Genomic DNA, 72,089 nt, shown 5'->3' on the forward strand with positions numbered 1-72,089 from the left:
TTTCTTTTTGTGCCGAATTCCTTACAATGAGTACCAATGACAACTTTTCACAGAGCACTGCCACCTCCTCATGCAACACAGAAGAGCCCCAGGATTTGCTGCATTGTCAGAATAGGAAAGAGAGCCTACATTTTCAGACAGTTATAGATATCAAAGGATGCAGAGACAGAGATGTAACATCAGAGGCCTACTTTTCTGCTAAAATACCCCAGAAATGCCAAAATCCGTATGGTAGGCACACACTGCAGAGAAATCTTTGGTTTCATCTGACTATGAACAACAAACTGTTAGGGTCTGCGAGTTCCTGTTGATTCAGAGGTTGGAAATTTCCTTGCAAAACTGCTGTTCTGAAATATCTTTCAGGTGTCCAATAGAGGTTCCATGCAAAGCAAGAGGTATTTCAGATTGATCTTGCATGACAGCTTGCCTGTGGGATCTATGAGATGCAGGTATGAACTGCTTCCCTAGGATGCACCAGTCTTGCACATTCCTGCTGGAAACAGTGGCCATTGAATACTTTCGTTGTGGCTCTGAGGATATTGAAGACAAGACACTTTGCACAAGCATTAAAAGATGGAGGAATGAACCTGGAACGTTTGGCGTATACTTGGTTAGTGGTGTAAGTAAGGATCTAGGAGACTGTTTTTTTTTCAGTGATAGCAGATGTTGAACATAATCTCCATCAGTGGGAAATGAAAGAAGTCCACAGCAGCACAGCTAGTTGCCCTGTGGTCAGGGTGCTCATGTGGGAGATAGGAAGCCCATATCCACATGTGTGTCAAAATTGGGCAGAGGAGAGATTTCACATACTCAGTGATGGATTAGACTCCCAGATTACTGCTGAGCATCTTCCTTGTTCCTAAACAAGAACTCTTCGAGGTCCTTATAGTAATGCCAAGATACTCCCACCCACATAAGAACAAAACACACACACATAAAGAGCTTATGGCACTATAGATGACATAAAATGTAGAAGAAAATCATTCATCATCTTTCAGCCAGGCAGCATCCTTAATTTGAACTGTTACATCAGATTTTGTAAAAAGCAGGATGTTGAGTATGTAGGAGGGAGGCTGTTGGACCTTCCTTGGCCTAACTCATCAGCATGCTTGCAAGGAAAGACTTGCTCACATAAACAGACCAATGAAAACACTGACTGAAGAGACTGAAAGGTGCTGCCTTTTTGGAATCTTAAGACTCAATATGCACAGTTTTCTATGAAAGAAAAATGCCTTCACATCCACTTCATGTTGACTAATTTCTCATCATACTTAATATTGTATTACACACTAGATTTTCCTGGAATAGATGTGTATTTAATCCCCTTTTTTTCGCAGAGCCTGAATTTTTACTCTCACTCTTCTTTCTTTGCAAGCATATAGTTGTCTGTTTCTGGCTTCTTCTCATCCTTCTTCATAGACATGGAGACAAAAGACCCATTTCTGGAGATAGTACACTCTTTAGAAAATAATTTTTCATCAATAAATTGCTCTTTCCTTCTCAAGGAACATTTCTATATCCCTTACTGGCCTCTTGCTCCTGGTGTGCTTGAAACATTTATTGGTTCTCTCACCATCCCGCCTTCCCTATGATCTTTGTGATTTTCCACCTGATTTCTCATGTTCTTTCTTCATTTTATTCTTACCATCTCTGTACTCTATGGCCAGATATTGCTTCTGTGGCTCAGGTCACCAGCTAAATGTCTGTGTTTGGCAGAATTTATACATATGTCTCTATTTTTTGCTACAGTAGTATCAGTCAAAGATCAGAGCTCCAGAGTGTTGCCATATCTTCATCTCTGGACCTTTCCCTGAAGAGTTTAGGGGCTGAACAGATGAAGAATGGCACCATATGCATAATGCTTAACTTATTTTTACTGGAGTAGTTTCAGTCCAAGAATGAAGGAAAGTTGGATAAATATTTATCAACTTGATTTTTATCTGAACCAAAGCATATGCTTGTGGATTGGTTATCAGGAGCATAGTAATATAAATAGCATGATGTCACCACACACTAGAGATCCAACTCATGAAACGTTTGGTTTTGTATATTTATGGAAGAGTACTACTGGATTTTGGCAAATATGGCATGTCTTAGTTCCTAAGTCTGCTTTAAAGTAAACCTGAAAAACTAGAAAGTCTGCCTTAGCTGTTCTCTGGGGCAGTAAGTACAAATATTCACAAAAGGATGAGCCTTCAAAAGGAAGAAAATGCTCATAACCTCATCAGATGTTTGAAATGAAAAATCTGACAATTCCTTACTTGGCCTGAAGTAAATAAAAGCTAATAGTAATTTTACAGATGTGCCTCAAATAAAGAAGAATTTCTGGTGCTAATGTTTTCAGTACAATTAGATTTGTTATATGTAATTCATTAGAGCTTCATTTTCCCATGTGATCATAAGCTTTCTGTCAAGGAAACAGCTCAGTGTTGCTCTTGCAAGAGGAAAAAATAAAAAAAAAAGGAGAATTGGTCAAAGGTTATCAGTGTTAAAACTAAAGAGATAAAAAAGGTCTGTATTTAATATCAGGAAATTACACAGATTTTGCTTGTTTTATTGTGCCCTTCTGGAATGCTTGAACAGGCGTTAACAGTCAAAAGTTGCCAATGCTAACAAGACTGGTAAGGTCAATGTCCATATTTAGGAGGCTTTGTGGAAAATACAGGAAGGTTTGAAAGTCCTGATAAAACTGTCCCAGAGCCCAACACCCATTTCTTGGTTTTGCCTTCAGAATTCTGGAACACCGCATTGGTTCCAGTGATGTTTTCCCAGTTTGGAGGAGGCAACAAGACCAAGTTAACCTTTCCAACAGACTGGACTAGTCTGGCAGAACATTTTCACCAGAAGGTTTTGCATCCTGAAACATCCCATCATGTTTCTTACTCACTACACTGTATTTTTAGTTTAACATTAGTAGTCAAAAAGCATGCTTACACAGCTACCCATTCACCCTTTTCCTCTGAGTCCTGGGAAGCCAAGATGCCCTGCAATGTTTTAAAGGTAATTGGAACCTGAACTGGGGCAAAATGATAAAAAATACTGGTGGACCACTATGCAAATTGGTGAAAATATTCCAGACAAGAATATTACTTGTCTGGCTATAACTTTAATGAAATACAAAATGGTTTTTAGTGCAGCTAAAACAAGGTAACTGGAAAATGAATTTTATTGCTTTCAAGTGTTAGTGTTTCATAAGGGAAAAATACAAGCATTCATAAATTGTGAAAGAAAATATCCTGGGGGATTTTGATTGAGTGGGACAATGGAAAGCAGAGGCATGATGGATAATGTTGGTAAGCAATAATTTGCTAAGATAGTAAACTGCATAAATAACGGAATACTTTTTAAGAGCTAGGAAGCCACATGAAGGGTCATGAGTAGAATAGTTATGTACAGTTTATAGAGTTTAGGATTTGGAGAGAAAGAGGATGGTTAATAATTTGGAAACACTGTTTATGTTATAGTAATATCTTTGAAAAACAAAATACTGCCTGTCTAGTTTAGTCTAGCCTTTTACTCTATAACATCTGAGCAAGTCTGTCATTGAAAGTAGTGAAGATTTCACTGGTTTCCTGAGGAACATACAACTGAATATACAAAGATCTGCTCTAAGAAGTTATCTATGTGTCTACTCTATTATACTTCAAGAGGGAGTAAGAAAAAAGAAATGGAACCCGTACAATAGAAAGAGAAATGGATATATAAAGGATTTTCACCCTGTTTTTCTAACCTAACTAGACCTATCTGACTATGCTGCCTGTGTTCTTTTGTGTCTGTCAGCCTGACTCATAACTTTAGAACCTGTTGACTAATTTCAAATTAGTAGGGAGAAAGCTGGAATTATCAAAGATATTGTGTTCCTACTAGCACTGGAAGTTGTGTATTAACTCCACCGAGGATTACTCTATTACTAGGTAACTCTATGATTAGACTCCAAGAATGCACACCTGTCAGGAGGAGTGTGGATGAAAGCCTGAAGTAACCACCCTGTGCAAGTAATTTTGCTCACAGTGCTGAAAGTCAGGGTAGTTCTTTACTGAACTTGAAGAAAAAAGATGGTTCTTCCTCAAATTGGAAGCCAAAATGGTTACCAATGGTTACCACTACCTAGCAAGAAAGCCACAGAGCAGGTATTTGGAGGTTGATACTTTCCATTTACAGTATCTGTGTTGGTCTTTTAAGATGCTTATTTCTGCTTCTCCAGGAAATCCTGGGAAGAAACTGATGATGGAGAAATAGAGAAAGTGATAGTTCGATATTCTGGCTGAAAAGAGGAAGACAAAAAGCAAGATCATGGGAATAGTGGAAATAGCATGAAAACATGGCATATGCCTATTTCACAGAGACAGACCTGAAGGGTTTAAAACAAAGTGAATAAAATGGGCAGCAGTGAAATTTAGGAAATTTAGGAAATTTAGGAAATTTAGGAAATTTAGGAACTTCAACTACTTTGCCACAATATGTTAAAATGTTCTTATGTTTGCTTTTTGTAGCCCTATGATGACAGAAAGAAGTAATATTATTCCTGAGACCCCGCCACAAAGACTTTTAAAAAATGACAAGTTTTAAAAGAAGAAAAAAGCATTGCTTGGGATTGCGCCAGTAGCTACCAGAAAGGGACCTCCCCTCGCAAAATTCTTGTGTCTTTCCTTCTCCACACTGATGGGAATTGTGTTTTGACAGGTTCAGAATTCAGGGGAAGAAGATGAGGAGGACTTGACCAGATGAGAGCAGCCATCCAAATGGAGCAGCATAAAAGGAAAATTAAGAGGTGCCCACTAACAGAGGAGAAATAGCTTCAGCATTGCCATAAAAAGACCTCCCTACCACAATACAGTTGACATGTGCCACTACTCGACAGCAGGTCACTGGACCTTCAAAAATTGTTCCAGGCACAGAGTAAAAAGAAGATATCCAGCATGGAGGTTGGTTGTGCCTGAGGTACCCATGGGAGCTCCAGAGAGCAGGATATCTCCTAGCCTGTGAAGGACAGGGTTATGTTTTCTATGGCAATTGTACAGGAAGCAAATTATAACACAGCTGAATTATAAATCTTATCAAAGCCACTATCAAAAGAGTAGAAATGATTGATTTATTTTTGTAAATCAAAGCTGAGCTTCATTGCTTTTCTTACCCTCAGGAGCTCGTTAGTTGCTATGGAGAACTTCTACACAAATGCAATACTGTACGTATTGGAAGGGAACATCTAGCTGACAGAGAAGTCTAAGAGAACACAAACATACATTTCACAGGAGGTCAGAAGGAATTGTTAATTTAGGTGAATAATGACTGCTATAAGTATGTAGTGCAGGTTTAAAAACTTGAAGTGTAAGATTTATGAAAATGCGATAGTTAAAGATAATAGATTTAGCTTCCAAGGTAAGGCTGCTGTTCCTATAACCTTTTTTTCAATTATGACAGCTGCATTAAACCAAATTATAACACAAATAACACTTTTTTAAAAAAGAACTGCATCAACTTCAGTAAAATTAGTAACTACTATTTTGTGCCTAACACCATAATTATTTGATTATCCATTTTTTAAGACTCAAAAGACTCATACAACCCCCCAAGCATTGACGTATCCAGGGTGTTTCTTCACCTTTCCTTAGCCACAAAGCTCTTTCTGATTTATGTCCATATTAATGTGAGCCAATATTATCATTATCATGAAGTATTTTTAGCTATTCCTGGAAGGCAAGTGTTTCCCTGTGAGAAATATTGTATTCCCATTGCCTTACGGTAAAGCCTGTGGATAACTCAGGTCTGGAACCTCAACAGAATAATTACATTTGTAAGTAAAGAATCCCTCAAAGTTTAGCAGATAAACTGTGACTGGATGAAAGCTCTTTGTGAAATGTGTATAATTTTCATGGTCACTAATACGAGTGGTAAAGGTTTCACAAGTAACTAATATTAGTTACTTACGACTGAAGAACAATTTGGTTTAAAAAGCTCAGAATAAAGACACAAAAACGATGTTCTTAACTAAAAGAATATAGCAACCGTTGGCCTTTCTGAAGATCATCTGCAGAAAGTGCAGGCAGAAATGCAGATGCAAGACTGTACAGATGGCACACAGTTCACACAGTGTGATTTTTTTTTCTGGCGTACCTGTCAAAATAGCATAACTGACTGAGTACTGCCAAATATTATTTTAAAACAAATATGTAGAGTGTCAGTGAATGATCTGGTCTTGTTGGCCTCCACTCCATGCCATGATTGCACAAATATAATTTGCACTGTGGGCAGTATTTTGCAACACAAGAGCACTTGCAGTGATATTAAAGAAATTGTTTTCAACAAATCCCAGTGATTTCCTAATTTACTACTTAGACTTGTGGGAATGACAATAGAATTACTTCTTTGAAACTCTGTTGTTTGGATCTTCCTCTCTTCTAAGTGTAGGGGGAAGCAGAGGAGACCTTTTAAACTACAGTATCAAAACAGGAGGCAAAATAAAACACATACCAAAACTTAGAATAAAACAACATAATGAGGACTGTGTAGTCAGACTACTTTGCACTCCAAATCCTGTCAGATCTGTCTACGTCTCTTCTTAACTTTTACTGGTGCAACACATATCAATGCTGAAAAATGATTATTTAGTTAGCACTGAAAGTACTGCCAGTTATTTGAGCAGTGTGTCATCCATCATCCTGACTACTTGTTTGAAACTTCTGACATTTACATCATTATCTTTGCGGGATGGGGGGCTTTGCTGTTGTTTTTAGAAATATTTTATCTGTCTCTAGCACCTCATTAACCTGATTAGGGATACTCATACCTCTCCTCTTGCTGCAAAACTGAATTCGCAAGTGCTATGGTGCCTGACACAAGATGATTAGGGATTCTCTTTGAGTTTGCCCAACCTGACTTGCCTAATATAACTAAAAATAAGGATACAAATAGGGCTTCAAGTCCTCAAAAAGGAATTAAAAAAAATATGAACATCTGCAGGGGTGATCAGGGCCTTGGTTAGTTCCAGACATTGTGTGTGTACTTGAATAATGGAAATACTTCGGTTTCTCTAGGATAGGCATAGGTACAGTGACACAAAAGTTGCCTTGCATCAGAGCACACATTTCCATATTTCAACCTCCATGCCTGCAAAATCTTGGGGCAGATTCTCCTGGAAGGCATACTAAGGCACATGAAAAACAAAGAGGTGGATGGTGACAACCAGCATGGCTTCACTAAGTGGAAATCCTACCTGACCAATTTGGTGGCCTTCTATGATGGAGCTGCAGAACTGATGGACAGAGTAGAGCAGTTGATGTCATCTACCTGGACTTGTGCAAAATGTTCAACACTGTCCCACACGACATCCTTCTCTCTAAATTGGAGAGACATCAATTTGATAGGTGGACCACTCAGTGGATAAAGACCTGTCTGGATGGCCGCATGCAAAGAGTTGTGGTCAATGGCTCAATGTCTGGCTGGAGACCAGTAACGAGTGGGGTCCCTCAGGGATTGGTTTTGGCACCCGTCTTATTCAACATCTTCGTCGCTGACATGGAGAGTGGGATTGAGTGCGCCCTCAGCAAGTTTGCCGATGACACCAAGCTGTGTGGTCTGGTTGATACGCTGGAGGGAAGGAATGCCATCCAGAGGGACCTCGACATGCTTGAGAGGTGGGCTGATGACAACCTGATGAAGTTCAACCATGCCAAGTGCAAGGTCCTACACCTGGGTCAAAGCAATCCCAAGCACAGCTACAGGTTGGGCAGAGAAGAGATTCAGAGCAGCCCTGTGGAGAAGGACTTGGGGGTGTTGGTCGATAAGAAACTGAACATGAGCCTGCTTCAATGTGTGCTCACAGCCCAGAAAGCCAACCGTATCCTGGGCTGCATCAAAAGGAGCGTGACCAGCAGGTCGAAGGAGGTGATCCTGCCCCTCTACGCTGATCCTGTGAGACCTCACCTGGAGTATTGTGTGCAGTTCTGGTGTCCTCAACATAAAAAGAACATAGAACTGTTGGAACAAGTTCAGAGGAAGGCCACAAGGATGATCAGGGGACTGGAGCACCTCCCGTATGAAGACAGGCTGAGGAAGTTTGGGCTGTTGAGCCTGGAGAAGAGAAGGCTGCATGGAGACCTCATAGCAGCCTTCCAGTATCTGAAGGGGGGCTATAAGGATGCTGGGGATGGATTCTTCTTTAGGAACTGTAGTGTTAGGACAAGGGGTAATGGGCTCAAACTTTAACAGAGGAAGTTTAGATTAGATACAAGGAAGAAGTTTTTCACTATGAGGGTGGTGAGGCACTGGAATATGCTGCCTAAGGAAGCTGTTACTGCTCCATCCCCGGCAGTGTTCAAGGCTGTGCTGGACAGAGCCTTGAGTGACATGCTTTAGCGTGAGGTGTCCCTGCCCATGCCAGGGGGGTTGGAACTAGATGATCTTAAGGTCCTTCCAACCCTAACTATTCTATGATAGTATATGGAAAAAGTAGGAAAAGAAGTAAATTATATTCTTAATACCAATGTGTGTTCAAGGACGTTTATCAGTTCAAAACAGAATAATGCAAAAGAGAAATCAGACCTTTTTCTGATAGAACTATATATATCTATAAAACTGAAAAGCATAACAAAATTAGGTCATATTCTGGTTTCTTGAAACTCACAGGTACTCTCCATTTTGGAGCTATAGTGATTTTGTCTGACTAGCTAGAAGATACTTTCAGAACAACATTTCTCCACTGCTATTTTCCATGGCTCCAGTGTTTCCACTGCTGCGGAAGGGAGCAACTGAATTCAAAAGAAGAAAAGTTAGAAGAGCTCGCAGTCCAGCTCACACCAGCATTCCCCAGAGCTGAACATTGTGCACAACCAGTACAATAGTACGAGTACTGGGATAATCTGGTGCTCAGTGTGAGGGCCAGGGAGTGATACTGAACCCTGTGCTACAGCAGAAACAATTGTCTGCCTAGCCTTACTTGCAATTGCTCAGGGAGCCTTCCTTGAGCTTAGTTAAAAACTGCATAACTCTGGTGTTATCTAATTATCCTTCGTTTTCCATGCCCTTAAGCATATCTGTGCCAGCGGGGAGAAGCTGAGCTCTAGGACCGAGTCACATATAACCACACACTGAGACTCCCAGTAAAACTCTTCTCAGATTTGCACTGCAGACATTGGGCGATACACAAGCAGGGGTCTTGTGCCATGACTTCAGGGCTGCTTAGCTTTAGTTTATTTAACTCAAGAGGTGAAGGTAAGGATTTATTTTTCTTTTCCCCTTCTCTTCTGCAACTGATTAGCCCAGGAAAAAAATGATGTAGAACACATTGACTCCCTTACTATGGATTCAAGTATTCAGGATGTCAGGTTTTTAATTCAGACTGTGCCATCCATGGCCTCGGGGGTAATCAGGAATTAAACATGGTGTCACTGGCTCTCTGACATGTTCTCCCTGAATGTACTATAGATTTCACACTTGGGTGTCTTATCTCCAGCAGTGCTTTTTGTGCCTGAATGGACTTCGATTCAGGCTCCTTTCTGTGACCAACACCAGATACTGTGAGCTCTGCTTGATTCAACATCCCATGTGGATTTTGTGACACATTCTTGACCTTTTATGATATCCTATTGTGAAAATCTTTTTTTTCTAATAAAAAATCCCATCACACGGAGCTATTTCATCTCCATAATCCCAATGCCTTTTGTATAGTGGTAGTGCTGAGGCTGTTTCTTGTTAGCCTAAGTCTAAGATAACTCTCTCAAGCTGCTGTGAAGTTGGGTCATTTTACATTTCTTGCTCAAACTTGTCAAATTTCATGTCAGTAATAGATAGCACTTAAATCACTCATACTTCAAACTCTTCCTGCAGCTTCTTGCTTTCAGAGTATATCACTACCCTTAAAAGCATGTCTGCTATAAGCAGTTCTTTCTTGGAACAGTATTTCAGTTTAATGAGATTTTTTACAATTTATGATCATTTTCTGAAGTTGAGGTAGTGCTTTGCACAATGATTTCTGTAATATGGCTTCTGAAGTTTTACGGGCTGCATCTCCCCTGACCTACTTCTCTCTATAAACGTATTTATGCAGCTGCTCACAAAAAAAGAACACTGGCTCATGTCTATTTTCTAGCCTGAGAATTGCACTTTTATGTTACAGCTAGTGTTTCAGAAGAGCACACAGCCATGCAGAGGGGCATGGCTTTAATGAAGGTTTTTATGATCAAGCCTCCATAATCAATCTTGTAGTCTATTTTATTCACCTCTTCTTCAGTCACTGAAACTCAGTTTACTCCTGTCATCTGGTCTGTCCATGAGATTCCATTTTTTTACCTCCAGGTGACAGGCAGACCTTGCTTCAGGAAGGGCTTCTGCAGAAGCTGCATCTAAAGTCTACGTACAGTCAAGATCTAACTTTGCTGTTAATTACACTTGGTAACTGGGATTGCTGTGAAAAGCAGACATATCCAGGCTCAGCCTCTGCTCTTGTATAGGACGGTGAACAGGCAGAGTGGACATTCTATTTACCAGTGGCCTTGGAGGGCAGGAGGGAGGAGTGCATTGGGACCAGAGAGGTCTGGTGTGGGGTCCCACATGCTGCCTGGCTTGCTCAAGCTGATTGAAAATCAGAAGCTCCTTCTGGGCCCCCAGTATTTCCAACACCCCGTGTGCAGCCCATGTCACATTGCATAGGGCACTTGAGTCCTTCTGACAACTGCCCAGCTACCTGGACATAGCAGCTGTTTTGCTAGCCTAGCCTATAACCAGTTCAAAAGCCATGTCTCTGTGTGCTCCAGATTCTAGCCCATGGTGTCTATAATAAATATGTGATAATTAGAAGCTGGTACTGCAGCTAATACCCATTAATTCATGAGGGAGCTAAAAAAGCTAATGTTAATATATATTAACTGTCACCTTCATACCTCACATTCCCTTGACAGGGTTTTAATTGGCTGCATCAGTAACTCCTGCGGTGCTGCATTCAATTTGGATGTCATGTGTGATGTGGAGGAGAGCAGTCTATGCAGAGAGCAGCGAACACAGTTTGTTCACAGAATGCAATGACATGGAGAAGGCAGACAGACAGACACTAAGATATGTGTGTGATTTCAAATGTCAGGTAGTAAGCTGGTTTGAGTGACTCTCAGCAGGCATTTTTAAAGACTACTTAACTCAATTTCAGAACATGGATCTGGGGAGAGACCCGTTCATTTGGTAAATTAATTTGCCTATCAGATTATATCAAACTGTACATTAAACATCTCTTACTTTTCTTTGTTTAATTGACTTGAACCATAAATCTGTTTTGCTTCTGCACAAGAATTACAAAATACCTGTACTGTATCAGACTAGAAATTAACATTTTAAATCTAAGAAATGTTAAAAAGAGGTTTGCAAATGGCCTGATGCAGATGATGATAAGCCAAGCCAGCTGCTTCAGTCATAAGAATAAAATTGTTCCCCCTCCCTGAGTTCAATGACAGTGAAAATAAAGCTTTCAGTAGAAGAAAACTTGTAGTTCACACAACATTAGGCACATTCAGAGTAAATTTCATCTGCACAGCTACGTTATGTTGGCACAAACCAGTGTGAAACCTGTCCATCATATTAATAATCAAAGGAAACTCAGACATGTTCAGAGCAATTTAGGCTTGAAAGTTTCTTGCAGCAGCAAAGCCTCTTGCAGCAGCAAAGCCTCTATGAGTCAGCCAGATGTTCCACAATGAATTATTCAGAAAAGGAATTTTAAGTTAATTTTGTGAAAGTAGTTTTTCGTATTTTGTATGAAACAAAAATGGTGTTGAGCTTGTGAAGGCAAAAAGAAACCATCCAAACTCTCTATTCTTGGTACATATAGGAAATTAAGCCTGACTCTTCAATTTAAAACTTACAGATAGGTAGGATAATATCATAAATTTTTAATATGCCGCCATCATGTTAAAAACCACAGCAAGGGTTTGAAAATGTTGGTGATCCTAGAGAAATGCAACACAACCCCTGTGACCAGAATGCTCAGTTAAAGGGAACTTAGTCCTTCAAGAGCACCACAGAATCTCTTAGGTTGGGAAATACCTTTAAGATCGAGTCCCATCACTAACCTAACAGTGCCAAGTCCATCACATTAAGCTGTGTCCTTAAGCACCACATCTACATGTCTTTTAAATGCGTCCAGGGATGGTGACTCCATGACTTCGCTGGGCAGCCTGTTCCAGTGCTTGACAACCCTTTTGGAGAATAGATTTTCCCCAATATCCAATCTAAACCTCCCCTGGTGCAGCTCGAGGCTGTTTCCTCTTCTCATATCACTTGTTACTTGAGAAAAGAGATCGACACCCACCTCGCTGCAATCTCCTCTCAGGTAGTTGTAGAGAGCAATAAAGTCCCCCTCCGAGCCTTCTATTCTCCAGACTAAATAACCCCAGTTTCCTCAGCCCTTCCCCATCACACCTGTGCTCCAGACCCTTCACCAGCTTTGTTGCCCTTCTCTGGACTCACTCCAGCACCTCAATGTCTCTCTTGTAGTGAGGGGCCCAGAACTGAACACATTATTCGAGGTGCAGCCTCACCAGTGCTGAGTACAGAGGGATGATCACTGCCCTGGCCTTGCTGGTCACACTGTTTCTGATACAGGCCAGGATGCAACTGATCTTCTTGGCTGCCTGGGCACAAGCTGGCTTGTGTTCAGCTCCATCAATCAGCATCCCCAGGTCCTTTTCAGCTAAACAGCTTTCCAGCTACTCTTCCCCAAGCCTGTAGCATTCCATGGGGTTGTTATGGCCCAAATGCAGGACTCAGTACTGAGCCTTGTTGAACCTCATGCAATTTACAGTATCTCATAGCAGTTACAGTACATGTAAAGGAACCTAATACATCTGTGCAACCCATACAGATTTAAGAGCAGAGAATCAGTTCGATGCCAGGGCTATTTTCATCCATATTTTGAAGAAATTTCTCTGTGTCTAACACAGAGTGGGATTGTGGATTATAGATCCACAGCGATCAATGGATTAACTTGAGACGCAAAGTGAGCATTTGGCTTTCACCAGGCTGATTTATAGAATCATAGAATCATAGAATAGTTAGGGTTGGAAAGGACCTCAAGATCATCTAGTTCCAACCCCCCTGACATGGACAGGGACACCTCACACTAAACCATCCCACACAAGGCTTCATCCAACCTGGCCTTGAACGCCGCCAGGGATGGAGCACTCACAACCTCCCTGGGCAACCGATTCCAGTGCCTCACCACCCTAACAGGAAAGAATTTCCTCCTTATATCCAATCTAAACTTCCCCTGTTTAAGTTTTGACCCATTACCCCTTGTCCTGTCACTACAGTCCCTGACGAAGAGTCCCTCCCCAGCATCCCTATAGGCCCCCTTCAGGTACTGGAAGGCTGCTATTAGGTCCCCAGGCTGCTATTATCTTGAAAAGTAGTTGACTATTTCAGAGTCTTGTGTCCTTGATAAACCTCCTGCTCCTTCAAAGTTGTGTATTAGTGCCCTTGATGCAGAAAATTTTCAAGGAGATTTGCAGACATTACCTGATGTAAAATATTAAGAAAACGATGCATATTTGCAATTTTATAATGTGTAATAGTTCCCTCAACACATTTTACAATTAACCCATCATTAGAACTCACTGAAAACAAAATGCTGACTATTAACAGGTCAACTAAACAAGTCATTAAAATGAAATAGTAATTTGGAAAAATAAGCTATGGTTAATAGATTCCCTTTCAACAAATAGAGGAAAACCTTGAAATCTGAAGCTAAACCCAGGACAATAGGAAACAAAAATACAAAAGTACAACTAATTCAGAAAAAATTTGGAAGGTTTTTTTTTTGGTAAAGCAATATGTGTCAGGTCTTCTAAAAGCCAGTAAAAATAAGAGAGCAGAAAGAAATCCAAGGAGCATTAACTGTCAGGGTTGTGGAGGATAGGATAAAGAGGCTCTACTTACTACTGGCACTGTAGAAGCTCAGGGTCCTTTGAGGACCCTGCAACAATATTCAAGAGCAGCTTTTCCCTTCAAACAGGCACCAGGATGCCAGGAAATAAGGGGAAAGTACTGCAGTTTACCAAGACAATCAGAGAGGTGCTTGGTCATGGTGCATAACAAGAGATCAGCCAGTTCTCGAGATGGGATGGACCGAAGCACAGAAAGCTGATAAGTTTCCGTTTTACAAAGGACAGAGGAGTTCTACACAATTTGTAGTCCAATTATATAGCATTTGTATAATTAAAGCAGGGGGCATATTATCGCCTCTGTGTTTTCTTTCATGTCAGTCTTATGTGCAGTACAAACTTTCTAAGTTGTCTGCAAAGCTTCCACCCAATCCACTTCCCTAAATCTAGTTAGCTTTTATTTATAACCAAATTCTCATTCGTTACATTCAGCTTCTCTTAGTCTTTAAATGACCTTGGTATAGTGACATCCTGGAGCCAAGACCCTGCACTGTAGTGGCATGCCACATGGACTTTGCTATGGAAGCATTAACAGCAGCAGAGAGCATTTCCCGGGAAAAGCAAAAAGAGGAGGAGGATCCCAATAACTCAGGGAGAGAACTGACAAAGAAGGGTTAGTTAACCTGAAGTCTGCATCCCTAGAAGACTCCCTTTGCCTCCATAGAAGACAAAGCTTCAAACATAAAGCTCCTGGAGTTTTCTAAGCTGGATCCTGCCACAGACAAGATGTGGGAACTGTACTGAACCACACTGAAGTCCTGCTTCTGAAGCTCAAATGGAATTGAAAATGTATATGTTGATCAAAGGTGATTATGTCTGAATAAAAGCTGTTTATCTCAGAGCAAAAAGACTAAATAAATGTTGCATTGCATCGGCACCTGCCTTTTCCTACCTCTATTTCACCCCATAGTTAGTGCTGTGCTGTTTTCAGTTAACAATATGAACAGTTTAGCCTTTATGGCCAGTGCAAATTGCTATGGTTCGATGGTTTTAAATTTGAGTTATGCTGATTTGCTTCTGCTGGCCCTGGGGACATGGTGTAGCAGGGTTCTGGTAGCAGCTTTCAACTACTTGAGATCAGTTGCAGGCAAATAGTCCTACTTCAAAATGCCATCAGTGTTACTTCTCCCATTGCCTTATCTTTCAGCTCCATGATAAAACTTTAAGATAGACTCTAAGATTGATCCAGTGGAAACACAGTGGTTAGCACTGAAGAGAACTATACATTTATTTACAAGGAGGCTGTGATATTTCATATGGTATCTTGACAACAGACCAGGCATATGATGCTAACTTACTGCTGGAATTTGCTGCTGGTGTTACTTCCCTACAAACTGCAAGTGCACAGCACAAAATGACAAATTAAAGAATCATGCAAGCAAAGACGTTTTCACCCCCTCACGTGTAGAAAGAAAATCTTACTTCTCTGGGCCAGATGCCTTCCCAGACAATCCCTTCAGATCAATGGCAAAACAGGAATAAGATAATACCGATTTTGCTAATTGCCAAAATGTTAGGAAAGAGAAAATCTGTTCTCCTTGGTTCTGTCTCCTGAGATGTGCCATCGTATCAAAACATTAGCAACTGAATATGATATTGCTAAATTATGCCTTTAATAATTTTTTTGTTAGAAATCAATAACTAAAATGAATATAAGCTATGGAAAGACCCATATAAATACCTCTTACTTGCTTTTCCAACAAATGGTTATTATTATTTTGCAGGTATCCTTTAATTATTATCATAAGCTTATTACCATGCTTACTGGCAGCTTATTGATTATGTGGATATTTCACTCTTGGTCTCTGTAACACTAACAATGTCTAACGTCTAGTGTCTAGAGTTTAGTGTCTAAACTTGGACATTTCTGATAGTCTCGCTCAGTTCTCTGTCAGCATTCCCTGAATAAATATCCCTTTTTTTCTCTTTTTTTTTCTGTGACAAAAGACTGGGTCAAAGCCATAAAAACAAAATTATAACTTTCTTCCACGACAGAAGACACCACCACATTTTCTCTTACTGAAGGGTATCAGGAGCCTTTTGATTAACTTCAGTGGGAGTAGGGTCATTCCCAGGATCTCACAGTATCTATCCCTTTGCTTGCTAAATTACAGTTATTTTGTATTACTTAGCTACGTACAGACTATTTTCATTAGTCATTTTCTTTCATGACAAGGATGATTTCACTAGCTTCTGATGCTGATTTAGATTCATAACTGTTACTTATAATTAATTGCTAATGATGGCTATTAGTGCCTAGCTGGCATTTCTCCCTTCTTGGCTAAATGCTAACAAGTTCTAGCACAGGAAAAGGGACTTGTCTTAGGAAGGAATTGCCTCATTTTAACAAATAAGCCTCAACAGTGCTATTAGCTTTCCTACTACAAGCAGTGAGCACTGCCTCATAGAAAGTAAAATCAAAGCTACAAAGAAAGGGTTTTTTTGTTTTTCACAGCTATTTGCAAATACAGTCTTATTCATTCTTCCTTTTCCTCTTAATCTTCCTCCCATACAGACATGAACCACAGAGAAGTATTTCTAGTAGTAGGTTTATGCAGTGGTAAGGACAGGTGATGAGGCATCAAGTTAAATTCTGCTCTCCAGTGCTTTAAAGACAAAGTCTTTCACTGCTGTACGAGGAGCTATTACAGATGTGAGCTGGTGTATCCAGCCACTGAAGTCCAGCTTTCCCCATTTCCCTCATATACTAGGCTAACTGCAAAGAGCAGTTGCAGATAGGCACCACGGGCCTGAAAGCAACACAGTATGCAGACAAAAGGAAACCTTATGCCACGTGTCCAACATCTTGGAAGGCAATTCTCTCCCATATAATTTATTGGTTTTACAAATGAGACAGAATGCAAACGGCATAAATTAATGCATTTCAACTGGGGCGCGGTAGCTCAATTTTTCTTTCACCTTTGGATTTACTTGCTACCCAGAGCAGAAGAAACAAAGGCATTTTTGCCATTACCCCTGAAACATAACATCCTCCTCTTTTAATCCTGCAGCAGTTTATCTCTAGACCTTATCAAGTTGCTGCTTCGTGGGACCTGCTCTTGCTTTGATTTTGGACAACTAGAGAGCACACAGATGTGTGATCAGAAAGGCATGTGAAAAAAAAAGGAAAAGGCAATGAGCAGGTACCTGTTGTTTCAATTGCCTAAATGCAAGGTAGAAACTAGATGCACAAAGGGGAGTTTCTGGATTTTGCAGCAATGTTGAACATGTCCTCTCAGCCTGGTTAAGAATCCTAAGTAGGATGGAGCAGTAAGAGAGAAAGCCAAGATACCAAATATTTTTCCCCAGAAAACAGGGATTTTCTGGTAATTTTTACAATTTTTTTGTGAGGGAGCCTTGGGCAGATGCTATGAATTTTGCATTTCGTGGTCTTGGTTTGTAAAGAAGCACTTACTAATTATTCACGTATTTACAAATTTAAGAAGAATCAGAAGAATCTATTTATTGCAATACGGTATACAAGCGCCTTCCAAATGAGGCAAACAAGGGCATTATGTAATAAACGCTATGCACTGGTTAGCATGAGGTACTGGCTAGTGCTTTAAACAGAGATATCAACACGATTAAAAACATTTAGGGAAATCTTACAGTAAAAAATTACTACTGCAAATCTGAAGTATGTTAAGACAATGGCAAATGATCTGCAAAATAGGGAAACCACAATGTTTTTTTATTTATTATGGCATATATGTGCTTGGCATTTGTATTTTTATGTTACATCCTCTTAGCTCTTCTAATCATAAATGCTCTTATGGGTTCAGATCCTTCTGTTCTGCTTAGTTCAAGCGTGTACAGAACCTCAGCAAACCTAGTCTTTATGTATGGTACTTCTTGATGCCTTTCTCAGACTTGTTGGTCATAAAAGCTCACTGATATAGCTACTGGTAACAGCCAGACTCCCAGCTGTGTGTAGCCATCATTACCCACTCTTTCTTCCCCAGTATCCTCAGATTCCATTCTGTTTGACACTATGCCTGGACTGTTCTGTTTCGAGGTCATCAACTCGGCAATTAATTAAAAGTTTAAAATGGAAAGGTAAAGGGAAAATGGAAAGGCAAGGGAAAAAGTAGCTCCAAGACTGAATGGTGGGGTGTGTATTCCCAGCAAACACAAAAGACACTTGACTGTGGGTCATGCACTCTGCTGATGATGATCAGTGATGTGCAGCTGAACAGTATTATGTAAATGACAGCTCATCTTGGACGTACGGATAGATCATTATGCTGAGAAAAGGCGTGTAGCCTGGACTGACCTGTCACCTGGAACCTGACACAAAGTCTTTTCATTTTTCAGTATTCCAAGGGGACAAGTTATATGTTTTGACTGTCAGTGAGTAAATAAGACACACATTGAGAACAAACTGTGCAAACAGAAGCCATAGACATGAACCGTGTGTCCAGTATTCAGTGTTCAGTGCCTTGCTCTGCTGTGTCTTTTTCCATCATCAGCTATGGAAGGTCAGATGACAGGGCAGGAAGCCCTAAATTGTGGCTGATCTTTATGTGATCTATAAATCACATTCTCCACGAGTGCTGGAAGATCTGGGGTTAGACCTTTACTAGCAATGTGACCATGAATCAAAATCCAGTGGAGGTCAGCGGAAAGGTCTGCACTGATTTCGACAAACTTTGGATCAAACACCATACAAACCTAAGAACTGAAGTTTACACATGTGGTGGGCTCTAACCACAATTTTACAATTCCTCAGCACCAGACAGTTTAGCCTGCTAGGCTATTTCACTACTTAAAAGTACAAGAACAGATTTCTCTCCTTGTCTGCTGAATAGTTATAGTGGGTTAATAACATGATTCATTGTCAAAAGAAACATAATGAAACTGCTTTGGCAACAGCAAGAGTGACAAAACATAAATAAGAGAAGCAGAAAATAATCAAACCAATGAATATTTCTTCACAGCAATTTTGTATGAAGAAACATCAGTACTGCTTAAGATTCATGGATTATAATTAAACATAGCATCAATATTCAGTACAGTGTAAAAAAACTCAGAAGCTGGTACATTAAGAAAAAATACCAAATCTCCTGATTACTCTACTGTGTTTCAAATAGCTAAAGTAAAAATGAAGGCAACTTATTAATGGGGTGCACTCCATTCACCCATGAACCAAAATTACCTCTGGATTTACAAATATCTAGTTAACTGTAAAATTAATTGATTCAATCTGATCCACGATTAAAGGCCATCGCTGTAAGTGAGGTTTCTAGTTAACATACTTCCCACCTGTTTTCTTGACAGATTCTACTTTAAAAATGATTAAAATCTAAATTATTGATGTTTTTCTGATTTTAATAATTTTTATTTATTCTCTACACTTTTTTTTTCAGTATTTGAATTTAGTTCTGAAAAATACAATGCCAAAGCCAGGTGAAATCTGACTTCTCTTACAGGAGAGGTATTCTCATTCCACACTCTAATTTTTGGTAGCTTATTACTTTCTCTTGTCTAAATTACCTTTGTGCTGACAGTTTTAATACTTGTGGTTTTTGCTCATAGGTAGTCTGGGGACATAAGCTTGAAGGAAATCTACTTAGCCAGTTCAGTTATACACATACGATTGTAACATATTTTACTCTACTTATTTTTCGGACGCTAGCATGTATATACATGCACACGCACTTGTACACATCTATACACTCTAATGGATGGACATATGTCCAGATACAAATATACACCAACTCTCAGTGAAATTGTTTGCTCTGAAATACTCAAACATGCCACTATGGATGAAATCTCCAGATCGGATAAATCATAGTAGTTAACTGCTGTTAAGGGAGCTATTTTGGTGCTGTGTTACTGAGACATAGCTCTGTGTTTGCTTCCATGAAGAACGTGTGCCTTCCTAGGGTAGGAGAAAAAAAAAAAACAACTTAGGAAGATATGAATATAGCACATTATACATGTTCTGGTCAGTGTTGCTCAGAGGTGACTTAAGTATTCCCCCTCGAATTTTATTCTGTCTTCCATAATCTGAAAAGGAATACAGCAGACCCAGAATCTGCTTCCAGAGAGGGGTTTTACAAAGTCCCTGAACAGTTAAACTAGTGATTATGGCCTATGACCATATTGCTCAACTGTCAGTTGATAATCCAGCAGTTGGCTGTATAAAAGATTAAGTTGATCAGCCAGATAATGACATTTACTAACAAATTATTACATGGCACGTAACAAAGATTGCTTTGCTTTCAGAGAAGGAAATGTACAAAATGGGAGAGAAAGGGGGTAATGTTCAAAGTGTAACCCACATTTTGTTTGTAAACCTGAACAATTGTTGCCTGCACCTCCTGAGATGGTCCAAAGAGTTTTTCCAAAACTTTGGATTATTTTTTTTTATAAAGTTTGATAGCCCTTTGCTAATGATACACTAAGGAACACTAGTCTCGGTATTACTAGAACAGGTCAGAGCACTTTGGTTGGTGACCAAAGAGAATCAGAGGGATGGAGGAGGAGTGAGATGAGGAGGGACATAAGGAATTTGCAGTCACTTTCACAGACTTTATCAGAGCATGCTACTCTTTAACATATATACTTTAAAAGTTGAAATCCTTGTGTGAATAAAGTGTTTCACCCTTGATTGCTGTGGAAGGCTTGACTTCTGTTTCAAAGAATGTTGCTCCATGGCCTTCTTTTTCCCCCACAAAGAACCCAGAAAGCCCAGAAAATGAATTTTTTATAGCTCATAAGAGCAACTGCTTATTGAAATAGAGCAGAGGACTCTTGGTCTGATGAGAAAATGTAGCATTCCCTCTCCTGTTTTCTAACCACAGCAGAAGTGGAACTGGTACATTTAAACCAAAACATTAAATGAAACATCTTTCAAAGAGTGGATAAAGGCTTCTCTTCTGGGGACAGGGCTCTAGAAAAGTTTTGATGGGCAGTTAGATGAATATAAGTCCTCAGAATAACGCAGTTAGCAAAGGTGAATTAGACTGAAGACTGTGTAAACTGGGGAATGTGAAGTGGAAGCAAAGAGACTTTATTACTGCTGTTTCAGACTCTAGTGGCCGTATTATCTTGTGGTGGCTGTAATACTTGCAGTTCAAAGGCAAAAACTTTGTAGTACTTTGAGAAAAGATCCAGTTTGATTAAATAATTGGAAATTGTCCTGTAGAGTGAAGCATGAAAGATACAAAATCTATTTCATTTCTCAAAAAGAAGCTTAAAGAAGGTTTTTTTTACAATCTAGCAGAAAGTGAAATAACAGGAGCCAGCAGCTGGAATCGGAAGTTCATCAGACTCTGAGCTCAAAGCTGGGTGCACATTTGAAATAGTGATGACGATAGTCTTTGGGATGATTGCACAATTGCTGACAAAGATTTTAAAATCAAGATAGGCTCAGGCTAAAGAAGAAAAGGGTTCAGGTAAACTCTTTGACCTATTCTATGTCTGAGATCAAGCTTAATGGCTGCAACTGGCAAACTAATACTCTCTTCTGCTCCATCAATCCTCCTGCCTAACCTGTTGGCTGTAAACTAAAACTGTGGCTTCTGCACAGTCCTGAGCACATCTCTGATATTGCTAGTTGCCTGCTGGGAAGGTCTCTTTGTCTCTCAGATACATTCTTTACCTTTCCTCATTTCAAAATGTCTTTACTCCTTCTCTGAGCTAGAAATCCCCTCTGTCTGGTGTGTTAGTTCTGTGCCGGTACTTGTGTGGGGTTTTTTTGCATGCACCAGCAGTCCCCCCCTAAGAAGCAATGCTATTTCAGCAGGTCACCTTCAATTCTCTCACTCCACTGAAGCACCTTTCTGTTTCAGCAGGGTCACAATGCAATAGCGGTTGATACAGAAAACCACTGTATTCACCTCTATTTGAAAACTATTTTTGAAAGAACTATAAACACCAAAGAAATAGGTCACCTCAATAGGTATAACCATATAAAAGTGTAGTTACACCTTACTAAACATAAGCAGATGAATCCTTAAGGCATGGAAGAACTCTAAACAATGTTGGTGTAGATTAGTAGAGAATATATGTGACCCATGGCTATGTTTCCAAAGTAGCTCCATCCCTAAAGCGCTGAATGCCCTCTGCTTCAAATGAAAAGCAAAATATTGCATAGGATGCGTTCTTCAGCTCAGAGTGAGATGTGGAACTCTGTATTTAAACGCACTGGCCAGATTACTCCTATCTGTAAATTTAGGCACTCGCATATCCCAAATAATCTGTATAGTTATGAGAGCTGTTGAGTGGCTAAATAACCTTAGGCTGTTCATAGAATCCGAAGTAACTCTGCTCTCAACTGTGGGTCTTATACGCCTTAAATTAGGAAAAGAGAAGAAAAGAATTTGGCATTGTACAATAACATTTATTTAAGAGGACACAAACGTAATCACAGACCATTTCTTACTGTTCCTTATTGCTGCTCTCTTCATCTTTCTCCTTCTTCCTTTTCCTTTTCATTCTATCCCTTTACTAACAATAGCTACTTGTTCCACATTTGCTTTCTGTGCCATGAAAGGAAATATCTTTCACCATAAAAACATGTGCCAGCAATATTTGCATATTCTGTCACAATCCCACACTCTCATCTGCCCTGCTTGCCAGCTGGTCAAGGCTGACCTTCCATATCAGTTTCTACTTAGAGCCAAATACTTGGGGTTTATGTCAGCCATTGACTACACAGGAAAATATTTGTCAAAGTTATCTGTCACTGCTGCATATGCACTTTGGACTGCCTATCCGCTAGACCAACCCTAGAGACATGGTGTTGTGAGAGGGAATCCCAACTGTGAATTCAGGAAAAAGAAAAGGTGATGTAGAAATTAAGAGAGATGTTTCTCTGAGTGCTCTTTCAGTCATAACGCTTCATTAACAGAGGCGTTGCACTTATTGATCATTAATCATGGACCAATCTCCATTCAGATTATAATAAGGGCGAATCTTGGTGGGTCACTGAATTCTTTATGTGCTATACTCTGTAAACCAAACCTGAAAGCACCTTCAGGTTGCTAGAGCTCCTATGTGTTTGGGTTTGTTTAAAGAAAATCTACATTGATACCATCTCTACATACATTTGGCACTCTTGCAGTCTTCATGCTTGGATCAGTTCTGCTCTGGTTTAAAAAGTAAAAAAGGGTTACTGCTTTGGAAAATTGCAGAGGTTTAGACGATGCCAGGGCAACGTTGTAATAAGGGTTTCTATCAGATGAATACAGCTGGTGCTTTCTCCCATAGCACAGTCATCTTAATGGGACGATCTTCAGTGAGGTTGCTATGCTATGAACCCTAAAAGTAAGGCAGGGACACTTGTCGTAACTGGTTGACAGCAGCAGTGGGAGGCATAAATCAGCATCAGTTGAATGCTGTATATATGTGATAATGGGTATGTCACAAAATTACTGCATATATTATTACTACAGAGCTAAAAATCTGACCATGTAGATTTGAAACATATCCTTATGTTCTGAAAAGAACAAGACTGGTCTGTGATTAAATATCTCTTGAAGGATTAAAGTTTACAAAACTTGACTCAAAATCTGGAAAGTTGTATAAATATGCAGTTATTCTGGAGGCTTTCATTTTTCAGTGTTTCAACTGGGAATCTAAATCTGGATCTCCAGCCAGGTGCCATCTGTGGCTATCTCACATTTCTTTATTGTTGGATCAGTCCCAAGAATTTAAATAATATTTATCCTGAGTCATGTGGATTAGCTCAGAGTTGGGCCTTGAGGCTTCACTGGTTTTCCACACATATCTTCTCAACAGATTTCAGCCAATTCTTCCCCAGCTTATCTGCTGCAAGAACTGTTTGTTCTTTCCAAAATCTTATCTTCAGCAAGTAGATTTGGGACCTTTCCTCCTAGAATAAACTCTATGGCCATATATGTATGAGCAAAGTAAAAAGAACTGAAGCATGGGCCAAAGTAGTATCCTTGTTTGTCCATATTGTTGAATGGCTAGTAAAGCTGTGGCAACAGCTTTGGTCTGGGTCAGAAAGCATGGTTTGAAACCAAAGGCTGTTTGTTTATGTACAGTTGCCTACTTATGGAGGGCAAGAACAGTTAGTGGTATGACCCCCAAGTTGTGCTGCACCATCTAGTCTCAGAGAATGAAACCCTTTTGTGACAGTTCTCAACCCATTTTATCTGTTTGTAGAGGTAGAACCCATTTGTAGTGGTATGCCCCTGCAGAGAAGAACTTGGAGGTATTAGTAGATGAAACCCTGGATATGAACCAGAAATATGCACCTGCAGCACAGAAAAACAGAAAACCAATCGTATCCTGGGCTGCATTAAAATGAATGTAGCCAGCAGCTCAGCAGAGGTGATTCTGCCCCCCTACTCTGCTCTCATGAGACTGCACCTGTGTTGAGCTCTAGGGCTCCCAGCATAAGAAAGACATGGACCTGCTAGAGTGGGCCCATAGGAAGGCCACAAAGATGATCAGAGGGCTGGAGCACCTCTCCTATCAAGACAGGCTGAGGGAGTTGGTTGTGGTTGTTTAGCCTGGAGAAGAGAAGGCTTTAGGGAGACCCTATGGCAAATTCAGGATTTAAAGGTGGCCTACAGGAAAGATGGGGAGGGACTATTTATCAAGGAGTGTAGTGATGGGATGAGGGGTAACAGTTTTCAATTTACAGAAACGATAAGACACTGGAACAGGGTCCCCAGAGAAGCTGTGCCTGCCCCATCCCTGGCAGGGTTCAAGGCCAGCTTGGACAGGGCTTGGATCAACCTGGTCTAGTGGAACGTTTCCCTGCCTGTGGCAGGGGAGCTAGAACTAATTTGTAAGGTCCTTTCCAACCCAATCCATTATATGATTCTCAGATCCTATGACTTTATATGTCTGTATGTCTATAGTATGTCTATAGTAAAATTAAATAATATGTCTATAGTAAAATTAAAACTCACATGAAAAAAGCAATGGCATTGATGGCACTTTAAAGGCAACATTTTGGAAAACGCAATGACTGGCACAGTGTACGTATATAAGTATTTATATATTTGTTTAAAATGTGAATTTATTTTGCATGTATTGTATTTTATGTGTTTAGATTTCCCTTTTGATAACAATCTTTTCATGCTTTTGATTACATTTGAAGTTTTTATCAAATAAGGAAATTAAACAAAATTACTAGAAGTATTTAAGTCAAATGAAAACATCTAAACAATAACAAATTGAAATGTTTTGATTCCACAAGTATGCTTTCAGATTATTTTCATTTTAGAGCTGAAGTCACATTTTTAGTATCTTGTTATTATAAATTGTATTTTCCTCATTGAAATAGCAGCATTTCCAAAGAAATGTCAATTTCATTTTCTGTCTAGCTGTTCACAATGATTTTATCAGTATGTGCGGTTTGCAGAATTTGCTGTGTCATGAAATTGAATGAATGATAGCTATTCCCTTTGGACACACCTCCTATTCAAGATTTTCTTCAGAACAGTGATGATCTTCAGTATGTTTGAACAGTGAAACAAGAGGAAAGGAAAATCCAGACTTCTGGAAAAAAAGAGAGCCTCTCAGAAACTCTTTGTCAAAACCCATAACCATGACCTTTCCTCTGCCAAGACAATCCTGCTGTAAAAGGCTTTGGGAGTTACTCATTGCTGTAGAGATTCACTATCCCTTGTGCTGTCTGAGATAGTAGCTGAAATAAAGACATGTGAGTATTTTCTTCATGTTTACGACACCATCTGGATTTTGCTACTAAAACATCCTCCCATTACTAGTCTCCTCCAGAACCTGTAGATTGAAAACCTGTGCAAGACCAGAAAATAATGGAAACACAGATGAATCTTTACCTTCTTGGGGAAAAAAAAAAAAAAAAGGAAAATAAAATCTTGCTGCAAATTAGTTAATCCAACCCATTCCTTTTTTTCCAGTTGGGGGGGGGGGGGGGGGGGGGAAGCTTACAGGGTAAAATGAACCAAAACTACAAGCAGCTGAGACTGAGAAATGTTACTATAGAATTAATACTCATAAGGAAAATTACAGGCTTGGGATGTCAAGTTTCAAACCTTCAACATGCAGCAGTCAGAAGAAATCCTTTCATAAGTCAGAGCAAACTCAAGGCCAAAAGCCTGAAATTCTACATTCAGCTATGTAACCTGTAAAAGTTCTATTAAACAGGCTGTACACACCAATACAAGAAGTGCCACCCATTTAAAAGACAGGATTATAATAATATCAGACTTTTTTTTTCTTTTTTTTTAATGTTTGTACTTTGAGTGGAAATGAATGCACACCCAATTCACTGCAAATGACATCTGTAAGGACTCTGTACCCAGAATTTATAGACGGTTTAAGGACTGATCCAGTGCCACACAAATTCAAAGCCGTATTTTGATATTCAGAGTAAAACTCTGGCTTCAGTGAACTCAGTAAAGTTTAGACAACATCAGCAAAGGATCTGACACACTTTACATGTGTTTCAAAAATATGTTTATTCTTAAAACCTCACTGTTATTCTCTGAAAATACCCGTGAACTTCTACCATTTTCATTCTACTTAGTAGGCAGTAGCACACAAAGAGTTGTGGTCAATGGCTCAATGTCTGGCTGGAGACCAGTAATGAGTGGTGTCCCTCAGGGATTGGTTTTGGCACCCGTCTTGTTCAACATCTTTGTCAGTGACATGGACAGTGGGATTGAGTGCACCCTCAGCAAGTTTGCCGATGACACCAAGCTGTGTGGTCCGGTTGATATGCTGGAGGGAAGGGATGCCATCCAGAGGGACCTTGACACGCTTGTGAGGTGGGCTGATGCCAACCTTATGAAGTTCAACCACGACAAGTACAAGGTCCTGCACCTTGGGTTGGAGCAATCCCAGGCACAGCTACAGACTGGGTAAAGAAGTGATTCAGAGCGGCCCTGCAGAGAAGGACTCGGGGGTGCTGGTCGATGAGAAAATGAACATGGGCCAGGAGTGTGCTCTTGCAGCCCAGAAAGCCAACCGTATCCTGGGCTGCATCAAAAGGAGTGTGACCAGCAGGTCGAAAGAGGTGATCCTGCCCCTCTACTCTGCTCTTGTGAGACCTCACCTGCAGTATTGTGTGCAGTTCTGGTGTCCTCAACATAAAAAGGACATGAAACTGCTGGAACAAGTCCAGAGGAGGGCCACGAGGATGATCAGGGGACTGGAGCACCTCCCGTATGAAGACAGGCTGAGGAAGTTGGGGCTGTTCAGCCTGGAGAAGAGAAGGCTGCGTGGAGACCTCATAGAAGCCTTCCAGTATCTGAAGGGGGCCTATAGGGATGCTGGGGAGGGACTCTTCGTCAGGGACTGTAGTGGCAGGACAAGGGGTAACGGGTTAAAACTTAAACAGGGGAAGTTTAGATTGGATATAAGGAGGAAATTCTTTCCTGTTAGGGTGGTGAGACACTGGAATGGGTTGCCCAGGGAGGTTGTGAGTGCTCCATTCCTGGCAGTGTTCAAGGCCAGGTTGGATGAAGCCTTGGGTGGGATGGTTTAGTGTGAGGTGTCCCTGCCCATGGTAGGGGGGTTGGAACTAGATGATCTTGAGGTCCTTTCCAACACTAACTATTCTATGATTCTATGATTAAAACAGTTTGTAATAAACAATTTCTAAGACCATTTGTATTCATTTTTCTAGATAGAACCCTTCTCTGCTCTAAATTTTTGATTCAGTACTTTCTTAATTTTGAAAAGCACCTAATGAATCACTGGTTAATATTAACAGTAACAAACTTAAATCTTTTGGAAGGTATTCATCAGCATGGCAGCTGCCAGAAGAGGTTTCTGCTAGCAAAGGCATCCATACACTGGTCTGCAAAAGAGCGTGAGAAAGGCTGCCTGAATCTCATTCATATTGTGTCCATTTTGCAGCACACCAAAACAGGAAGATGAAATAGGATGCTCTGAGGCCTAAGAAGAAAAGGATGAACTCAAGAACTATGAAACAAAAATTAAAAGAACAAAAGGAGAAACTGCTGCAGAGAAGCATAGCCGGGTGGAATATTGCCATGAGGTCTCAGGGAAAGAACTTACATAGCTGTGATCATCTCAGTTCCGCTTTCCATACATGGCTGGCCCTTTTTTCATAAACGGTATCTGCTCATCTTCAGATTAACTACCTCAAAATAGAGGTCTCCCTGCCTTAGCACTGTAAATTAGCTTTGAGACTTACTTATGTGGCCTGTGAGGCGATGACTGAGCTTGCAATAAGGAAAAGGGCATGGAAATGTGATTTACAAGGAGCCTACAAGCCCTCCAGTTTCTATGTCGGTTCATCAAGTAGGAAAATCATGCCAAAAGTGTGAAAGGAATATAGCAAAACTGCAGCACTTTATAGTGCCACTAACCCAGGGGCAGAAACAGAAGAAGTAAGTAAGGCAAAGAGGCTAAACTCATCTATAAATATGAGAAGGAATTGTTCACAAGAAGTGACTGGCCACCTGCTAAGGTAGAAGCTATCCCACCTGCACTAGGGTTGTGTCTCATGTTCACCCCTGCCTGTCAGTGCTGCAGGAGGAACAAAGACATTAAAGTAAGCCCAAGAGTACAGGAGCTCTCTGCTCCTTGGACTGCTGACACTACTTGTGTGCTGAGAGAAGTAACAGACCCATCACCTGGGACAGCAAACACATACATCCTGAAATGTGCCCCCCGCTCAGCCAGAGAAAAAGGCAGAATGAGCTGCTGCTGGGATGAAGGGGAAAAGTTTCAGGAAATCAAAACTATTGAAGTTCAGGACATAACAGTTATGGACAAATGCCAAATGACAAGCAGAATGTGCTTCTTGTTACCAGGAGGTCATGTCTCCCTATCCATCTCCTAGATTTCTCTGTTTAAACATTCTGATAATTGCCTGCACTAGTGTGCCGCTGATTTTGGCTTATATTAAGATTACAAAGGAAACAAATACAAAGGTAACACTTGCAACTCCACAGCATGTTGTACTACTGCAGAAATTTTAAAGTGTTCCAAAGCCCCCAGAGCTATGCTATTGAAAACCTGACTACCTAATGTGTATTTTATAAATTCAGAAGCATGCACTGGATGGTGTATTTCTGTTGCAAAAAGAAAATGGGCAGAAATTGGAGAGCAGTCTGAGTTTGGTGGAGGAGACTGAGTGGCAAAAAAAAAAAAGCCTCTGGAATCAGTGATGAAGTTGAGTGTCTTAAACACTCATTTACAGTCATTTGTCTCTGGCAAAAGCTGTGAGCTATTATTCTACATGCTGGGAGTAAACCTAAATAACCGGTCTGTATTCATCTTATTTGAACTCAAGAAGCAGAGAATTTACGGGGGTTTAGTTCAAGTGAGAAATCTTTGATGGGCTTGGACTTAATGTTTTCTATTTGCAATTTTGAAAGCATGAAAACAAATTCTTTGTTTTGTTTCCATCAAAATGTCCACCATAGACCCCCTCCTTTCATTTTGGCAACTTTGTGGTGGTCTGGTTTATTTCTAAATGTAAATTTAAGTATCTTTTAATGGCAAAGGTTTCTAATGCATCCAAAAGTAACTTTTCCTGAAGGAAAAAAAAAAAAAAACAAACCCAAAAACCAAAACCAAAATCAGTGGTCAGTTTTTTGAAAAGTTTTTCTGGAATGAAGATCACTTATCAGCAAAAATGGTGCCATTTCAGCAGTGAAACTCCGTAGTCGTATATCTGGCCTTCTGTCACACAAACCAATTCACCATTATTTTCTACTTTGCACAACGATAAAGCTGTTTTGCTCCTTCAGTCAACAATTTTTATGAGATTCAAATAAAATATTGAGAAAGAATATAAACAATTGTTATGGACCCAAAATAAGCATTTAGACATTAAGACCTGGAATACTGATTGAGCCATATACTTGACTCCTGTTCAGAACACTGTATTCTTTTTCTTTCAAATGTAATATGAAATGATTTTCTGCAGATAAATTATTGTTAATATATTCTTGCAAGTGTTGTTCATATGAAAAAAAAAGTCTTCTGCCTTTCTGATAGCCAGAATATCAAGAATCACTAGAAATCACAGCCTTATATATGTCTCCAGTATCGAGCCTGTAACGACTGCTGGGGACTGGATGAAGCAGCCATCTGATCCTTTCCAATCCTCTGTTCCAGCAGTGCTGTGCTGTTTCTCTGTGCTGACTCACATGGTAAGTCATAGAATCATAGAACCATAAAATAGAGTTAGAAACGACCTTAAGATCATCTAGTTCCAACTCCCCTGCCATGGGCAGGGACACCTCACACTAAATCTCATCACCCAAGGCTTTGTCCAACCTGGCCTTGAACACCGCCAGAAAGTCTCCAAAGGAAAAAGGAAGAGAGAATTTTATATAACTTCAATACGCCTCTGGATATGCATTAAAATATTTGTTTTGTGCATAATTCTACATGAGAAAGCTCAATACCAAATAGGAGCTCTTTATCTGGTAAAACTTCTGTGTTTTATTGCTATCACCACCTCTAAGAGATTCCCTCCATGAACAAAAGTGTACCATTGACCAACAAGAGGAAATGAGCCTGTAGGAGAAAAAACTCTTCATAGATCAATCACAGCTGAAGCCAGGCCAACAATTGCACTGCTTTCACATCTAAACATAACCACTTTCTTTTCTGACATCTACTCTCATAGTATTATCTATATTTCCTCCATCCCAAAGCCAAATAATCACCTTTCCAAGAGGAAACATAATCATCATACTTTGACTTAAAAAGATATTTAGGCACCTGACAGATAAGGGTCATGAACGTACTCACAGAAAAAGATGATAACTCAGAATGAGAATTGTATGGATGAGACTTGAGAATTCACATTTCTGCAGGACAACTTTCATCTTTTTAATAAATCAATCAGCATCTTACAGCTGTTCAAAGAGACCTTGGAATTAAAAAGTCAGGACGTTTCCATTATGATATTCAGTGGAGGGAAAAGAAACAAAAATACATGAGGGAAAATTATGCTTTTCATGGTCACCTCCAAAATGTGTGGTAACTCATGCTGCTTCCATACACACTTTTAAGCAGATTCTTCTCTGGTGTAAACTGTTAAAATTCTATTAACTTCGATGGCATCACAGCAGTCTTCAATAGCTATGGATATATCTGTGTATTCACGAGCTTGCCTTTTCATGTGTATACAAAGAGTCTGATTTATTTGATCAGATTTATGCAAAAGTATTTTCTTGTGGAACAGAGGGTTGATGGCACATCATGCAGTGATAGAATATCCAAAATTCAAGATTTCAAAATGTATCTTCTATGCATTTTTATCAAATAAAAGGAGTAACGTGATAAAGAGTATTTTAATAAAACAAATTTCACGTGGTACAAAATCAAGGGAATATAATTTATGGCAGCTTTTTGTGAAGTTACCCACTTTTTATTGAGGATTGCCTCTCTGTAGCTATAAGTATGAATCATTTATCATTTGTTATCTCAGACGCTCTGCCTGCAATCCGCGCTTTGGAATTGTTTTTCATCATAGAACTGTCCAGCTAAATGGATGCCATTTCTCAATGCTAAATTTATGGCTCAATTACAATTAATCTTACCCTATCAGCTTCCAAAGTGTATACACAATTAATACAAATAAAATGGAAAGCCATCATTTCTGGTGTCATAGTGTTCAAAACAGAAAAAAAAAAATAAAAATCAGTGCTCACTTTGCAGGTAATGGAATTTAGCATATGTCTGTAGGCTTCGCTACTTTCACCTGAGCTGATAAAATACAGGCAGCTCTTTTCTTTCTTCCAAATGAGCAATTTATTCCTGTTTTGTAGGGTTAGGGCTGACATCCATGCAAAAGCTTACACAAAATAAAGATTTAGAAGTGGTGTTATTGGAAGGTTGTTTGTTTTACCCTTCAAAACATGCTTGTGAAGCCCATTCAAGTAAAGGGTATTCAGAACCTACAGAACTCTGCTTGGTTTTGTTGTGCTTTATATGAGACAAGGAAATGATCAGGACAAGGCAGGGCCCAAGCAAACAGCAGAGTCCCCGGTCTGTCTCAGTGATGAAGAATGAAGGAGTACAGCTGTTACCTCTGAGGATGGCCCAAGTACTAAATGGACTCTAGCTTGCCCACTGCAAGAACGGATAGTTTTCTGAAGATGCTCTATGCAGGACCCTAAAACATTCTAAAATTGTTTCCTTTCTTGTGAAAACAAAACCAAACCATTGCATCATGGGTGTCATCAGAATACGGATTAGGCATTTTTATATTTTTCAGGTGTTTTCATTAAGGTTTAGGGAGAAGCTATCACAAAGTTTATCACCTAAATGCTGCTGTTATTGACTCAGTGGCCTGAACTCTAGCCCTTCTATTTTTGCAACTCTGTGTCAAGGAAACAATATGTATCTGTAAATAAGCCCTGGAACACATTTAGCTGCTTTTAAAAAACCAGAATAAGTCTGAATATGCAACTGCAGGATTATATAGGATCGACAGTCTACAGAAGGTATTATTATGTCTGTTCATTCTCTGGACCTGCAAATATCTGAGCTGCATAGCAAAACATTTTCTTTTCTTCTTTGCCATTTTTCTTTTCTTCTAAGAACAATAGCGTGTCCGTTTATCTTGGCAGCATTCCACTTTATTCAGTAATAGATGTCACCTCAATACCCTACCACAAGCTCATCTCCAAATGTTGTTGTTCCTATTTCTAAGCAGTTTTACAGAGCTGGCAATAACACAAGGTCCTATTTATAATTACGTTGATAAACCTTTTACCATTCAGCCAATTGATTCTCCGTATCTGTGCCTGTTGTTTTGTTTAACATGGTTTTCTCAATGAAATGTTAATATGCTTCACTAAAACACTGACACGCATAAGTCATAGATGAGGTCATCAAAGAGGCAGCCCAGCAAGCAGCATGTATTCCAGAGTAGAATAACTTAATTAAATCTTTCCTCTGAGGATTAAAAGGGTTGTTCTGACAGGCTTTTACAAGCTTGTGTGTGCTTGCACAGTGCAGAGAAGTGTGATGCAGAGAGAGGGAGGGAGTGGAACGGCTCGGGGCAGCTTCAATTGGGTCCCATGTCCCCATCTGAGCTTTCTGGGATTCAGAGAGTTCCTGCAAGCTGTGCCACTTGGGGCTGCACCCAAGGACTGGATCAGGGTGACCCTCACACAGCAGGCAGATTTGGGAGGCGGGGCTGGAGAGGTGGCTGTATGAGAGGAGGTCCAGGACTAACCTTTCTGGAGCAGGGACAGCAGCAATGTGACTGCAGCCACGAGTGACCCATGCTAGGACAGGACACACTGAAACAAACAGCAGCACAGGGAAATCAGTGAAAAGCAGGTATCAGCAGAAGCTAACAATGCACGTGGAGCAACAGGCGAAAACCATCGTGGCCACAAGCAATAAACCTGCACCTCACAAGCAGAGTTGGGAAGAACTGAATGTGCTCTGCAGCCCATGGAGGTCCATGACAGAGAGACCTCCACCTGGACCCTGGGGATGCCCAAAGGAGGCTGTGGCCCTGTGGGAAGCCCACACTGGAGCAGGATCCTGGCAGGACCTGTGGCCCATGGAAAGAAGAGCCCATGCTGGAGCAGGTTTGCTGCAGGACTTGTGACCAGATGGGAGACCCACGCTGGAGCAGTCTGTTCCTTAAGGACTGTATCCATGGAAGAGACCCACGCTGGAGCAGTCTGTTCCTGAAAGACTGCACCCTGGGGAAGGGATCCACACTAGAGCAGGGGAGGAGTGTGAGGAGTGACAGAACAATCAGACTCATTGTGCTTAGGCTGGTCGTTAAGACAGCCATTTGTTTCTTCTGTTTATTAATTTAGAATGACAGAAATTATGTGAAATTATGCAAGAATAGGTTATAAAATGATTGCCGCAAAGCCAGTCAGATCTGTATCAGAATAGGGAGCAAGGCTATCATTTTCAGTATTGGCAGGATTAAGACCTAGGAAAGGACTAATTTGTTTAATTTAGTGCCAGTGAGGATGATTTCTTTTCACTTCTTGTTGCTAAGATTTGCAGAAAAATATTGTGCATCTGGCTGTCTACATAGGGATCGTTGTCTATTATAGTGTTAAGGAATACCTGAAGACAAAATTTCAGATTCTGACAACTGATTTGTACATAAAGCAGTGTGTATTACATCTGTGTGTTCAAAATCCAACCTGATGGCTTGGTAATTGCATGTTAGTACAAAGAAGGCCCTGTTCATAAATGTAGTTCTCAGTTCTGCCAGTGCAGCTATGAGTGTGCAGGCTTGTTACCTGCAGACCTCAGTTTGGTCCTCAGGTTCTGTAAGCATGCTTGACAAATAGGTACCTTTTCCTAGGCAAAACTCTTTCTTGTCAGGGAGCAATACTTTTACTTCTTGCTCTCACTTTGGGGATAGTACATTGTTAAAATGAATTCAGGGAAAGAAAGTCTGCGCTGTAATTTTATGCATACTTTGGGGGAAAAAATAGTAAAAAGCTTGTGTGGTGTCTCAATGTTCTGCTAAAATCATGCTGATAGGCACCTATGTCACTCAAGAGATGTAAGTGGTCCACATGAGTCTTCATCCAAGAGCAGATTACATTAATTTTGCCATCCAAATTATATGTAAGAAATGTAAAAGACAGTCTTCCAAATGGAAACTAACAATATGTTTCAAGTCAGATAGAAAGCATCTAAAACAGTACTCCATCTCCTACCTCTCTAGGTGCAGAGTTATTACTAGCATAAAATTAAGGTCTTTTTAATATTAGAAGTACTTTGTATTTCTAAGCTGAGTTTGGCAGCTGCAGCTGGGAATCATCTTAAGATGTAAAGAGCTGCACTCTTATGCTCACAGGAGAAGGGTGAGAAGGAAAGAAGGGTGAGAAGGAAAGAAGAACAAAGGGAGCAGAGACAAAAGTCCCTGCAGTCTTACAAGGTAGTGTAATCTCAGTGGGGATGGTGCAGGTAACCTTGGTAAGGTCCTGAAGACTGGAGTTTGGACAGTGCTTTGAAGATAGCTTTCCTTGTGCAAACCTACATGAAGATTTCTAGTCTTTGGAGGTAACCAGAAATTTGCATTTGTGCTTCAACCATTATTTAAAAAAAAAAAAAAAAATGGCTTCACAACTTTGATAAGTGCAAACATGTGTTTATAAATATGAAATAGCTTGAGAAATTCCTAACACTAGTCACATGTTAAGGAATTAAATGCTTTTTCAAATGTCATCTCCTAATTTCTCAATCTCCTAAAATGCTGCTCTGTATCAGTGGTATCACATACTTTAGCATTCCATAAGTAAAACCACTGTTCAGAAAAAAAACAATAAAACAACAAAAAAACCCCACCAACCACAACAAGCCCCACCCCCCCAAACCCCAACAGATAGACCTCCCCAACTCATTCTCTAATTGCATGTTTCCTGCAACAGGTAGAAACTCATGCATTTTGCCATAATTCTCTTTGGGATAGAGATTATCAAATTATAAATCAAGTGAAAGAATAATCCTTATTTCTGTGAGTAAACAAGAAAACACTATTAGTTCATTTCAGCGATAGCTACTTGAGGTAAGAATAGTCTAACATGTTTTTCTAAGACTTATGGTGATTAGAACTGCCACAGGCACTAATATGGGGATAAAAAATTATGCTCACATTAGGAGTGAGAGAGTGAGAAGTATTTATTCAAGTCATGCCCTGCATGCCTTCTCCCTCATATATTCATCATAAAGAATAGGGGTAAGCTAATTAGAGAGTATTTATTGTCTTCCTTTACTTGGTTAGTTGCTAGCACACTAAATAAAACATATAGCACTCTTTTCTTTTTTCTTTTTTCTCTTTTCTTTTCTTTTCTTTTCTTTTCTTTTCTTTTCTTTTCTTTTCTTTTCTTTTCTTTTCTTTTCTTTTCTTTTCTTTTCTTTTCTTTTCTTTTCTTTTCTTTTCTTTTCTTTTCTTTTCTTTTTTTCTTTTCTTTTCTTTTCTTTTCTTTTCTTTTCTTTTCTTTTCTTTTCTTTTCTTTTCTTTTCTTTTCTTTTCTTTTCTTTTCTTTTCTTTTCTTTTCTTTTCTTTTCTTTTCTTTTCTTTTCTTTTCTTTTCTTTTCTTTTCTTTCCTTTCCTTTCCTTTTCTTTTCTTTTTTCTCTTTTCTCTTTCCTTTCCTTTCCTTTCCTTTCCTTTCCTTTCCTTTCCTTTCCTTTCCTTTCCTTTCCTTTCCTTTCCTTTCCTTTCCTTTCCTTTCCTTTCCTTTCCTTTCCTTTCCTTTCCTTTCCTTTCCTTTCCTTTCCTTTCCTTTCCTTTTTTTCTTTTTTTTTTGACTTTCTGTATAGCTAATTAATCCACTGTCATTGAGCCACCATGGCAGGTATATAGATGTTCCAAGACTTTGTTACAGAGATAGCCAAAGTAGCAGATTTGAACAGTAACAGAACAGCTCGAGCAAACATTTGCCAGTAAATGCATCATTAAACCTATGCATGGCTGTATGAGTATATGCTTATGGATTGTTTCTATACTAATGCTAATGGTACTTAAATCTGCATTTTGATGAAGACAAACGTTTTCACAAGCAGCTAATCTCACCTGGGTAAAAAAAAGAGATAATCCAAGTAAGGTACTATAGAACATTGGATTGTTCTGTACTTCATTTTTTGGTCTGAATAGTCTTGTGGTTGCATTCTGGCTGTTAAGGAACGAAGTCATTTAATGGATAATATTCTGTACTTTCAAAATAAAATTAAGAAAAAAAATCATAATTTCTAGCACAGGTTTCAGTATCAGAGTTCTTTATCCATACAAAGATGCAGGTCTTGGTCACTGGATATCTTCACTCTCACAAGACTTCTACTGTTTATCAGCTGTTTTCAAGTGAATTTACCTTATATACAGACTTTTAAAATTTCTTCTGCCTTCCCACATGCTATTCTGGATCATTACCAGTTCTCTTCTTCACAGCTTTTTCTTCCCTGATCCACAAATTCTAGTTTCATCTGCACCTCTTTTCTGTCCATATTTCACATAACTCCATAGCTTGCTCTTTCCCACCTGTGACCAAACACTTGATATTTGATTCTCTAAACACCTTCCATTGCCTTTTTGCAGATTTTCATAATTGTGTACTTTCCCTTTTGCATCCTTTTCTCCAGGTTCCCATCTCCTCTTATTTATTGGGCGTTGAGAGCGTACAATTTGCTCATGACCCTCATGACCCAAGCAATCAAAACCAATGCAAGCTTACTTTCCCACAGCAGACTAGTGACATCTCAAGGGTTTTCTCCTGTCAACTTGTGGAAATAAGATTTATTCTACTAAACCCAATTGAGATTTTTTTTTTTTTGAGATTTTTTTTTTTTTTTTTTTATGGTCTGAAAACGCATCACAGTTCTTTTGGGTTAGTATATTTGCCAGGAGCATTTCCTCAATGAAAACTCAAATAGTATAACTATATCCTGGCAGAATGTCCTTCTTCAATTCTGGTCAGTTAAATTCCCACCAGACAAGAGTTCTCTGCAAGTTAAAATATTTGGTAGGACCTTAGATGAGATTCTAAGGAGATGTCAAGAGCTTTCAGTTGAAAAGCTTGAATTTAAACTACAAGGGGCAGGCTTCGCTCTCGAAAAAAAAAAAGCAAAAAAATGAGACAGAGAGAATGCTCTGTAAAATAGTTAAATCTGCACCTGGTAAGAGTCAGCCCATCTCATCTTGGGCACAAAAGCACGTAGCAGAGGTATGTTCGCTTGTAGATCCCCCCTTCATCTAGTAATTATATTTTCCTCTCCGTATTATGAGTACTTTATTACTTCAAAAGTAGATCAGACCCCAGTGGAAAAGGTGGAAAAGTTGTCTCTTGGAAACTGAAGCATTTGCACACAGTAGAGTGAATTCACTAACATTCAGTACCTTAGTAAATATATAGTGGTGCTAACTGAGACTATAAGGGTTACGTTCAGTCGAAATGGGCCATTGGAAATGAGGGTTTGACAGGAATTAAATCTTCAGTTTCAATGAGGTCTCAATACTGAGAACAGTTGCATCAAGTGAAAAGATTACTCTTCAGTTTGACCTTGCCATTCTCTAGGGAATGCTGCTTAACACTGCTGCACTGTCAAATGTCTATACAAGCTAATTACTGGTATGTCTGAAATCCCCTAGAAAACTATGTTAAAGTGTTATTTAGGGCCTTACTTGACCTCTACACACAGGTAAACCTCTGTAGCGTGCTGTGCTACCCTACTTGACTGAAGAGTAAAGCAGTACTTGCAAGATAGAATAGAATCATAGAATAGTTAGGGTTGGAAAGGACCTCAAGATCATCTAGTTCCAACCCCCCTGCCATGGGCAGGGACACCTCACACTAAAGCATGTCACTCAAGGCTCTGTCCAACACAGCCTTGAACACTGCCGGGGATGGAGCACTCACAACCTCCCTGGGCAATCCATTCCAGTGCCTCACCACCCTAAGAGGAAAGAATTTCCTCCTTATATCCAATCTAAAAGATTGCTAAAAGATAAGCTATCAATTTTGAAAGACTTCTGAAATTCTGAAGCAAAATGGGCTGCCTTAAGAAAGGAAATGTAGACTACACTCTGAATTTTTACGGCTCTTGTGGATATAATTCAAACCCTCTGTTATTCTGGGGTGTGTTGTTTCCCTGATCTTTCAGATCTCTCCCCTTTTAGTTTTCTATTGTACTTACGATCATATAAAGATACCTTGTTGTTATATAAAATCACTGGTAACACTGGAATCTGTTCATTCTGCAAGATAGTATTAGTAAACCTATATAGACCCAACCATGGTTTTCACACTCTGTTGAAGAATTCATTCAGAAACAGAAAGTGTGGTTCACTTAGGAAGTCCTACAGCCTCAAGTATCTGGGAGGTGAGTGAGTGCTTGTGCAAAGCAACACACATGCTTGCCCTGCTCCTGTCCTTAGCATATTCACTTCTGAGCCAGGCTTAGGGGCAGGAAACTGAGATGTGTGTAACTTTAGTTTGACCCACACAGCTACTTTTATGCTACTATGTTCCCTTCTATTTTTAAAGAATCTTTTAAATTATATTTGTTAATTTGTTGCTAACCCTTTCCTCTCCCCTCCTCTCGACCTCCCTCTTTTTCACTTCGATCATGTCAATACAGTATTTTGGGTTGTGGGGTATGGTGTTCTTTGTTTATTAGTTTTGGTTTGGTTTAACTCCGAGATTTACTTTAGAGCTACTAATATGTGCTGTGGATAAGTTACTTTTTCAAATTACAGAACAAATCCTGCTGGCACTTCTCATCTGGGCCTGTCCATCTCATAAGGCCGAGGAAACCTGTTTGCATCAGAAATCTTTTTTTTTTTTTTTCCAGTGGGAGTGATGTGCGGCTAAAGGGAAGTACACTCTGGTTCTTTGGAGACTCCAAAACAAATACCTAAATTGAAGTCCAGAGTAAGTAACCTTAAAAGTCCAAATCTAGAAATCCTCTCTTAATTTCTGATCAAGGAAGTCGAGGAAGTCAAAATTCAGAGAGAGTGTTTTGTAGAGGCAAAATGCACTGAGCTCTTTAGTGATGCCATCACAGTGTGATCCACAGATTTTACACTGAAATGCTGACACACCCCTACTACTGCAGTGTACACTGTGTTTGCTATAATTATTCTTTGCTCATATTCAGTACTTCAGGTGCTGCTTGGATGACTGCTCTCATGCAGCAAAGCTGGCAAGCTTCCCCCTTTGAGCACAGCAATATGAAGTTTTCTTCATGGTTCAATCATAAAATTGTATTTCTCAGCTGGGAAACAAAAAATACATGCATTCCAGGGGCTCTTTTGGTCCTTTTGCAGGAACATAAGCCCAAGTAAAAACACTGGGTTGTAGTGGGGAAGCAAGTGGTTTGGGCTGCTGTTCATAAGGTCCAGCAAAGTTGGATGTTTCCCTTTATCAGAACCATGTTATCTGATTACATTGACTGTGGAGTCAGAACTATTTGGAGCACTGTCATAGTAAGTATTTCTGTTCATCCTTGTCTACTGGTTGCAGAGAGTTCACTTAAAATCTCTGGAGCTGTCTTCCAACAGCATTTTGTAGTTTTGTAGTGTATTAATAATATAAAACCTTCTTGACAGTGTTGGCAGTTTCAGAAAGACAGAAATAAAAATAATCTCAGAACAAATTGAAAACAAATTTGTGTTTTAAAGAAAGTTTGCTGAGTTGTGAAACAATTTCTCTTTTATTTTTTAAACCATTAGTATTTGCAACTTGACCTGAAACAGCTCTTTCCAGCTGCAGCAATTTTGAAATGGATACACTTCCCTCCCCACCCCCTCAAAAAAAGAGATGAAAAGAAGGAAAATTAAAAAAGAAAATCTACATTGAAAACTTGAATAATTTCATTTGGAAAATATCAAAACAAAACATCTATTTTTTACCTCTTGTTTCCTTTTCATGAAAAGAGTAATTCAATGAAAAGGAAATGAATGAATGTGTTTAATCTTTCAGGAAGAACTAATCTGAATTTCTGGCCTTAAGAAAAATTTAACTGGCCAGTGTTGCCCAGCCCTACTATTTTCCTCTTGTTTCAATTGCCCTGCTTTCCTATGCGACACCTAGAATATGGGGGTGGATCTTCATTTGTTAGGTGCAAAGAAATAGTGCAGAGTTTGTTAAAATACATGTCTGCTTTTCTATCCTTGGCCTAATGGCTTTCCCTATTGCACTTACTGTTTTTCCATCAGTTGATCTTGTATCACTTATTTTTCAGCCTTTGCACCTTCTGCCACACCTGTTTCATACCCTTTTTTTCTCATTCATGAACCCAATGAGAGAATTCTGCCTTGCTATCTTTCCCATTTTCACTGAGGACTTGATCTAAAGACCACTGAAGGGTGTGGGTAAGCTCTTCGGGATTTCAGAGGGCTTTGGCTATCAGTTTAGTGGCACCCACTTTACACCTTAACCTTACTAAAACCAGCTTCCATGTCTGAAATGATACAGTATCAAACTTGCCCCTAAACCCTTGCAGTATCTTCAATCCATCCAAGTTTATTGGACCCACTTCGCTAATAGTATCAGAAGAAGTGGATGGCTGAGAAACAGCTCTAGATTTAGGGCAAGACTGGATAGTGGTTTCCCCTTGAAAAGTACATAAACTCGTTGTCACTGAGTTTGCAAGGGTTGTGTGCTTTGGATGTTGCAATATAGACCTGTGAAATATTCAGCAAAATCTGTCCTGTTGCCCCAGGAGTCAGAGGCTTGGTGGGACAAGTGCTAGTGCTATGGGGAGTTCAGGCAACCTGTATTCCTGTGTGAATGGAATAGAAGCAAACAAGCTCAGGTCTGAAGCTGGTTCTCAGGGGAAACCTTGGTTCATGTTTCAGCACAACTTAACTAATATTGGGGTACTGAGGTCTGAAGGGATCAGTCATTACCCGCTTGCGGAAAAGAAGAAAAGTAAAGGGAAACAAAAAGGAAGAAGAAATTACTCTTAGTTGATGCAGCTGGCATAAACATCAACATCGTGAGAATGTAGGCACAGGTCACATAGGCCGACACCTGCTTGAGAAATGTCCTGAACTTGATGGGGAAGGCAGATGAAAGTATTCAACTGCAGCATGGAGGAACACACCATGGAGTTCAGTTTGCTGCAAGAAAGGTGAAGACAGTGTGAACTCACCACAGGGTCAGGGCATGCTGAGAGGCTGTCTTGAGCCTGTGCTGAACAGAAAGAGGACGTTTACAACATACCACAGCTCAGAGTATGAAGATTAACTCCTATGGATATTATGGATATTTCCAAACATCTCAGATTTGTATTTGCACAATTCAGGAACATGTCTTACTCATACACTTTGAGGGAAGTTCTGTCCAGTTTCTTAATCAGGACTATAGATTAAAAATTTCAGAGGACGATGGCTATATATACAGCAACCAAGTTCAAGTGATTGCATTATTCTCTCTGTATTTTACAGTGATTACAGTGTTTTCTTGTTTATTTTGTATTCCTGATGTTTAGACTATTAAACAATAAAATGCTATTAGTGTTTATCCTCCTTAAGCCACTGATGATACATATTAAAAATCTTAACTCAAGCATAACAAGCATTTTTCATATCTGGGAATGCAGAAAGTGATTCACTGTGGTATTTTTCATTATAACACTATATTTGTCATTGCACAGCCAATTACTGCAGTAGGCTTAGTTGAGACTTTTTCTGTTGTGGTTTGAGAATGAAGCAAGGGTACTAACACTTACGAAAATATACATCTATTGTTTTAAATTTATGTATTCTTGACAGTGATAAAGAAAATCTCGGCAGAATTTAACAGTTTCCCCCTGTGACAGAACAATGTTCATAGGGTTTGTAAGTAAAAAATACCCTTGTCTCTTTTTCACTTTGAGGTTTTCTGTATTTTCCAATAAATTATTCAGTGTTTCACATTATGATTCTCGAGCTTGCTCTCAGATCTATTAAGTCCCTGTATATGTAAGTTTTATGAATGCTGTTTGTAAAGATCATGTAGTGTCTAAGTGCATTAGTGACAGGGGTCATGAAATATTGAGAGATTTAACCACATCTGTGAGATAAATAAGTATTTCTCGCAGAGGCCTTAGAGCATGCCTGTTCGCATACAACACAAAGCCCCATGCAATATTGACACATTATATCCTGCTACTTGGAATTAATCCATAAAATAACACAAGCTCCCATATCAGAGCTCTGGGGTACTACAACCGTCCCAGAATCTCAGGGTGATCCAGGGAGGTGTTTTCTCATAGCAGCAGTCATACAGAGAAGGGAAGGAAATTAAAGTGAGTAATGAAATATTCTTAAATCCACAAAAGGGTTTTTTTAGTTAAAGTTAATTGACTGGTAAAATCTCCTTTAGTGTTCTTTTATTTTTTTTTACCCCAGTCAAGTTCACAGCAGAATATCAATGAGGTTTGTTGAAATGGAAACTTTTCACTGTGCATAATTAGAGTAAATGAAACGTGCATACATTCTCAATGCGCTTCTTTTATTTCTGTAAAATTTAATAGCTCCAAGAATGGAGGCAGGAAAAAACGGGGCAAGTGTCAACTTACATGAGAAGAGATTGAAACTGTCAAGGGCAGCTCAAAAACAATGGTTGGGATCAGAAATCTTCCTCTGTGATAGGGGCAAACATTTCTTCTCATCCCAATTTGCGTGCCTCAGTTTTGCCTGTGAAAAGCAGACACTCCTAACAAGAATGAAGCACGTGGAGGCATAGACAAGCAGAGCAAATTTCCCCTCAGTATGCTGCTGGCGTAGCCTGATCTGAAAACCTACCGCTGCTTCAGTGCCTTGAATTTGCTAAGAGCCGAGTACTACTAATACAGCTAGAGCCAAACTGTACACTGTCGTGATCCCCCCAAGAGGAGAGCCTTTGAGGAATTAGGCTGAGCCTTCCCAGAGTAGCCTTGTTCATAATCTGTGTCACATCTGAAAGAGAGCTATGCTCAAATCACATCAGTCTGTACCAGAAATAGGAATAGTAAAATACAGGCTTTTGTTGAGTCTGACCTTAGGAAGTGGGACCAGACAGGTTAAAGCACTGAAGCTGTAATGAACTGTAACTTTCCATTTCAGCAGTGTCCCCAGCAATGCTGTGCATGCGGAGGGCAGGAGGACAGTCCCCAAGGCAGTCAGAGAAAACAGGCATGGAAGGAAGAAAGAAAATGATGTCATCCTGTTTTTCAGGTAGGGAAATATGGCATGCGAATGTTGTCCCGGGAGGCACAAGAAAACTGGGCAGAGGCTGGGGCTGTGCTCTGAACATCACCCCAGTATCCTCAGGGCTGGAGTGGTCTGTCCCCTCTGCTTGCTGACTGAGCCTTCACCACTGCTGCTATGCCAGTGCTCCCCTCCCACCACAGCTGCCAAGGAGCACGCCTTTGCTGAAGCCACCATCCTGGTGCTTGCTGTGAGCAGGTTTTCCTGTGCTCCTGTGACAAGCTGGGAATATCTGTGTGGTTATAGGTACCAGAACACAGCTGATACACGGCTGCCTTCACTGGCTTCCCTTACTCAGACAGGCTGTTGGGGGCCAGCCAACATTCTAGGAACACAGCTCTTGCCTCAAAACAGCCTTTTCCTGTCTTAAATACATGCGGGGCTCAGCATTAAGAGGGAGGGGGGGAGAGGGGAATCAGGAGAAGTGGTTAAATATAAAGATAAATTTCTGTTTATTTAAGCCACTCCTGTGGGACTTTTCAGTGTGATTGAGCAGGCCATGAAAGCCCTCTGGATGTGCTCAGGCACACTGTACTCCTGGTGTGCTTTTGTGGATGACGTCAGGATCAGTGGAGAAACCGTTGATAACAGAATCATAACAGAACATATAACAGAACTCTGGAAAACTTTACCTTGTCACATCACAGTGGGCTTCCAACCATGAAAGGTTAAAAATGACAGAAAGCAATGTGTATTTTACTCAGTGGGGTCAGTTTTCCTGGTTTTATTGTAACTGGATTTCTAAATGACAGAATTCGAGACACCAAACAATAGAGGATGCTCTGTTAGGGTGGTTGTTCACACTAGGTAGTTCTCTGAACTGAAATGTTTCCTGCTATAAAACTTGAAGTTTACCAAGCCTGAAGCATCTCTCTGCTGCTATTATTCACTTATTATTGCAGAATTGCTTAGCAGTCTCACAAGGCATTGAGGGCCCTGTTATACCTGCTGCTATATCAGCCTGCTGCGAGAGACAAGAGTTCGTCCTGAGGAGCTGCCAGCCTGAGCAGACATTCCAGTCCCAGGCAGGATGGAGAGCTGGCCAGCTGCCCTCCCAGCACAGGCAGATCACAGTGGGTGTTAGCTGGATGTGAGGCTGTAGCTGCCAGATTGTCTGCTGGGCAGATCAGCCCGCCTTTAGGAGATGTCTCAGATCAGTGGAATAAATTGCTTATTGGACATGCCTGTATCTCTCCCTTTTAAGCAGTTTAAAGGAAAGGACTTTTATGTGGCTAAAGGCAGCAGTGATGAGTCTTTTCTTAAGTGACATGCCCAGTATCACACAGGAAGCCTGTCAAGGGTTGAGCATGGGGGATTTTTAAATACTGTCTTACCTCGTATTCCACAAAATTACTTTTCTTCTCCAATTCGTGAAAGGCTAATATGTCACCAGTCTTTGCCTTAAAACCAGGCATAAATGTTCATGCCTCATTCTGGGGGTAAGACAGTTGGCACACAGCGTCCCTCTTCCTATTCCTCAGCTCTTCCACTTCCTTGTACAAAACACAAACTTATTTTCTAGAAATACCATCCACTTTCTTTCATCCTCAGAAAAATGCTATGCTTGCACTTTTGTTTTTTGCATCCTATGAATAAAGATATCAATTAATGAAATACACATAGCAGTCAGACCAGGAAATGTAAAGCATATTGTTATTAATTTGGGTACACATAAATCTTTGTCACAGAAAAAAACATAGAGACTATTTTTAGAAAGCATTCATTCCTTTATTTTTTCTGCCAAGCATTTCCGACCTGAATCTCAAAGAAAAAACTATCTGTTACACCGAGACATTTGTGTGAGGAGGGGGTCTATCAGGTGCCATGGCAAACAAGTGTGCTTTCTGTGTAGCATATTCAAATTCCTCCACTTCCTCCCCCAAAGCACAAACAGTGGTAGCTATGCTGTAAACAAGGACTGAGCCCTAGATATGATTTAGCTGTGCTTAAGGACAAACTCTGCCCACATCTTCATGCATAATATTTTCTTTATAATTCCTCTGTCAGACTTTTTACCCTGCTGACCCTGAGCAAATTTGTCAGAGCAAGATGGTCATCTAGTTTTACAGGCTTGGGCAAAGCAAACAACACAAGACTAGAAACAGAAAAGCAGAACACTGACCTATAAATTGCATAATCCCAGAAGCTAAACTCAAAGACAAGAAGCTGAAAAACTAATCCAATATGAAAAGTGGCATGACATTTAAATCAGCAACGTAAAGGGTCAGTCTGCTATGGGAGCGTGGGACTTTTTTGCCAGATACTCTCTTTTTTACCTCATCATGTCTTTAAAGGGTTCTGCTTCTCTGAAGATGAGGAAATTGCATGCTTTCTTGAATAGGATTCCCTGATAAGATGGTATACCAGTTACTGCCCTAAAAGTAAACTCTCTAATAGAGGGTAAACAAATTAATGCGTAGAAACTGAAGCAATCTAGGCCATATGGGAGGTGTACAGCAACCATTTCCTCCAATGTAATAATATTTTTTGTCCAAGGCACATTCCAAAGCTTATGTCCACAAGAAAATAACAATGCTGCAAATTTAGTGGGTCTCATATCTAATCTCCAGCCAAAGCGACAGCCATAAACAATAAAAGCTTATCCCTGACAACAGGCTGACACATCAGTCAGTTCTGATATGCTGATCACAGGGTTGGCTGGTCAGTTTCAATATCCTGCAAGGAGCTGATGCATTTGTACTAAACCATTAAAATACCTTCTCTTCTCTCTGTGCAGAGTGAGTACTGCCAGGCAGCAGCTTCTCTTCTCCAGTCACCTTCCTCCTAGAGAAATATCTGACACGCAGAGGTGCTCTAGGCCTGTTTTGGTTAAAACTTCTACTCAACATCCTGGTGCTAGGGTGTCTTGGGTTCAGCAGTAGCAGTCATTTTTCTCCTTCTTAGTAGCTGGTGCAGTGCTGTGTTTTTGACTTTCGGCCTGGGAACAGCGCTGATAACACCGATGTTTTCAGTTGCTGTTCAGTAATGTTTACTCTGACCAAGGACTTTGTGAGTCTCATGCTCTGCCAGGGATGAGGGGAAGCCAGAAGGAAGCAGATACATGACACCTGACCCAAGGTAGCCAAAGAGGTATTCCATACCACAGCACGTCATGCCCACTATATAAACTGGGAGCAGGTACCTGGAAGGGTTAGATCACTGCTCAGTTGGGCTGGGTATCAGTTGGAGGGTGGTGGGCGGTTGTGTTCTCTTCCCTTGTTATTTCCTTTATCATTATTATCATTGGTGGCAGCAGCAGTGATTTGTGTTATACCTTAGTTACTGGGCTGTTCTTACCTCAACCCATGGGAGTTACATTCTCTCAATTCTCCTCACTACCCCTCCGGGAGCCAGGGTTGTGGTGGGGGAAAGAAGTAGGGGGAGTGAGTGAGTGGCTGTGTGGTTCTGAGTTACCAGCTGGGCTTAAACCATGACATAGGGTCATCAGGAGAGGAACTCATCTGGAAGAGTAGTAGGGGCTGCTCTAAGGGATTTCGGGGTCTCAAATTACTAAGGTAAAAATACTTGATAATGCTATTCCTGCGTTTTCTCTTGGCTTGTATTATTTTTGGTACCATGAGTAGTGCCAGCTAAGTAAGCATGAACTGCAACATCGCTTCACTTTTTGGAGGAGTGCAGCACTGAGCAGACTGCCCCTCCACTACAGAGAGCATTGGGAAAGCTGCGGTTGCCTGAGCTAAGACTCCTGGAGCTGAACCAGGGCAATTGCCCCTCTTCAGCAACTTTGGTGGTGAGCGCTCTCTCTACCTAGCTCATATCAGCTAAGAAAGCCTCATGGTCTGACAGCACACACCAGAGTAACTATTTAATATTAAGCATACAAGTATATAGATTTGAAATAAGAGCTTTAAGGGACAATAAACAGCTTGGTCATCCAAATCTAGACAGCTTGCATAGCCAAGTCCATGTGTTTCAGATTACTTTTGATAAGAAACAGGGAAGGTGTAACAAAGGGACAGGAATAATTTTTCAAACGTTTTTGTGAGGATTAAGGAATGCAGAAGTGTAGTCCACTTGTTAACAAATAAACAAATAAATAAATACATGGAGGAACAAACTGGGTAACTTAGAAATCCTGCAACTTTGACAAGCATCATGTGAAACTGCAGAAAACATTCTCATGAAAGATAATGTACTGTCCTGTATGTTGTACAGAAGGCAAATATGAAGACTTTGACTTGGATCTTCTCTTCAGCACAGCACTGAGGGAAAATCAATTCTGATCCTCTGGGCTCATTTTACATCCCAGTTTGTTCTTTTCTTCACTCCTTCCATTCTCTTCACCTTATATTTTTATTTTCTCCTCAGCTGCCACCCCTCCTTCATGCTTCAGGATTTCAAATAATCTCTGTTTAACAAGAAGTAAAACTCCTCAATAGGCTGATTATATCACAGGCTTTCAACAGATGGTTGTCATGCACCATCCTGTGACTCACCTAACCCTGGTTTCTAGCAGAAACCAGATGCTGGGCATCGAGGGCAGTGACACAGATCTTGTATGACAATTTTTATATTGGTTGTGCCCTCCCGTTTTTGTGTCACACATTCCTTTGAATTACTGTCTCCCATGCTGTTATCCAGTCTTCCGTAATTCCTCTCCTTTTTCAACCTACCGCAATTCAGTTCAGTTTAATTTCTCACTTAAATTTTCTTATCCTCTGTTTCATCTTTCAAATACACAGAGTACTTATATTTTTGCTGCTATTATCAATAGCTTAATGATGGTTAATTTGGCTCCATCAGAGCCTTTCTCATATTGTGGAAAGAAGTGAATCCACTTAGACTCATAATCTCTGTCCATGAACTGAGCAGAGCATTTCAGGAGTCAGTACTTGTCCCAGGCATGTATTTCTCCACACATCCATTTCCTGACAGATCCCATTTTTATCTGCTTTCAGGGCGTAAGTGCCTCTTCAAGCTCTAACAGCCTGGCATAGCAATGATAGCATATCTTCAAAGTTCAGTATTTTCTTAGTGTTGATGGCATACGTATATCCTGAGTCACCTCTGTGTTCTAGAGGAGAAACGCTGGTACTTCAGCATTTCTCGTCAGACTGCCGATGAATGAATTAATCTGACCAAATTCAGACACTTAGAGCATAGGTGTTTATGTCTAAGCATGTCAAGCAAGGTTCTGTTGCAGAAATTTTAACAGACAAGTCATCTCATCCAAAGGAAGACATCTGAATAGCCAGCTGATTTGCACCTGAATAGCATTCTTCTGAGCTGAGATACAAGCAAGAAGAGTCACACCCACTGAAAAAGTGGGACAGGAAATCTGATGGTCTTTGCTAGGGTATGCATAAAAACCAGGCACTGCCCTTTATGATGAAAGGTGTCCTTTACCCTATATGGAGGCATTTACCTTCTATCCAAAATGAAAGGACATGTAGGGTACGTGGTGGATGAGCTGATCTCTGCCGTTACACTTTTGCATGTCAATGGTAGGAGACAATGAGAAGTTGTAAGGATGTACAAGACATGGCCTGGGCAGAACATGGTCTAAGGGATGGGCATGATGGGGAGATACTTTGGTCTGAATGGTAGATGGGAAAATCTTGGGAATTTGGTCACATTTCTCTCTTGTTCTACCTCTGTTTTTCTGAGAGAAACAGGACTTTGTGTGCTAAATACGTGGGCTCACATCAAAGAACAGCCTGATTCCACCTAATTTTTCCTCATAAATGGAACATCACCTAGGATTTTGACTAGCATTTTGAGCCATCAGGGCCACCACTGTATTGGTGTAGTTCCCTTCACTACTGATCTTTCACATACTAAAATATCAACGAGCTCTGCCGTTTGTCTAACAACACCATCGGGGTGGGTTATCCTTTACAAAAAACTTATTAGCATGTTTACTTTCACTTTGTAAGGATCAACAATTTATTAACAGCATTCAGGTGTTTGACATTACCAGTGTTCCCTTACACATGTTCTGCACCAGTTACTGACAAACAACTTAGTTATCCTAAAGACAATTATTCTGCGACAAAAAACTCTTTGTCTTTTAAACTATGTTTTCTCAGCCGTTATTAGCATTTTGGAAGTTGGAAATCATACCGCTTTTAATAAATGTAGAACTTTCAATCTCTCTTGTACTTTGATGTATGCAAAAGATCCACGAGTTCTTATGCCTTCTGCTGCCCAAGCTACAGTGCAGCTGGACCTGAGAGTCCAGATAGTGGAAGGAAACTAGCATGTGACTGGAAGGAAAATAGCATCAGAAGAAAGCTTTTCAGTTTACATTATGTCTTAGACGTCTCCAGTAAATAGCAGTGGCACAGTGGCAGACAGATCAGGCTCACTGGTCAGCCAGGCGCGATATACTACATAAACCCAGAAATTAATAGGAAATGGTTTATGGAGTAAGATATTGTGTGTATAGAAATTGTGGACCCAAGAGAAAGGCAGGTCATGTGCCTAGATTAATACATGTCAGATAGTTTACATATGAATCAGTCAAGGCAGAGCACACAGAGGATGTTCAAGCAGAGCACACAGAGGGTATTCAGGCAGGAGGACAAGTAATCTGAGGAGGTGGAGCTGAGAACTGTCTACTAGTAGATCACAGCTGGGAGAAAGGGGAATAACTTGTGAATGATCCCCAGGTCGCAGGCCCCTGATATGCAGCGCTGGCATACAGGGACACAAGCCAAGACAGACGTTTTCAAGGATCCAAATAGTGCTCAGACATGACTGAACCTCTGAAAGGAGAAATCTGTACAACACATAACTACAGGCTCCTACCTGAGGTGACTTCCTAGGCTCTACGTGCAGTCAAATGGAGATTTCTCATGCAAAAGGCAATGTAGTCTACAAAGGATGCTCTCAACTTTTCCATGGGTTGTATAGGGAGAACAGGGAAATTTACCTCCAAATGTAGAAGTCTATATAACTAGAAGTAGTTTTAACATACTCTATTCCTTACTGGGTGTCATATGGAGGAATATAAGGGCACAACCCCCTGGCCCTTAGTTGCCCTAATTTGTTTGCTGCTTCATAAGCCAGAAGACATTGTTGTGTAGTTTCACCAGTGTCTTCTGGGGTAAACCAGCACCGTTCTGCTGCTGTTCGACATTACACAGGGCTGTTTGACATTTTTTCCCAGAACTTGGCCCATCTTGTGCCATTTTCCTTCCAGTCTAAAGACCAATGTCCAAATCCAGCCTTTTGTCAGAGGATATATGTGAGTGCCTGCCTTCAGCTGGCAAGTTTTACAGGCCTTTTTCAGAAACACACAGAGAAAAAAATGTATGTAGATATAGTGCAACAGGATATATCAGTGGATTTTGGATTGGGATTTTTCTTCTTTACAAAACAGAGCAAAAAACCATCTCTGTTCTAATTTGCATATAAGTAAAAGAAGCTCCAAATGGCTGATGATAAGATTTGGTTGCTAAATATGTCTAAGCTTTTAACATACGAAAATTTACAGCTTCCAGGCACAGTTACACTGCTAAAGACCTGTGATAGGTTCATTTGTGTCAACATGGAAAATGAAAAAGAGGCAGAATAATGTAGAAAACTCTTATGTGGCTGCACTATCAATTATTTCATAGTATGATTTGGATACTTTTATGCTTGCAAAAGAGGAGGATCATATAACATAAGTATTTTTTTGGCTGCAGCCTGTGACTATAACATGCCCAGCAGTTTGCATTAAGCAATGTAAATATACAGTGTATGCTTAAAGGATGTGAGGTCCTAACATGTTAGAATGCTCTCCTTCGGATGAGTTAAAAAAGATCACCTTAGGATGACCTTACTAAAACCATTTTTGCCCTTCATAGTTCTTACATATTCAGTGTTTTAAGTGAAAACTGCAATGCCAAAGTATATCTTTTTCTCTAATGATTTTACATGGAAAATTGCATCTTTTTCTCCAATTATTTTACATGGAAATTCTTCTCTCACTGTTCAAGGTCAAGGAAGGCATTCCAGGCAATGACTGAAAAATAATAGGATAGAAATGCACATTGATTTGTATTTTCAAAATTGATTAGCAGTTTAAGACTGTGACAGCAATATACGTGGTGTTTCCAGTTTACTAGAAGCCAGAATTGATTAGCACTTTTAGAAAAGTACCATGTTAATCAAGGTAAATTAAGCAATGAAATGACTTGATTACTAGACAATTTGCCCTTTCAGAGAATCTTTAAATAAAACTAGTTTGGGAAGCATTTTCTGACAGCAGATCTGCTAAAACTATTACTTATCGTGGGAGAAGGTAATAATTTTTTTCTTTCATGCTTTTTCTTTTGTATTTTCTCATATCTTTACAGTAAATAGCAATCCTAGCCCCTGTTGTTCTATTGGATTTTTATTTTTAACTTTCTTGCATGTTTCACTTCAAGACTTAATTATATTCATCTGGATAAATAATTCTGTGTGCTACCACCCTGCCTGCTACCCCTGTATGGTACAGCAGAATAATGTGTAGACTACAATCTGGAAACCTAAGCCTGCTGCCACGATTAGAAATAGTTCCAGCAGGACAGATAGTCTAACAAATCTATCTTCAGACTCCCTTCTGAGTGTTTATTTTATATTCTAGAGATATGTATATAGTTTTAATGGGAAAGACTCCTGAACATTATTTTCACTTAAGGGTGAAATTCAGATACACATAAAAAATGTATTAAGCCAAACTAAATGGATTTTTAAATTATTCCACTAGAGGAGGCAGAGACAAAATCAAATTATCTTCCTTCTCTATAAGAGTACTTCAACTCTGTTAATGGTCAGTGAAATCTACCTTAAGCACTGGCCCTGTGGCCCCCTCACCAGCTTCTTCTCCCAGCCAGCCCATATTCATTTGGTGAGGAGGTCACCACAGGTCAAGGCACCTCTGAGGACATGAGGCTGCACAAGTTAAAGGATCACCTCTAATGCATGCACACACACTGGAGATGCTGAGCTGAAGTCTGCTTTGTCTTTTGCTCAGTTCTTCACCCACAGAAAAAAAGAAATCTGCAAAAATAAAGGTATGTAATGGAGAACTGCACAAACACACCGTATGCCAGGCCAGAGCTCTTTACACGACAACATAAATCCTTGTCTGCAGACCATGACACCTCCAAGAATAGAGACTACAGTCCCTGCCAAAGCCCTCCCAGCACTGCTGGCACCAGTGCTTTGTGCTGTTTAAGCCAGATGCTTCTTATTTAAGAAAGAGATTGGAAACATACAGCACTAAGAAACTAACATTATCTGTGTTCACATCTGGCCAAGATGAACAACGCTCAAGGCTGGTTCGCTTTAGGATTGGGCTAGAATTCCTGATTTTCTGTGGGAGATAATATTGTGAACTTAGGGGAGTACAGTTAACTTAGTGGAGGAGGTGTGACTGCAGGGCTCTTCATCAAGTGAAGCTCTTTCAGGGTGATGTGACACTAGAGTGAAAGTCTCCTGCTGTTAGGGAGGAAGGAGAATACACAGGCAGGAGGGGGGCTCCATATGCAGAAAAATTAGTTTAAATCCTGAAGTACTTCTGTATTTCTGTTTTACCCTTTGTATACGACCAGATGTGCTTCTGCACAATGGTTCAGATATCACTAAACATACGTAGATCTGTGCAAATCTGCAGACACCTGGCTTTTGTTCAGATGATATTGCCAGTAATGCAGGTAGCTTGGTTAGAAAAGTTAAAAACTAATGGCAATAGCTCTGTCTGTTCAGGATTGCTACATTTTTGCTTTCCTTTCCTCTCCCCTCTTGTTTGAAAGGCTGCCTTACCTTTCTTCCTCCTGACCCTTTTCAATTCCAGTAAGGAGCTCTCTTGTACGAAAATCCTACCTCTGCTTTCACATCCCCTCCACCCTCCACAATATTCAGCGGTACTGATCTGGTTTTGGCAAGATACAAGATTTGTTTATGTCTCTTCAATGTTGTTTTCTCCAGCCTGTCCCTCTTTCCCTTGAGAAGCCTTCCAGCCTAAAAGAATACGTAGGTGTTTTTTCCTTTTTTTTTTTAAAAAAAAAAAAAAACCAAAAAACAAACAAACCTTGAGAATTACAGTTCAGGAAAGTAAGAAATGTGTGCAGAGTGATAAGTAAACATAGGCAGCCACGCTGTGTGGCAGAGATTGCAGGCTGAATGTTTTGCTTATGCTCATATTGATTGTAGCTATCTTTCCAGTTTCTCACACACACCTCATAAATTATGCACCCTTGCAAACTGTGCCAGTCGGCATTTAAAATTTGCCCCTTTACCACTGGGAGAAAAGGAACAGTTAATGAAGCAGTGACAACTGGTGCTTTCTCCCTTCCAAGGGAGATGGGAGACAGTGACAAAGCCAATCCAATGTGGACGGTATATTCTGTTTACCAACACCGCCATGTGAAATTCCTTGGGCTTAGATCTGAAAGCAGAGCAACATATTTTAATATTCCATTTCAAAATGTTTTTACAAAAAATAGGAGGAAAACCGGGATGGTGAGTAAACCATCCGCCTCTCCAGTTCCCCTGGGTGACAAATGTATCCAGGGCTTTTGCTGCTCTCTGTTTTTTGCTTCAGCCACACTCCAGAGCCACATGGTCTGTGCTGCCATAAATACACTGCTTCAAATGTCAGACCTGATTTACTACATCCTTTGGAAAGAGAACAAAGCGAGTCAGTTTTTGAACCCAATAATGACAATAAACAGCAGTGGTTGTTTGAAAATAGCCCAGATCCGGAACTAGAGAGGGTGCTCTTTATGCAGTTAACCAAAATCCATACTGTCCTACTAGCTTTTACTAGTAGAGTAAGAACTTTTGTTGGCATTAACAGTACCACAGCTTGTCAAAAAGCCAAGTCTTGGAGGACAAAACACTCATATGAGTCCTACATTTCAATAAATAAGAAATGTTATAATAATAATAAGATATGTGACTGGACTCAAACACACATGGTTAAAACAAACATCAGCTGCTAACCTGGATGTCACATTTTAAGGCTGGGTTTGTTTGGATGCACTTGTGTAGCATGACACAGAGCTATGTACTCAGGCTAGTGTTACCCTGAAAGCAGCATGGTGCTGTTCAGGAGGTCTCCAGCCAGGTGAACATACACTCCTAAGGCAGCTGTTACTTTCAGCAACTCAATATTGTACCTTATTGGAAAACTTAGAAACCATATTTAGAATTTAGTATCTTTATATATGTAGATGCCAATGTAGATGCCAATATAGATGCCTTTCAGAAGTCTGTGTTTAGATTCCTATTTTTTAAAACCTTGCTCACAATAGTCCTTTTTCATTAAATATCTAAACCCAGCCTAACTATCCTATTTAAATATGCTAAACCAGCTTTACTCCTGTAAATATGCAAGACATGCAGCTTGATGCTTTCAAACAGATTACATCCTATTTAAAAGGAGTGACCCTACTCTAAAAAAACATGAGGAAACTGTAATAAACTAGAGTGAGAGTGAAATGCTGTCTTAAATTCTTCTACATGGAGCTTCTTCACACTTTTGCTTATTGCCTCTCATTCTTGTGTGATTGATTATTCAAAGCTTGTGCCTCCCCAGCAATGAAAACATCAGCCCTGAAACTGGAAATGTCATGAAAGCAACATTAATGGTTACATCTTCTGAGTTCCTTCTTGCCACCAATGGGATACATGTTTTTTTCATGCGATGTGTACATTATTTCCTACAATGTCTAAACAGGGTGATGCAGTTGACAAACTTGTTCCTGTTAATTGCCAAATCCTCACTTTCAGGGCTGCATAAATCTTCTCACTAAAGGATCACAGCTGGTGCTGTCAGGTCAAGAATCTCACAGCATGTTTTTGGTGCCAAGTCAAACACAAATTCCCCAGGGCTCACACTGGTAACACCTTCTTATATTTATTTGTTTGTTCTGGATCTTTGGAATAACAGCTACGAATTCATTCTGATGTGTTGATGTTTGCTGCATGTGTGTGGCTGCCAATTTCTGAATCACAGCTTGAGAAATTGTGCTCTGAGTAAAGTCCCTCTTTTTGCTTCTGATCTTGCCTTGCTGCTGCCTGGATGCCAGGCACTATGCACCAAAATGTCACTAGGAATACCATGAGAAAAATACTTTCTGTCTGGTTGATCTACCTTTGTTAAACAGCAGTAGCTCTAACCTTACTTTTTTTTCATTCATATGTTTTTTTTTCATGCTTTCTGCATGGTTATCTGGCCTAAATCATGTCTTGGGTTCACTTGCAGTCTGCAGCAGGCACGGTGAATCAAATCACCTCCATCCTCTACGTTTTTACCCACAGGACCTTGGGTGCAAACTTTATGTGTCTCTTAGCAGATCTGATAATGTCACTGGTAACATCGTGTATGCTGCAGCTCTGGAGGCATGTCTAACACCATAAGGTAATGTCATAGCTCTCACCTTATGCTTAATGCAAACCCCACCCTGCGAAAAGTGATGCCTTGTTTTGCTCACACTACCAAGACCCATGGGATGAGGTGGGAGGCAGACAGAGGGAACAGTCACCACCTACTCTGCTCTTCAGGTGGTCTTGGCTTCATGGAGTTGCCAGCTGATGTGGCTGATCCTGCAAAACGGATCCTGCATGTGGAGTAGGACCCCACCACCACCTATGGGGCATATATCACCCTCCCGACCCTCCTTTAGGCAATGAAAGAAATGGAAAAACATAAATCAAGTGAAACAGGCACTGTTTGATGCTGCCTTCAGCACTCCTCTGGCTTGGATGACTCACGGTGCTTCAGAACTGAGATCTCTTGTCCCATAGCAGCTTGTGGTAACATCACTCGCAGCTGGGCCAGTCCTTTCCCACTGTAAAACATCAGTGAGGGGCTTCTTCTGGCTCTTGGTGTGGGTGTGCTGTCACTCATACTCAGCCTTTGCAGATTCTGGCTTCAGCAGCCTCTGGGGGCCTGATGTGTTTAAAACAATACCAGGGACATGGTACAAGCAAGACATTGGAGGTGCCAATGGTTCGACTGCACAAAGTTGATCTCACCTTGCTGTGTGTCAGTCTGCCAAATGAACAAATGGAACCAAAAGTACCTCATTGTTTCTGTTTTTCAATCCTCAAGATTATCCCCCTGATCTTTTGAATAATAAAGCAATTGTGGAGCTCTATTGAACTGTACCCGCCATGGTGTGATTAATGGCCTCCTTCCAGGCACCCTCCCAGGGAGTCTGTCTAGAGACAAAGCCCCACACCATGATCTGTTTTGAAGTAACAGGTATTCCCAGGCTTCCTACAGGTCTATCAGGATGCTCCAGTGAACCTGTCCAGGCTTCTGCTGCTAGAGGAATCTGCCAAGGGAACAATGGACCTGAGGAAGCTGCCACTCCTATTTACTGTTCTTTCATTTGAGGTGGTGGTGGGGAAACAGTGCTCATGTGCACTTCTTTTTATCTCTGTGGAGCATCTGTTCCTACAAATGATCTTGGCTAAAGATTTTTTACAGTTATTTTCCAAAGCCTAACAGATTAGATAGGCTTTGGTCCTTTCCCTCTGACAAATTTCATATGAACATGACTCAACTGCCTTTGATAGATTTTTCCCTGGAGTCTGTAAATGTCTTTCTGAAGAACATTGGTTTGGTTTGGGGTTTTGGGAGGATGTGGTTGGTTTTGTTTGGGGTTTTTAGCTTGTTTGTTTTTTCTTTTTTTCTTTTTTTTTTTTTTTTTTGTTCAGCATTTCATTTCACTTCATAATTAGAAGTTTTTTTCTTTCGTATACTGATAGGTAGATCTAACACTGGCTTCATTGCTTGGACAGATTGGCCTCCACTGAGTTGTGCATAGAGAGTATCTGGGGATGGCCTCAATACATGAGTTAATGAAAGGGATCACATAGATTTGAACTACTAGAACTAACAGTTATGCAACCAACAGGGCATTATCTGTACTCCATGTTCAAATGAATGGTGCTGCCATTCATTTGAATGAATGAGATAAAAGTAACAGGATTTTTCTCTTAAATCCCCTTAAAAATTTCCCTACCTTTTTTTTTCCCCTAAGAGTAGAAGGCTTTGATTTGCTTGTGCATGGATCTTTTCCAGTCTGATCTCTCATACTATCATCATCAATGTGTTCATATAATGATATTGCAGCTGGAATAAGTGGAATAGACAAAGCTTGTGAGTGTCATACACCAATGTGCCACTCTGATTCTACATGGATCCTGCATTAAAAAACACTGTCTTGGGAAGAAATTAAAAGCATCATTCTGTCAGTGGAAATAAATTGAAGGTTCACATACATTGCTATAGACCAGGGTCACTTTCTGTCATGCGCTCATTTTTTTCCAGTTGGACAATGCTAACCCTTCTTTGTGCATTCTAAGATGAACCTTCTTCTCCATCCTTCTTCAAACAACTGAAAAGCAACCCAAAGTTTGGCTGAAACTCCAGATGGAAGATTACAGAATCCACATATCTTAAATGAGACAGATGAGTAATGCAGCTTACTTATCTAAATCACTCAGCAATCCAAATTACATGCCACATGTTACTCCTTAAGGCTAGTCAAGAGCAGTTTTTGTTGGGTTTTTTTGTTGTTGTTTTTAATTAATTCAGGCTAAATGCCTTTAATAACTGCAGAGCTGAGAAGAAAGAACACTGCTGTAAACAGTGTTTTGGTTACATCTGACCCATGCATTATGAGATCAGATTTTAAGATACGTTACCTGGAAATGTAATAGTCCTTGATTTTTTCATCAGACACACCTGGTAGTAGGATATTGAACTAACAAAATGTGTTCAGGAAATTCAAAGGATATCTGTGATGAAAGTAAGGCAATACCCTGCATTGGTATTGCTCTCTGTAGTGCCTTGGAAAGCATGGTGCTTCCCAACAAGCAAAGTGGGATAAATACCTGTCTGCTTTCTTTGCATGCCACTCTCATGAAGAAACCAATTTTTCGTTTTTAAATATAACATTACACCTACTTACAATTTCTAAGGCTATGTATTGCAATTTGATGGCACAAACGATCCTATAAACTTCAGCAATGTCAGGTAACGTCTGTGGGGATTTTAATCAATAAACAAGCTCCCTCTCCTCTGCTGCTGAGTGATTTCACCACCACTTCACTAACAAATATCTTTGTTTAATAGTGTGAAAGTGGCTAACCCTACTGTGTCACCCAGGAGTAAAAGAAATTTGGAATCTGAAAGTGTGGGGAGTGGAGAACCATGGTCTATAATTAATTCTCCGGAGCTCTGTCTATCCATGGGCTTGTGGATAACCATAGAGGTAAGAACTGCTGCCTCCTGGGATCTAGTCTCAAAGACACTAGACAGGGATATTTGGAGGCTACAATAGGAAGCAACTTCACTCTAGTAGTGTCCCAAAAAGAGGATCAGAGCAGTAATCTCAACATATGGGGCTGCCAGATTTCCCAGTATGGAAAAGACATGAGTGCCTTTTTCTGTGCCAGAGTCAGGGTGCTTGCTCTGATAATGAGTACTAGGGAGTTGATTAGATCTCTAGAAAGAAGACAGCAGCTTGGAGAAAATCCTCTTGGGAATTTTCCTCTTCTGTGCTGAGTCTTAGCTTGAGTCACATTGTTGACGTCCGGTTGAATGCAGACAGGACAAGAGGGGGTTTATAAGATGGGTGGATTAGCTTTTATCGGAAGGCATTTTACAACAATTCAGTTTGAAAGCAACAAATCTTTCTGTATCTAACTATTTGAGTTTTCTTTTTAAGACTTTAGACTTCTGCAGAAATTAGGCTTTTAGTTGAGCTGGAAGGGTGGTCAGCTGTATTATGTCTTTCTCAGAAAGAGGAACATAAAAAACAATTTCCAGTGATTTTTTTCAGGGTTTTGATTTTTTGGGTTTGGTTGTTGTTTTTTTTTTTTTAGACCGGTATTTCGACTCTTCTCCCTGTCCTATGCTGGGCTGCTGTAACTTGTATTGTCCCAGCTGCTCTGTACAGACTCCCTTTCCACCTGAAACAGCTCTCCTCTACTCTGCTCTGTCCCTACAGTCAGATTTAACTCCCCTGAAGTGAAAGAAATAAATCAAGGATCAACTCACCAGATGCTTTCACTTCAGCTGAAAAACTGTTTGTTTCTCTTTAAGAGAGGAAGAGAACACCCTTCAAATTTTGTTAAAATCTATTTCAATATAAAATATGCTAAATAAAAAGCTAAGAGGAGGCAGTCCTCCAAATTCTGTTCCTGTTTCACTCCATGCGCTGAGTTAAGCTTGGGACATAGATGCATCAGTAAGATGGGCTGTTGTTGTTTTCATTGTTTTGCGCTGAATTTTACTAAAGGTGCCAGCTGTGAGTGATGGGTGGGTTTCTGGTCAGAGAGAAAAGTCTGCAAGAATATACCTTGTTAGGGCACCTATCAGCTCCCCATGAATTCATCTTGTCTAGTCAACTGTTAGGAACAAACACTGTAGTCAGTTCCTGTGGGGCTGATATAACTGTCAAAGAAATTGGTATATATTAATGCAGTTGCCACGTCCATTTCCAGATTCCATAAATGGTATGCTAAGACTCTTCTTCAGACACTTGTGTGGGGACATTTTATTATTTGTTAAGAGGGCCAAAGTAGTATATGGGGGAACTGAAGCCCTCTCGGACCACAGCGACAGTCCTGGAAGGGGTTTGAATCCCATAGGTGGTCCCAGTATCATTGACACCATCCAATTGGCTGAGTCTGATACAAAGAATATAAGTTAGTGGCATGTGGAGAAAATTATTTTACAGAAGCACTTACAGGTTGCAGCCAAGAACTGTGTATGTGCTAACTGTGTAAGTGTTGTGCACATCATAAGGCACAGTCTCTGCCCTCAGTATGCAGTATAGGCAACGGCAACAGAGGAAGGGTGTATACATGGAGAGGGAGGAAGAAGTATTATCTCTTTTTTGCAGATGAGGGACTATACAGTCTTAAGGTCAGAACGCTAGAAACTGAACACCAGGGTCAGATTCCCATAAAAGGAATCATTTATCAATATTTTTTATATGTAAGTAGCTTCTTTTAAGACATTCCGGAAGAGAAAGGAATAGTGCTGCATCTAAATGAAAATTCTTGGGTGTTATGACAATGTATTAAAACATAGCACATCCGAATGTTTGTCAAATACAATATGCAAGTGGCTCATGTTGCAGTCAAATGCATTTTTTCCAAAGAATCAGCTGCTTTCTTATTGCATTTATCAAATATATCTCCATGGAATGATATTTTCTAAGACAAGAATCAACATAACATATGTTATAGTGCTTCAGCTTTGTTTTCATGATGAAAAGAACTGCTTTAATAGCATCTGTTTTAGCGCTAGGAACATATCCTGCCATAGTTTCTCAGTGAAAAAACAACTATTCGAAGAACTTATGTGCAGGTTTAAAAGAATGGACAGGCTGGCCTGCTCTCCTTTCCTTTCTTTAACTATTTATCAGAGTTAACACAAAAGAACAGGGCAGGAAACATTCAAAAAATCCTGCATCATTTTGGGATACAGATTTTCTTTTTAAGCCAACAAGGAATTTTGGCTACAAAGTCCTATTGAAGTAATTTTATCTTTTTTTTTTTTCTTCTTTTTTTTTTTTCTTCTTTTTTTTTTTTTTTTCCGTTGTATCTTGCTAGGCTGCAGTTTTTTTCTCAAATGTACATTGTAGATTATCTTCCTTTGAGAGAGGAGTAAAATGAAAACTTGCTGTATTGGGACTTGGTAAACAGCCTCTCCTCTAATTTATATTATGGGGCATCAATTACTGGGGAATTCATATGCTACTAAATGTCAGTTCCACTCTTGTCCTAGCAATGACAAAAACAATTTGTAGGTCATTCTAATCACGAGAATGCCACACTGAAAAATCTCCTTATTGTTCTTTCACAATTTGCCTGATAACTGGGACCTTTCCAATGTCCTTCAGCTCTTACCACGGCCCTGCAGTAGAAGGAGGTACCAGGTATTTGGATTTTAAGTTCTTTCTTTGGGAGCAGTAACAAAAATATAATGGCAGAAGGTTTGACTAGGTTTCTCTCCTTTTGACCCTGTTAGGGTGCAAGGAGGTACAAAAAAAAAAAAAAGAATAGTTAGGATCAGGAGATTACAGTAGGTTTTTAGCCGCTCTGAATACTCTAGCTGCGGTTTCATAGTTCTATGCAGTGTGCTAGACACAAAAGTGTGTGATGAATGGCACCTAGTCCAAAGAGCTTCAGTCTAAATCAGACCCATGGGGATTTGACAGAAAAAGAGGAAAGAAGGAAGTTGTCTGAAGACAACAGGCATGGCTTTTAGGGCAATAAACCATGAATTACACTAGCCTCTGCTTCCTTGGTTTGGTTTTACAATTCTTATAAGCAGAACTGTAGTCAAGTTTATGCAAATAAAAGCTACCCCCAGCATAGTGAATGCCCTTTGAAAATCCCTGTTTATTCAGTAGATAAGGATATATGGACCCTTATGCTTTAGTGATGGGGATTGAAATGCCTGGATTGATACATTTTCCCATATATAAAAATAGAGAAGGGAAATATAAAACTTTGACATACAAAAGGATGTTAAACTAGAAACACAATTTAAAAGAACTCTGCCAGTGCTTGAGTGTCTGGCAATTTCTGCTTCATGAATTGTAATCTTTGATAGGGGGACAGGGAGGAGAGGTTACTTCAAGTCAGTGAAGCAACAGAGAGAATTTCTGATGAAAACCCAGGTTGGCTTGGAGTTATATATGTTTAGATCTTTGTGACTCATGCTAGCAAGGTCTGAAGACCTTTTGCACCAGTGAGAACTTAGGACCTTGCCTGGTCATCCTCCAGAAATAACTCCTCTGGGACTGATAGGGTGCATGGAGTAAGACACTGCCTGGAGACACATGCTGACTGTGTGCTAACACAGTCTGATCAGCCCAAACACAGGCAATGCGTCCTGCCCACCACCTACTAGGTTATCTACTATATGGATGTGTGAGTACACAGTCACAAGTAAGGCAGTCTTGTCTGCCAGGTGCATGTAGTCCCTTCTATAGGAAGAGACAAATGGTTCCTGCTTCATCACAGGAAGAGATGGGCATGGAGGCTGATACCTGATACACTACCCATGATAAACACAGATTTTGTCTCTTCACCATGACACTTTCCTTGTTCCTTTTTCTTGTGCTGGCGTGCATCATCCTCGCGGAGCACAACACTTCCAGCAGGCAGAAAAGTCATGCACCTGGCCTCAGCTAAACAGCCCCCAGCATTCTTCTACCATCCTGAACTGGTGTTAGCTTTCTTGGAGAACATCCTGCCAGGGTGATAGCAATGATGACAGCAGTGTCCGCTTACTAAAACGAGGGTGGTCAAGACTAAATTTCATCCAAGGATGTGGCACAGAGCTCAATAGAGCTACTTGTTCCTGCCCCTCGTCTCACTGGAATTCTTGCCATTGAGGTGTTTCTTCTCTTTCATACACCCATGCAGAGGAGGAAAGCAAAACAAACTTTAAAAAGGCTGTGTGTGGTTGTATTCAAGAGTATTCTAGCAGCAAGCTTATGTATCTGATGAACACAAATACAAAAGATTCCTCAAATACATTCTTCGTTTACAGTTTTGCTGGATATTTTTAAAGTTGTTTTTTTGTTTCATTTTGATATTTTCCTCAGAGAATATTATACTCTATGTAGCACCCTATTATATTTAATACAGTAAGCATCCCAAGTAATGGTGCAATTTTGACATTTTAATTCATCGATGAAGTAATATTAACTCTGAAAACCTGGAACATGTGACATATTCTTACTTGTAATCTCCATTGCATGAAACTATATAAGCTCCCTGACCAAACTCCTACTCATCTGCACCCCTTAGAATTTCCCTATCAATATAATGTGAAATGACTGAGTTTCAGGAAGCAATATCTATTTTGTGCTTGGCTGCAAGTCTGAGGTCTGTTTTATTATTAGCTTATAGAAGTTGTCCCTTAATAAACACTGAAGTCTTCTGAAAGGGGAAAATATGTCAGTCTGGTCCTTTTGGCCTGTAGAAGACGTGTAAATATACTCATACTAACTGAAAAGCAACCCCTGCAGACATAAAACCTTGGGATATCATGTTTGCTCAGTAGCAAAGAAAATTATGTGTAGCATAACTAAGCATCAGTTTCAATTCACAAGTGTACATTTTCTAAATATAAGGAGCAGCTTTCTCCCTCATAGTTAAAAATACAACTGTGTTACCTATATGATCCAATGGACAGCTGTAGCAGAGGTCTGGACTGTACTGACAGTAACAGATGAGGCAGTGGCCCCATGCCCGGCTACTCAGGCAGCCAGCTTTCCTAGATTGGATTTATCCATCAGGGGAGTACATGTGAGTTCAGTGAGAAGGCAGTCATTCTGTTAATGCTCTGTACTGCTAGACAATAACCTCTGGCCTGTCCCTGGAGTAACTCGTTCGTACTTTTGAAATCAAAACGCAGCCAGGTCCAGGGTACTGGGACTCTTATTAGATAATAGCATGATTCCAATCTCTCATTTCAAATGCCATTGCTCAGCTGGGGCAAGGAGAGTTGTGACTTGACCTCTCCCATGGCATCTATCATTTTCTGTTGAGCCCTATGAGCTTGATTCAAAGAATCAAGGTAAAAGAAGAGTGCCTGTCTAGGAGTGCTTTTTGCTACCCATACTGAAAGGAGCTACCTGGAGAGTGCCACTTGTCAGCAGATGACTAATAAAACATGTGATACAAGCACATTTAACAAGCACAAACATCACTGTCTTGAGCAGTAAATGTGCATCTGCCAGCCTTTCGGACTTTTCCTGAGCATGGTAAATCTATGCAATTAACACCAGAAACATGGACAAGAATATACATGCAAATAAAATCACGCATATCTCCTCTATAGCTTCAGATCTCATCCCTCTTCTGATAAAAGTTCTACATTTCAAAAGCCATCAATCAGCAGGAAGACAATAGTTTCTTCTTTCTGAGCCTATTGACATGTTCAGCACAGTAACGGGGGAGAGGGAAACAAAACCAAACCAAACCACTTCTTACGGTTCTGAGAAACATTTATCAATCTCACCTTGTACAGAAATATTCTGCTTTGTTTCAGGCACTCCTTACTGTGCTTAGCATTGCACTTGAGCACACAAAATATTCCTTGCAGTTGCTTCGCATCCCAGCAATCCACATAAGATCTTACACATTTATTACAGAAAATCTTTGAAATCTAATAGATCTTAAACTGCAGACAGGCTCTGAAGTGCCCCGAAGGCACCCTGCCACCCCCCTCCTGCCTTTCGCTGAGTTAATCGGCAGCTCTGCCGGCTAAGGGGACTTACCAAGGGCTTTTCGATGGGAGAATGCAGTTAGACGCTCTCACACACTGGAATAGCTGCTACCCAGTAATGAAGCAGGCACTGAGAAGTCTCACTCTCTCAGTAGCTATTCAGGTAGTGCTGCCAGCTTTCTTGATCTGTCTGCATACACACATATGGGGCAGGGGGGTTGTAAAGGGGTGGGAAAGAGAAGAAGAGATGCAATAAACTCTGACTATAATTAAGAATGCTCCTTTCTACAAATTACGGCACCAAGGGATGCCTTTAGCAGCCTTTTTAATATGATCTCTTGAAAAAAGGAGACCCTTACAAGAAATGCTGCATCCTTCCTGCTTTTTCTCTTTTTTTGTTTCTTCTTTTTCCTTTTTTCCCCATAGGAAAAATTAAAGCCATCTCTCTCAGAGATTTAGTCATCAATGTATCATAAGGAGGTTGCTGTTGTTTGGAGTTTTTATTTTTTTTTTTCTTTTTATGATGAAAGTTTTATTATGAAATTCAGCCTAATTTGCAGAAAAAAAGAGACCTGACTCTGTTCTTTATAAGGAGCAGCTTCCCAGGAAAGCCATTTAGATCAATAATTTCATGCATTTAATGACAGTATTTATGAAAGAAAGCATCAGTGCTAAGCAATTCAGTAACTGGGAAGGTAGTAGTTTAGTAAATACATACCACTGACTTTTTGTACCTACATATACCATTAAGGGAAAAAACAACACTACATGTAAATTGATATCAGGATATATAGTGGAACTCCTGAACTTGGAAATATTTTACAGAGAGCAAATATATGGTGCCCCAGCACGCAGGTTCCACAAGGAATGAGTGTCCAGTCTGTCAGTGATGATGGATACTTGCTCCTAATACACATAAAGTAAAAAATTGTCATACAATTTTGGAATGTTATTGTATTTGGCAAAGGGATTTGAAGGATTTAATGGAGTTAAAGCTCCATGAAAGATCCTTTCTTTAGAATTCTTTAGAATCCTTTTCTTTAAAATCCACTTTTTCCGAAGCTTTAAAATTATTTATCCTTTCATTACTTCCGATGTCACCTGTGATAAAAATAAGATAAGATATATCCTTTCCCTAACTAAAAGAGGAAAGTGTTGGAAGATTTCTCTCCATCAGTCCGTCTCTCTTTCTTGTATATGATTACCCATATACCCACCTACGCACATTCACAGCATGATAGCAAAAGTAACAACTGGGTGAAAAGTAATCAATTTCCTTTAATTTAGTAGCAGCCTTGTTCCACACATAGCAATGGCTTTGTCCAGATATTGATACAAACTCAGTAACCAGAGGTTATCAATAAGGCAGGTGAAAAAAGAGTGAAAAAATTAAACAGGGCATGTGAATGTTACTCTGCTCCTGGGAGCATTGGAGCTACCACCATAAGAGCCAGCTCTGCAGAGCCCTAGTGTGACAAAGGCTATGAGGACTTTTTCTTGGTATCGCCGTTCAGAGGCATGAGGAAACTTTGTAATAAGGATGGAAATGGGGAGAAAGGAAGAGAAAACAATTAACAGAAGCTTATTAAAAAAGCAGTCATTACTGAGAGTTGCCTTATTGACAGCTCTATCTAAGGCATGTTAAAGCTCTGCAATGCTCCATGACACTCTTTTTCAACCTGTTAACTTTTTTGCAAGGGATATTTTCACACACAGTTGTCCAGTTGTAAATCTCCAAAGCATGTACTTAGTGTTCAATTACTCTTCACCAAAGACAAATAATCCTGGGGCCTTGCCAAGTTTATTAAGAAGTGTTAAAACACAGAGTGCTCAGGCAGAGGGTGTTTCAGAGGCTTTGACTTGTCTCAGTGGCAGAAGAAGCCTTGAAAAGATGGAAAATTCTGTCCTTCATTGCTTCTGCCTCCTTCCTGCTCAGTGTGGATAACACAGCTGGTGTTAGATACAGTCTTGTGTTTAAGCTGCAGATAAGCCCTGTCTGGCACTTCTCATTCCTAAATAGGCTTCAACAGGGATGGACTCAGGAAGGATCTGGAGTCATTGGAGAGCATGGGGACTAGCACTTCCAGGTCTTTATTTTTCCTGGTATAAAAAGCAAGCAGTATTAGTGGCCTACAGCCTGTAATATCTCTGTTAACATCATTTGCTGTGGGATTTCACTCCTATGAAGTATATATTCAGTCTCTCTACTTATGCTCTGGATAAGTCAGCCAGGAGGCTGACAAGCTGCAATGCTTGAAATGCCAGAGAGCTGCTTCCAAGGTCAGAGCTACTCTGTCAGCACTACTGGGGCTTCCATCGCTACCGCAAAGAGCACCCCAGCTCTTCCCCATCACAAGCACCCTTCCTGGAGGACCATGAGTGTCTTAAATCCCCTCACTACCCCCCCCATAGCTGGCATGTCTGTACTACCACAGGAGGGTGAAGCATGGCTTGGGGAAGAGTTGCAGGTATCTGCCATAGGTAGAAGACCCCTGCTTTGCAAGCTGTACTAGCTGCAGTTATTATTATTTGAAAAGCTTGTTTCCAGAAATTACAAGTAAGCGGTAGAAATCTGTTTGCATCATGAGGGCAACCTGAATAGCTGACATTTGGCATCTTTTTGCACTAAAAATAAACTTTACAGCCCTCTAGCTACTCCTCTGTCTGGGCTTGCTAAAAGAAGGCAAAGGGTTCAAATAGAAACAAAAGGTTCAACAGAAACAAAGGGTTCAAAGAATGCTTATTACTTTTAGAATGATAGGAAGGCTCAGTTCTTTGGGGATTATATTAATTCAGTCAGATCCATGAGTTGTCACTTCTGAGGACATGCAACTTCTGCTTTAATAAGGAAGATTCCTTTTAGTAGTGCAGGTAAAGAGGCTGAGAGAGCTCTCCCATAAATTACTGCTCCACAACTTGGAAAGAACTAACAAATCATCTGTGACCTGTGAATCTAATTTTACTGTGCAAAGAACTTTTCCTCTAGGGCTCTTTTCCTGATACATGTATCTATTTGCCATTCTTCATCAACATAAACCAATTTCTGTGGTTTGCCTGTCAATAATTGTGCTTAACTTTTAATGTGTAATAGTAAAGCCATTGATCTCAAGTAGAAGCAGGTTCTTAAAGAAACAGCTTTCATTTTCCTTAGGATGTGAAACAGTTTGCTTTAAATGTACTTCAGATCTAAAATGTGCATTTAAAATGCTAGATGATGATGATGATAGATGGGGGGCTTATTTCTTGCATGGATGCTACTCTCCTTCATTATCAACCAGGAGTTTTACACACTCGTATCTTGCTTACTGCCTGAAAATAATGACTTACCGAATACATCACATGTTACTTAGTCAGTGTGGAGTGGGTAGCTGACTGGTGCTAACATGTCCTAATGGTGTTCTTTCCTCTGTCTCTTCATGTTCTTCCTAAAACTCTTCATGCATGACTGGCCAGAAAGGTTACAGTAAGGGAGTAGGTACCAGTGCACCTTTTATAATGATGTCAGAATTGTTTCAGTGTCAGTATTACTCACACAGGAGAATAGGTATTAGTTTTACAATGAAAAGAAATAAGAATGACCTGAGATATGGAAATACATAACTCATTCATGCAAATATCCTCTGCCCTGCAAGTGACACCACAGACATACTGTCCTAACGAAAGCACATCACTTTTTGTGGTGATAGTTTAGATAAGACTGATTTCTGAAAACCTAACCGTTCCCTTTCCCTCCTTTCTCAAAAAACTCTGTTCATTTGATACAGACGCACCCTGTCTTTCAGAGAGTGGGTTTTATGTGTTTGATAGACTGCTAGAATTAAGCATTTGCATGTTGATGTCACAAGTACAAGATTTTGTCCCATTGATGATAACACTTATATTCTGTTCCCATTTACACCCAGATAAACCTAATTTCAATGTAGTTACTAATGACTTGCACACATGCTGACTCTGGTCCACAGCACAAAATTAATCAAGCTACTGCTGTCAAATCTAGGATAGTATGTACAAAACCCATCAACACTATCTGACACATCAAGCTTTTGTACCTATAAGTGTTGACTTGTGGCTTTTTTAAGTCCACATGCCGTCAACAGAAACTTTTGCAATGCCATTGCAAAGCCCAAGCTTCAAGGTCAAGCTGCATCACCCTCAAAGTTTCCAGGCCTCACTTTGTGCTACTGGCATGATGAAGTTGTTATTCTGAACAGTCTGTTTCTGTGGGAGAAGTTCATGGCAAATGACACTTTTTTTTTTTTGAATCATGTGTGAGCATTAATGCACTGCTTGTGTCAGATGAAGAGAAACATAATTCACAATAATGTTTATTAACTAATTAGAATGATATAAAGTTGTGTAATCCAGGACGAACTGGACAGGGAGAAAACTCTTTATAAAGTACTTGTGTTTGGTTTTTCTGTGTTTAAAAGTAAACACATAAATTAATCTTGATGTGCTATCAAAAAATATTGAGTTGAAAAGATATTATATTGTGGGGTTTTTTGAGGTGTTCATGCTAAGGAAGGTTCTAGGCAGATCCATTCAGAAACTGTCTGACTCAGGGTCTGGTTGCTGTGGGCTTCTTTCCTTACACTGACTGAACTAGCAGACTGAGAGACAAATCAAGTCCGACACTGGGCAGCCTTCAGCACATGTAAATCTGCCTGTTTCTGCTACAAAGACCCAAAGCTGAGTTAGCACAACCCAACTAGTTACTGAAAGTAAACCTTAAACTTCCACTTTCTTATTTGCATTTGGGCAGAACAGCAGTTGGCATTGTAATTGCCATTGAGTGGACATATTAAAATATCTGAGAAGTAGAAAAGGAGTACATTAGAAAATGAAGTACTGAACACCAAAAGCACAGGAGTCCTGGGGAGGTGAAAGCTAGCAAAACGCCTCTGTGAAGCATGCAGAAACAGCAGCACAAACAAGTGAGATGGATGTAGAAGTGGTTGGCTGCTGAGTCATTGAATCGTAGAATAGTTAGGGTTGGAAAGGACCTTAAGATCATCTAGTTCCAACCCCCCTGCCATGGGCAAAGACACCTCACACTAAACCATGTCACCCAAGGCTCTGTCCAGCCTGGCCTTGAACACTGCCAGGAATGGAGCATTCACAGCTTCCCTGGGCAACCCATTCCAGTGCCTCACCACCCTCACAGCAAAGAATTTCTTCCTTATATCCAATCTAAACTTCCCCTGTTTAAGTGTTAACCCGCTACCCCTTGTCCTATCACTACAGTCCCTAATGAAGAGTCCATCCCTAGCATCCCTATAGCCCCCCTTCAGATACTGGAGTCCAGCGTTTTTCCAGCAAGCCTTTATCTCCTTGCACTTTGGTCTGGCAGGGAGCCATCATGCAGCGTGGCTTGCTTTACCACCCATGCATTTTGAATGTATTGACAAATTTTATTCTCGTCTAATAGCGCCCTTGTACTAGCACCTGGGTTAACTGATATGACAGTGGGTCTCTTTGGGCTTCACCTCTGTCCCTATCAAGCTGCAGTAAGTCCTAGGTGCTGTAAAGGAGATGATTGTATCCCTCTCCTGATGAGGGATGTCTGTGGTCATGGCTAAAAAGCATGCGTGCATGTTCCTGCTCTGCTTGCTATAGAACAGCCATATAAGTGAGACAGGAAAAGAAAGCTGCAAACATGGGTTGTTGTACTGTTTGCTTTGGATGTGCTGATGTGCGTGGTTGGACTGATGCCTTCCAGACTGGAGTGCTGTAACTGTGGAGCAATTGCTAAAATATCTTGGATGTCCCTAATAGTGCATGGTTTCGTGATACAGCATGCGACAAATTATCAGCTTGCCTCTGCCAAAAGGGACAGTCTGATTGTCCCCTGCCACCTCCGCATCTCCACTGTGACTTTTGTGCCTTATCTTGAGCCAGAGCTAGGTCTCATCTGAGTGCACATCAAGAGGTTCAACACATCAAATGGCAAAAAATCTGCCCAGCATATAAAGTGAATGTTATGTCTTGGAGCTGGTGATAAGAATGGGTTTACTCCAAGTACAGCAGAGTGTCAGAACCAGACTGGGTAAACAAGGGGCTCAGGATGGGAAGGGGTCAGAAAATTCTCCTTTGCAGTGGCAGGGAAAAGGCGAATTTTCAGCACAACCCGTCACAAAATCATACATGTGCATACCTCTGAGGCAGTGTACTGCATTGCAACTCTCTGCAGTCATGCATGCCTTTAAGATTGCTTTTACTTTAAACATTGCCTTATATAAAGTTTAATCAGCAAGGAACAACTTATTTCACCATCAGAAAATGGAGTACCTCTACATCAAACCCACTATGAATCATTCCAGGGCTGTTCCCTTACATTATCAAAGAGGAAGGTGTTGGAGAAAAAAATAAACAAGCTTCTAAGTGGCAATTTTTCTGTTTAACCTAGAGAAAGTTAAAAACAGAATTCATTGTTGTTCCTTTTATACGAAGGGCTACTGATTATCCCAGTTCTCGTCAAATACGATGTGGCTGACAACATGAAGTAGCAGAAAAGGGAAACTGAAAAAGGAAAAGGGATAGAAGTCCTCACTTGGGTCTGATTCTGACCCTAATCTCCCATGGAAACAACACAAAGGCATGGACTAAACACCGGACATTGCTCACCATATCACTCAGGTGAAGGTAAGTAAACCCAGGACAGCAGGCTATGTGTAATGCCGGGGACTGAAGAGTATTTGGCATGCTCCTGCAGCATTTGTGCTTGGAGGCAGAGGTTAGGGTATCTACACTTGGGCAATGTCACAGCTTTTGTCCGTGCGCTTACCTTTGTGCAGAAAGTAGGGCATGGAGGAAGAGGAATCTCACCCTGATAGGGTGTTGGGATGTAGCCTGGATTTGTACCTATGCACAGGAGCTCAGTTGTGCTGCCAGACACAGAAGTGTGTGTAAAGCCAATGTGAATACGATCCGGCTGAAAAAAGGAAACAGCATGAACTAGATCAAGGTCATACTGAACAACAGCTATTCAACGGCAGGGAAAGTACAGATAAAGTTCCTACAATTAACCAAACATCCCAGGCTGACTTTCTTGCAAGACACAAATTCAGGATGGCATCTGCTAATGTTCTATGACTATCTACCTGCTTCCTTCTCAGGCATGCTGAAATTTGTTGCACCATAACTGATCCCCTCTGTTGCTTCTGCCACATAACACCACAGCACACTGCAAAAAGCTGAAGGGAAACAGTACCAGGAGGATGTGAGTGGTAGTTGAGGGTGTCAGTTTCTCTCAGTACCACTGGAGTTGTAGTTGCATCTTGCTGTGCCTTGGTAAATTGTTGTCCCAGTGAAAAGAAGCCTTTGTTTTCA

Source organism: Lathamus discolor, chromosome 4 (genome assembly GCF_037157495.1).
Source record: "Lathamus discolor isolate bLatDis1 chromosome 4, bLatDis1.hap1, whole genome shotgun sequence".
In the NCBI taxonomy this organism is placed as follows: domain Eukaryota; kingdom Metazoa; phylum Chordata; class Aves; order Psittaciformes; family Psittacidae; genus Lathamus; species Lathamus discolor.